General features: G+C 36.2%; 1 protein-coding gene and 1 pseudogene across 1 annotated transcript; one reads left to right on the top strand and one right to left on the bottom strand.

Moving 5' to 3' along the window:
• The first annotated feature begins 36,008 nt into the window (after window positions 1-36,008).
• On the top strand, window positions 36,009-37,380 carry LOC140516822 (isocitrate dehydrogenase [NAD] subunit alpha, mitochondrial-like). The gene is made up of 2 exons (XM_072627719.1): window positions 36,009-36,080; window positions 36,123-37,380. The coding sequence occupies exons 1-2, from the start codon at window positions 36,015-36,017 to the stop codon at window positions 37,131-37,133; spliced, it is 1,077 nt and encodes a 358-aa protein (XP_072483820.1). The 5' UTR covers window positions 36,009-36,014; the 3' UTR covers window positions 37,134-37,380.
• Window positions 37,381-50,134: 12,754 nt separating this feature from the next.
• Window positions 50,135-59,272, bottom strand: LOC140516702 (olfactory receptor 5L1-like; annotated as a pseudogene).
• Window positions 59,273-72,089: the final 12,817 nt, after the last annotated feature.

The following is a 72,089-nucleotide window of genomic DNA, read 5'->3' as shown; positions in this document are numbered from 1 at the left end:
CACCAATTTCATTTCCATATCATAAAAAAATTATTAACAGAAGCATGGTCAGTCTTACCAAGTGTAGACAGCAACTGGCAGGCTTCTTTATCTTGATTCATACCCTTTCATTCTCTTCCCAGGTCTGTGGCTATATGCTGAACCTGGATACTTCCAGGCTGTAGCTGCTGTCTCTTCCCCCTTCAGTTTTTCTTTTCTCCAGTTGGGGGAAGGTGAATTTGTACGTGAAGTGGGGGAAAGAGTGAAAATCCCTTTCTTTAATCTGATCTGGGATGAGAGATTGTTGTCCTAATGGGATACCCTCTTTACTCAAGGGGGAAGGGAGTGACCAGGTTGTAAGGAGTTGTTTCAAAACTCCTTAATGGTCAATGACAAAACTGACAGAATCGGCCAAGATTCTAACTTTTCACTTTTATGTCCATCGCTTAAAAATTTAGAGCAGGGCATTGAACCTTTTAGACTGACATACATAAAAGTGCCCTTTCTCAGGATACTTGAAAAACGAAAAAAAAGTGACTCCGTTTCTCTGGAAACATCTATTTAAAAGTGATACAAAGACTCAACAAATCTAGTAGTGAAACATAGACAAATCAGAGTAGGTTTGGATATAACTGTAGAATCTCACACACACACACACACACACACACACACACACAAGATTTTGGAAAGCATTTCTTTGTAAAGGCATTTTTCTTTCCACAAAAAAACTCACAATTTATCCTGATGCGAAAAGGGATAATGACAAAACTTTCATAAAATAAATTAGCTGGAAACACTAAAGATTGGAATTTGTGGAAATCAAGTTGGTGCAAAATGTGACCATAAATATGACCATACCACAAGCAAATAAAAGTCCCAAAACTCTTAGCACTTTAAAAGGAAGGATTATTATCCATAAATTCACGATTTTTGCTAACCGAGGGGCAACTTTCAGGGAAGTTCTGATGAATCCAGTTACAAGAATTTGATTGCCAGAAGGTCAAGAGAAAAGGGTGATCCTGAAGGCATTGGAATGAGGACAGGGAGCATTGGGGTGCAGAGGAAAGGGAGTATCCGCAGTTTTCCCAAATCCGCGTGACGAGAGAGAGAATTGAGAGAATAGGACTTACCCTTTCAGATAAGGTTTTGGAAGGTGTGCCCAGGTCCATGGTCTCCAACTGCTGGAGTGAGAGCCTGGGACTGTCAAGTGTGAGACAGCGTTTTAACTGTCTGCTCTAACGGGACCTGAGAAGTAAGGCCCAAAATGCACCTCCAAGATTTCCCAAGTGCTTGGAGAATGACCCCACCTGCTGGTATTGAAAGGGTTAGACAAAGAAGAGGCTAACGTTTAGGCAGTTTTTCTACTCTCAGAGTTCCAGGGTGGGACTGGCTCCCCTCCATTCCTTCTACAAGAGGAAATAATAAAGATATTTTCTCTGATCAGGTCTGAGTTCAGATTAGATCTTAAGGAGTCTTTTTGTAATAATAACTAGACTTTGAAAGTGAATGAGAAGACCGATATGAGGCTGCCTTAATTATATCACAGAGCCTGGAACCATAAAATTCCTGGTATCCTTCATCTTGTCTCTTATTTTCCAACTCCCACAAAATCTTTATATAACAAATTAACTTACAAATATAAATTTTGGTAGGCCCTCCAACATTCACACAAAAGATTTTCCAAACATTTCTTCACACAACAAACATTTTCATCTCTTAAAAACAGTTTACAATATATCACAAAGCCCTCTTGAACCTAATTGACAAATATTATAAGAAAAAATCTAAACCCAAGGATTTTGCACATTTACCAAGCTTCCTTTCACAAACACACATTTGTAAATGCTTGATTTATAGCAAAAACAATTTTAGTTACAACGTCCTTCTTAATAGCAAAAATAAACATTTTCACATACTTAATTTTTCCTTAGATGGAACAGGTTTGAAAAATCACACCCATATAAATATAAACACATATATATATTAATGTGTGTGTGTTTGTGTATACACATACATAGACCGAGAGCACAGGGTGAGTTGAATAGGAACGGATCATTTCTAAAAAAATGAAATTAAGGCATGCTAGAGGAATATGTTAGGAGGAGAAAGGGAGAAATGGAATGCAGCAAATTATCTCACATAAAAGAGGCAAGAAAAACGTTTTCAATGGAGGGGCAAAACGGGGAGGCGATAGGGGAAAAGCGAAGCTTACTCTCATCGCATTTGGCTCAAGGAAGGTATGACATGCACATTTAATTTTGTATGAAAATTTATCTTACACCACAGGAAAGTAGAGGAGAAGGGGATTAGCGGGGGGGGGGGGGATGAAAGGGAGGGCAAATGGGAGGAGGCAGCAATTAGAAGCAAACACTCTTGAGGAGGGACAAGGCCAAAAGAGAGAATAGAAGAAATGGCGGGGGGGGGGGGGGGTGGGAACGATAGGATGGAGGGAAATATAGTTAGTCTTGCACAACATGACTATTATGGAAGTCATTTGCAGAACTACACATATATAGCCTATATTGACTTCTCAGTCGGGATGGGTGGGGAGGGCAGAAGGAAAAGAATTTGGAACTCAAAAGTTTTAAGAACAAATGTTGAGAATTGCTTTTACATACAACTGGCAAATAAGAAATACAGGTAATGTGGTATAGAAATTTATCTTGCCCTACAAGACAAGAGAGAAGATGGGGATGAGGGAAGGGAGGGGTGTTAGAAGAGAGGGCAGATTGGAGGAAGGAATAATCAGCATGCTCGGCGTATTGAGCTAGGGGGAGTGGAGAGATGGGAAGAAAATTTGGAACTCAAAATCTTGTGGAAATGAATGTTGAAAACCAAAAATGAATAAATAAACATTAAAAAAGCTGCGAATCAAAACAACTGAGGTACCACATCACACTTTTTGCATTGGCTAACATGACAAAACAGGAAGATGATAAATGTTGGAGGAGATGTGGCAGCATTGGAACACTAATTAATTGTTCTTGGAGCTGTGAACTGATCCAGCCATTCTGGAGAGCAATTTGGAACTATCCCAAATGGCTACAAAAATATGCGTACTCTTTGACTCATCAATATCATTGTAGGACTATTTTCCAAAGAGATCATAAATATGGGGCAGGGCACCACATGTACAAAAATGTTTATAGCAGTTCTCTACGTGGTGATCAAAACCTGGAAATCAAGGGGATGTCCGTCAGATGTGGAATGGCTGAACAAATTGTGGCATATGAATGAAATGGAATACTATTTTGCTATAAGAAATGATGAACAGCAAGTCTTCAGAGAGGCCTAGAAGGATCTATATGAACTGATACTGAAGGAAAGGAGCAGAACCAGGAGAACTCTGTACATAGAAACAACCTCAGTGTGTGAGGAATTTTTCTGGTAGACTTAGTCCTTCACAGAAATGCAAGGATCTAAAAAATTACCAATGGACTCGAGGCAAAACGCCTTCCACACACACAGAAAGAATTATGGAATTGGATGACAGAATGAAGCAGATCATTTTCTCTTGTATTATGTTTTGTTTTATGGTTTCCCCCATTCATTTTAATTCTTCTATGCAACATGACTACGGTGAAAACGTATTTAATAGGATTGTATGTGTAGAACCTATATAAGATTTCATGCCGTCTTGGAGGGGGAGTGGGGAGGGAAGAGAAAAGAAGGGGAAGAGAGAGGAAAAAATCTAACATACGTGAAGTGATTGTAGAACAATGAACACAAAATAATTTTAAAGAAGAATGAATATGTAAATGCACTGGCAAAGTGACTTTGATAAATAGTTTGCTATGTAAATAGTATTCTGACCTTGATAAAGAAAAAAGCAAGCAGAGAGAACTGTTTTAACTTTTATTATCCAGATCAAGATGTGTCCCTGCAGTAAAATTATTTCAACTGATTTTTCTTGGTAAATATTTTTTGCGTGCGTTACAATGAATATCTATCTTTATATCTGTCATCTATCATTTCTCTATTGCACTAACATTACACACACACATACTCATATATACACACACAAGTGTGCTTGTGTGTGTGTGTGCATTCATACTTATCTTTATGTGTGTTTATGTGTATAGAAATAGATTTGTCTATCTCTAGTCTTACAAAATCTGTGAGCCCACAGGTCTTTTAATATTGTTTATTTCCATCATTCATTATCTTTGTTATTTTGGAGGTTGTGATATGGAAACTTTTAATCATTTCAATTCATACTTATTGTTTTCTTAGTGATCAATAATATTTTCTTCCATTACATGACTTTTGATAGATTGCATTTTCAGTGTTGAAAATCATTCAAATCATCCATGTGTTGTGTAACGACTCTTATATTTGTGAGGGTGTGTTTGTTCATACAAAAACACACATAGAAATAAATCTTATCATTAAAACTAATCATATTGTTAGATAAATAATGAGATATAATGAATACTAATATTTACTTTTCCAATTTTTTTATTAGAAACCTAAACAGTTGTCTTGGAGCCCCCTTGGATTGGCCCTTAAGAGACAATCACTAAATTGAGCATTTACACCTCAGAAACTGGCAAATGGTACACATCTAGGCTTGATTTGTTTTATCAGCTTAAGAAAGAGGCGAAGTTAATAATAAAGATTACATTTGTTTTTCCTCAAGGAACTGGTTGTTTACTGTGTACCAGGACACAGTTTAATATAAAAGAAATATTTGCTTAATGAATATTTATATGTAAAACTATTAACTTTAATACCTAAAGATTGTCATTTTTCCTCTTATGTATCTTCATCCCTATTCTCTTTCCAATGAATTAATTTATATTTATATTAACACATTCAGTATATACTCCACTCTCTTAGTCTTTATCTTCTCATTCTGTAATTTTTCATAATTATCTTTCTAGAGTTCTTCGTAATTTGATTATTGGTTCCTGTTTTATAGAAATCTACTGAGTAAATGTACCAAAATTTATAATTTTATCAATCCATAGAATAATAGTTTTCTAGCTTTAAGTGATCTTAGAAGTCATTGAGTAACTAAGATGATAATACAGTAGTGTAGCAGCAAGCAGCCAGCATGCATAGGAGGGGCTGCTATACAGGTTCTTAGATCTGCTCTTCTCAAAGGAAAGCAATTTTTGAAGGATCAACAATCTACTTTAATTACATTCATCAACAGAAAATATACAAGCTGAGAAATAAACACCAAAAGACAGGAGTTCTGTCTGACCATCAGCAATATGTACATCACAGATTAACAAACATATTCAACTCTTTCACCATTACATACATAATTACATAGCTACCAAAGGAAGAAGCACCAAAATCAGAGTTTTAAAAAGCTGAGGGGCACAGCCACCCAGAATCTCACCCAGCACAGGAATCTTCTTCCAAGACCCCATAGCAAAATCTCAGCTCAGAGAAGGAGGGATGACCCTTATGACCCAGTGTCTCCTTAATTAACAAAAGGTGTTGGTGTTCTTACAAAATAAGCCTCCCCCAATCAAGTTTCCCATTAATGGGATCCAAGTGAAACTTATTAGTGGGTGGGGAAGACCTTTAACTCGAACATTCCAAGTAGTTAGAAAAGCTGTGATTTTAATATACAGTGTGCAACTCAAATCCATCATCTTTTCACTGCAGCACATATCCATTGCCCTCTTATGAACATTTCAGTTACAATCATTTAATGTTGTTTTTATTTTAATTTAAATATAAGGGTTTTTTATTATTACTCATAACTAAATAAGTTTCCAAGAAATGTTAACAGAGATGGGTCCTTTAAATGTGTATTAGTTTGCTTTTTGTTTCATGTGTACTTTCAATTAAGAAGTAATTGAGAGAAGAGGCAAGATTGTGCAATCTCTCCTAAGTATTGTCAGACTATTTTATAGGTTTTATAATTTTCTTAGTTAAGTAATGGATTTTTGTTTGCTACATCTCTACCAGGTTGGATTCATGTAATTGTTAACTTAAACATTATTTGAACTATTTTCTGTACATGAGATGGGATACAAAACTAACTCTTCATAATGACTTTGAGCATTTCCAAGTAATATACATATCCATGATATTGTTTTATTCATTTCTTGGCTTTCTTATTAAAGTTTCTATTTTTATATGTCTTTATATTGAAATTTCTTATTATTTAAATATTTGACATCATATTAGTTTTAAGCCATCTTTTAGGAAGGACACTGATAATTTAGAAATATTAGAGAGAAAAGCCAAATCAGTGAAAGTCTTCAAGATTATGAAGTAAAATGATTAAAATATTGCTTAATGATACTGGGGGCTAAATGGGATTTTAGAGTTTCCTTAAAGCAGCGGAACGTTTGAGGTAAAGAAAAGCGATGGAACCTGGTTACCCTCAAATATAAAGAGCAGAGCTAGAATCAATGGACAATGTAAAGAGAAAAAGAAATATATACATATAATTTAAGGAGAAAAAAACTAGATCAAGAGCAACAAGTAATTCTCTAATATTATAAAAGTAGATATAGTATAAGCACTAGATAAATCACTGATCCCACTACCAGTAAGCTGGATTTAAGAATCCTCTCTTCCACATAATGGTTGTTTGACCCTGGTGAAATCACCTAACTTCAGATTATCCAAAGCAACTCTGTTCCTTGTAGGGAAGAGACTGGCTCATCTGTACATGTAGAGGAAGTTGATCACCTGAGACTTGCAATACTGATAGAATCATTAAGTTGTTAAAAACAAAACAAAACCAAATCTTAAAACCTAGAAAACAACTTCTTAGACATATAGCATTTTTGCTAAGGTGCAGGCTGAACTAGATGGACCACAAGATCCTTTCCAACTTTGGGATTCAGTTAATTAAACCTTTGAAGATGAAGAAAGCGTTGCACTATTCATCATGTCACTTCTTCTCACTCTTTTATAATTATTTCCATGGAATAATGTTTGTTCTATAGCTTCACAGTCTCTGCACTTGGCAAGTTCTCACAGATTGCTAAGCTATGGTTTCCAGTGACTACATATTATTATTATTTCTTCTTTGCATCTTAAAAGACTGGTAAACAGAATCGTGTTAAACAGAAATATTGACTGCGATCATCCCATATTTCACAATCAAAAGTATTTACTTCATAGGGTCAGGCATGAAATGAGATATACTTTACATTTCTCCTATTTATTTAAAAAAGGAGGAGTGACAAAAAGAAAATGGGTGAATAACCAATCCATCAGTTAAATGAAGAGGTCCAACGTTACTAATAAGACAAAGTCTAGAATTACATTTGAGGAGTTAATAGTTGATATCCATTATTCAAAATAGGACAATTGCTCAGATTCTGAGCTCTACTTTAACAAAATATAGTGGAAATTGTAGATCCTTGCCCGCTTATGTAAGTGGAATGTTTAACTGGGTCCACGTTAAAAGTAATGCATAATTTTAGGCTGGGTCATTTTAGTCTGTGATATATTTTCAAGCAATTCCCTAAATTCATCATTTAACAACAAATGGAAAGGTAGTGCCTTAAGAATAGAGCTCTAAAGACAAGAGTGAAATTTCTATCTGAAGACACATAAACACAGCAGATATTTTTTTCTCTAGGTAAAGAATGCTGTTACTTGGATTTAAGAGTAGTTGTCTTCTCCTTTGATTATAATCTTCTTAAAGACAGGAACTCTCTTTTGCTTCTTTTTAAATCTCCAGTTTTAACATAGTGTCTGGCAATGAGAAAGCATTTAAAATGTTTGTTGATTGATGGGTTGAAATGAAATTTAATAAGCAAGGTAGAAGAAAAGCTAGAAATGAATTTCTGTGAGACAAATGGAGAAGAAATGGAGGCTTCATTGTGTTCTAATATTTATTTTGCAAGCCTTTTTATTTAGGTATTAATTTCTTTAATGCTACAACGACATCATTGTTCCTCAGACTGTATATCAGAGGGTTAAATACTGGTGTTATCATGACGTACGAAAGAGTTGTAATGTTTTCAAAGTTTGCTGAGTGTTCAGACTTGGGTCTCAAATACATAACAACGCCAATTCCAAAATACAACAGTACTACTAGGTGGGATGAGCAAGCAGAAGAAACTTTGGATCTCCTCTGTGCAGATTTCAACCTCATGACAGTAACAATGATTTTGAAATAGGACGTCAGTATCAGTATAAAAGGTGTCAAAACAAATACCAGCATAGCAATAGAGATTGAGAGCTCATTCATATATGAGTCTCCACAGGCTGCCTTTATTAAAGCAGCCATGTCACAGAAAATATGATTGAGTTTGGGAAAACAGAAACGAAGAGAGAAAATCAGGCATGTCTGCCCTATCTGGCTAACAACGGAACTGATCCAGGAAGCAAACACAAGCTAGATGAAAAACTTGTGGTTCATGATGAGAGGATAGTATTGAGAGTTAGAATCGGTTTAAAGATGACCACATAACAATTGTAGGCCATTAAGGCCAGGTGGTAGCACTCAGTGATGGCCAGAGTAAGAAATAAGCAAAGTTGTACAGCACAGGTCAAAAAGGAAATGTTTTTCCTCTGGGTCCCAAGACTCCATAGCAATCTAGGTAGAATTACTGGTGTGTAACAAATTTCTAAGAATGAGAAGTTCCCAAGGAAAAAGTACATGGGGGGTTGGAGAGTGCGATCAGTCTTGTCTATTATGATATTAAGACCATTTCTTATTAGGATACTCATATAGACAACCAAGAAAATCCCACACAGGAGCTCTTGTAGTTTGGGAAGGCCATAAAATCCCAGGAAAATAAATTTCACCCACATCCGTGAGATTTGCTTCCATTAGCTTTCTTCCATCTGTGAGAAAAAGGAATGATCACTGCATCACTATGGGACTCTGTTTTCCCCTCTATGAAACTATATATCATATATAGTGTTGAACAGATCATCTGTAAATTCCTTTGCAGCTTTGAAAATTTACATCCTTTCAATTCTAATATGATATCTTGCAAGTTCCTATTAGTAAAATGTAGTATTCTTTGTTCTAATATTCTTTGTACTTGGAAAATTCTACATTTCATGTACTCAAAAATATGCTTGCTCTTTAAAATACTATGAATAATATTGTAAGTCTGGGTTTGTTTACCATGAATCTTTCTGTTAACCTGGTGAAACCTGTGGACCCCTTTTCAGAATACTATTTTTAAAATAAATAACATAAAATATTATTGATAAGTCATGTATGTCTCTTGATAAGCCTATTTGACGTTTTCTTGGCAAATATATTAGAGTCTTTTATCATTTTCTTCTCCAGGTCATTTGGCATATAAGGAACTGATGTAAACAAGGTTAAATGACTTTCCCAGGGTCGCACAACTATTGTCTGAGGCCAAATTTGAGTACATGAAGTGAGTTTTCCTGATACCAGGCCCAATACTCTATCTACTGCATCATCTAACTGCCCATAAAGCACGATGAGAGATAGATAGATAGACAGACAGACAGATAGATAGATAAATATATAGATATAGATAGATATAGCTATAGCTAAGTAGATAAACATATAGTTGCTTATATCAATATCTGTCAGTATAAATATCTGTGTGTAAGCATATATACATGTATATACATATAAACATGCATGCATAAATACAGGCACATACACATACATGCATACATATGTGTGTCTAGGTCCTGGGTTTCCATTTGCCTCTAAATCCTGAAAACAGAGATTGTGTGTTAAAAGTTCCTTATCTACCTTGTTGTGTATCCTCCACAAAATTGAAGTGCAATAATGGCTTGCTGACAGAGGGGGTATGTTGTCCTCGAATATGAAAGGGACAGGAAAATCTTCTACTCCCAAAGATCATCAATGACTGATGACTCAATTTCATCTGCAAAGCCTCATTCCTTTGGGTTAAGTGATTAAAAATGATACTTTGGAATGCAATATAGCATGATGTGTAAGGAAGACTTACTGATCAAAGAAGACCTGGATGAAAATCCTATTTCTGAAATATCTTGTCTATGAGAATAGGGGTGAATAACTTATTCTTTTTGTGCCTTAATAATTACTTAGAGGCTAAGCATTTCTCCAATTCTCAAAGAAAAAATGAAAGAGAAGTGATGACTTCCACTTCTAAGAGATCCCTGCTACATTTAAACCACAAACCCAATCCATGTCATCTTTACATTTTCATGGGTCTATCCAGCTTAATAATACTTTACATACTTTTTCTTATTTTGATTTCACAATTTTATTATGTTTTAGGAAGTATGGCCATTATTTTCTTCAGTTGACCAAAAAAATGAGACTTAAAATTTAAGTAAATTGCTGATGTCCACATAAGTAAGGGCTTAAAATCTCCCTTCTGTACTGGATGTGATATAAAATCCAAGAAACTCCTGATTTCAATTCCAGAAATCTCTATATTTCTCTAATTATTTCTCTCTAATTATACTCTCTTAGTATCCACAGGGAAAGGTACCATTGATTTCTATCAGTCGGTAATACCTTAATGTGATTTCTTTACCAGATCTCTTCTCAAATCCAGATGAGCTTGACTCACTGAGATAACATATAGCACTTCTAAGGTGTGAGGCACTGGATTAGTGCTTTGCAATTTTCATCTTATTTCATAACAACAATCACAACTATCCTGGGAGGCAAGGGTTTTTATTATCTTCGTTTGACAGATGAGGAAACTCAGGGAAACTGATGTTAAGTGACTCGCCCAGGGTTCTAAAAGTAGTGTCCGAGGGCAAAGTTGAACTCAGGTCTTTCTGATTTTGGCCACAGTGCTCTATCAACTAATAGATTATTTAGGTGTGTATACAAATATATACAAAGTGACACGTGTGCACATACACACAAACATAGACACGTGCTTATATGTGATACACACTATACACACATAGAGGGGGCAGGTCTGGAATAAGAAACAAGAATCTTCTTGTATAAGCACATTGACAGATAGCCCGCAGTGAACTCTGTTGCGGTCACTCCTGGGCACTCTCTTGCCAGTGCCCCCATTAACTTTAGCTTCATACAGAAAGAGGAGTATGCCCTGAAGTCCTCATGAGGACAATTTTAGACAGAAGAACCGGCTTATATTAATGCTTAAGAGTTTTCTGGTATTAGAAGGAGGATTTCAGGATTCTGCTTCCCTTCTTTATGAGCATATAACAGGTTAATAAATTCAAGGTTGAAGTGAGTTGGCAAAGATACATACACGATTAATAAATAAAAATACATAAGCACTCAGAGGACTTCGAAAAGAATTACGTTATATGCAGAAAGTCAAAGATTGTAGAAGGGAATGGATGAAATCCAACCATAAGAATAACATCCTTCTTAACTTTATTTATCAAGTGACATATTTTCCTCAAATTTCAGTTAGGGACAGTATAGTAATATGTGTGGGCCCTAGATCTGTTGACAGGCAGATATTTCTTCTGATCCCAGTTTAGACACTGGATAACTATTTGATGCAGATGAAATAATTTAATTTCCCTGAGATTCCATTTTCTCATCTATAAAACAAGAATGTTGAAAAGCTGACCTCTAAGCTCTCTGCCAGCTTTGTTCCTGTGATTTAGATATTGTTGATCCTCTTTTGTCTTTAACAAACTATTAATCACTTTGCTATATCCTTAAACTTTAACTACTATGAGTATTCACAGAATAGGACCCTGCATTCTAAAACAAACCTTGTTTTTAAAGTTATTTCTAAATCATGATTCAGTTTCATCAGAAAGATATTAAATTCCTGGAACTACAAGTTTTTTCTGACAGAGTAATCTTTTTCATGTGCAACCAATCACAAAACTCTGCAAGCTTGATCCTGTTCTGTTTGCTAAACCTTGATCTTTAATTAAATATGTTCATTGGCCCGAGAGCCTGCATAAGGTTTATAGGTTGTTTAGTCACATTCATTAACTCCTTGAGAGAAAAGAATTTTGCCAGTAAATTACTTTACACTTGGGCAATGAGGTGGTGCAGCGAATGGAGTGCCCAGCCTACAGTCAGGAAGACTAGTCTATCTTCTTGCGTTCAAATCTGGATTCAGACACTTACTAGCACTGTGACCCTGGGAAAATCACTTATGCCTGTTTGGGACAGCTAGGTGGTGCAGTGGATAGAGAGTGCGACCTGAGTTCATATCTCACCTCAAACACTTGACACTCACTAGCTATGTGACCTTGCGCAAGTCACTTAACCTCAATTGCCTCATACTGGGTCATCTCCAGTCATTCTGATGAATACCTGGTCACTGGATTCAGATGGCTCTGGAGGAAAAGTGAGGCTGGTGACCTGCACAGCCCTCTTTCACTCAAAACAAAGTCAAGTGCAAGTCATGTCATTATTTCTCTGATGGCATGGTCTTCTTCCACAACGAAGGACGAACACAAAGTTTACACTTACCTTTTCTGGATGGATTAAACCAATCTTCAACTTCTTCTCTTACTAAATTAAGTAGCATCCTTTTCCATATCTGTCTAGGCTCACAGATCCTAATGATTTAAACATTAAGATGTCTATTTCCTCCTCTACTCACATATGACACTTCTTTTTTCTGGAAAAGAAAAATATATGGTAAGCCTTCAAAATATTGAAATAATATTCCTGTCCTGCTCTGCTCTTTAGGGAAACTTCTCCTTCCATGTCACTTTTATTTTATTGTTTCATGAGAATTCATATCCTGAAGCCAGCTTCTAGACTCTAAAAAACAATAATGAGGTAAGAGGGTATATTGCAAAGAACTCTGGGATTATTGTCAGGAGATGTTGGTCCTAGGTTTGGTTGTGCAACTTGTTAACAGCAAACTCTGACAAAAATAAAACAAAGCAAAATAAAACAGAAAAATATTTAGACACTAAGTCCAAAATTTCATATAAATGAGAAATGATATTTTCAAAATAAGCAATATGGAGTAGCAATTGAGAGTAAATCAGAAAGAAAATCAAAATCAGAAAGATATGTTAATTTCATCTCTAACATGTACTGTTGACCCTGGGTAAGTCTCTTCATCTAAGGTGTTCATAGCACTTAGGATGGTGAGTTGTACCCTGCTGCAAACTAGAGTTTTCTCGTCCAAGAATTTTCTATGTCAATTAAGTCACTGGGCTAGTACCTATCCCTAACATGTGTAAGCACTGCTTACTTTCCAGTTAAACAGGGAGAAAATATTTGTTTAAACCGTAGTTGTGGGTTGCTATTACTGATGTTGGAAAGCTAGGTGGCATAGTACAGAGTGTTGTGCCTGAAGTCAGGAGGACTCATCTTTCTGAGTTCAAATCCAGCCTTAGGCATTTACTAGCTGTGTGACCCAGGCAAGTGTAACAGTAAGCACCCTGACATATACAAGGGAGTCTTCTATCACAGGTTCTTAGATCTGCATTCAGGAAAAGAAAGGCAACTTCTGATGGGTCAACAATCACTTTCATCAAGCCCATGTGTCATTCATTTAATTCAGGGGAAAAAGTTAGCACACTGAACTTTAGAGAAAATACAGGGAAATCTAAATCAACAGACAGTGCGACATACAGACATCACAAATCAACAAACAGATACAACTGTCTGACCATACATGAATAGTTACTGTAGAGGGAACAACAACATCTGGGTTTGCAAAACCAGGAGGCTGCTTAGTTGCTTCCCAGAGTCTCATCTGGCACACCAAGCTTCTTCCAAAAATGAAGCCCCAAAGTAAAACCGAACCTCAGAGTCTTTATACATATTTTAGAGCCAGAGGGCATCACAACCTTTGAAAGCCAGTGCCTCATTAACAAAAGGTGTGGTCTTCCTACAAATCTTCCCAGGCCCATAAATGGGTACGGAAAATCTTTAATCACATTAAAATAATTAACAATACAAATATACATACTATTTCTAGTTAAAGAAACTCTTGTTCCTGTATTTTACTCCTAGTAAAGATTTTAGTTGATAAAAGCAAGATTCAATCAGAGGCACTTGATTAGACTGAAACAAAAACAAAAGATCTTATTTTGCTTGCCATCACAGCAAATCATTTGATATTGTGTGCCTCAGTTTCCTCATCTGTAAAATGAACTAGAGAATGCAATGAAAAACTGCTCTAGTACGTTTGCAAAGAAAATTCTAAATTGGGTCATGAAAAGAGATGGGTACAAATGAAAAATAACTAACAACTAACACTAACAAATTAGTGACACTAGATTGAATTCTTTAGGTCAACTCTTAGAATTGAGAAGTCAGAATACCATTGATCAAATGCTATTTTCTCTGTAGCATTCCTCTGTGTGGAAAACAGTGTTTCATGTGGTTCATTAGAGACAGGTCTTTATTTAAGGATAGGTATTTCCATTTCCTTCTCATTATTGACCCGATAAGTTTTGTCATTTTGCTGTAATTTTAGTTTCATTGATGTAGCTATTTTACACATCTGTCACACACACACATATACATGTGTACATATACCTATATTCATTGGTTGGTTAGTTCTTTTTCTTTATGCCTGAGGACCAAAATGACATTACTATGCTAGTTAAGTTTCAGCATGTCTGACTGGGCTAATCTGACCAATATGAACTCAGAATGTTCTCCCATAGTTCAGACACAAATATTCCATGTATACATTTGAGGTGAGTCTCTGAATTTGTGCATCTCATGTTTCTTTTAAGCTACTTCGAACAGTACCTTCTCTGATGAGGCCATGATACGTTGAGTGGTCCTGTGCCAGCATCTCCCATGTCACACAATCAGTTCCAAAGTTCTTAAGAGTAACCTTGACTGTCTTCTATATTCATACATATTATACAGATATATGTACATAGTTATATGTATAAAACTATACATGAATATATAACAATAACTAGGTACAGAATATGTACATTATGTATGCAGATTACATGTATCACTTTTTCCATATGACTTTATATGCATATATGGACACACATATATCACAAAATATTTTCACACACACATGCATACATATATATGTGTATTCATATATATGCATGCATTTATATTTATGTATTGTGATTACTTAACTATGTGACACAGGCTCAAAGGTGTATAATTAGAGACTGGGAAAGTACCTTAGATATTTTCTAGTCCAGTTATTTCACTTTCCAAAGCACTGGAAGGGAGAACAAGAGAAATTCAATGATTTATCCATGGTTCCACAAGCTTTGAAATGAAATTTTCTAACTCTACCCCAACACGCTTTCCACTCTATTTAGTTTAGAAATATTTCCATGTTTCTCTGAAATCTATAAATTTGACGTTCAGTGTGTTGCATTCTATTCCATCAACATAGCCATTCCCTGCATTGGGTACATGGATTATAACATTTTTAAAATTCTATTTCAAATAGCGCTATTATGAAAACATTTGATGAATGGAACTTGTTTCTGTCATTTACCTCCAAAAGGTCATTCCTGGACTTGACGATTCAGAGGGTACAAACCATGTAATAATTGTGTTGCAAATAATTGAAATTAAATTCAAGAAAAGTTGAACCAATTCCTGGCTCCACCAAGAGAGTGTCTGTCTTCTCCTAACTTCTGTAATTTTCTTTGCCCTAACATTTACCATTTTTGCTAATTTGAAAGGTAATATTTTGGATTTGTTTAAATTGTATTTTGGTTATTGTCCAAGATATTTTGTTTTTTTCAAGTGACTTTTTAAAGGTGGCTTTCCCCTTGAAAATATTTCACATCATTTGACAATTTGTCTATTAATAAATGTCTCTTATTCTTATAATTCTATGTGAATTTCCTTTAGACTTTCAAAGTGAACTTTTTAACGATGATGTTTTGTACATTATTTGCTCCAAATTCCATTTTTACTTTTTTAATGTAATTGAATTTATTCTGCTTGTGCAAAACTTTTTTTCACTTATATAAAATCAATAGCTCCTATTTTAGCCATTTCTAATTATGTTTTATCTTCAACTGTCATAGGTTTTATTTACCCATTTGAAATGAATATAGTATGTGATCTGAATATAAACTCATTTTCTACCAAATCTTTTTCACTTTTCCCAAAAATTCAAGTCTCACAAAGTTCCACAAAAAGTTATTTGTATTACATATTTTATTGTCCAATAGACTGATGAATGCATTTATTTTTACATCTTGATAAGAACATATTCTACTATTCTCACTTGTTCTTTATTTTAAATAAGTACCTGATAGTTTTGATAATTCTAGCTATATCATTTAATTTCATATAAAACCATTACTGAAGCTTTTCCTTCCTATATTTATGCCTACAATCTATAGTAATCTTTTATATTTCATGTGTTTAATTAAACATATTTTAAAATGTTGTTGGCTAAAGATTTTTATTGTTCATTATGATTCTCTTGATTGTTGTCCCACTTGCATCTACATACGAAAGATTTTTCTAAAGGTTTTGCCTGAAACCTTAGTTTTGGTGAATAGCTCCCCAATGTACTAAGTACTTCTGTGCATTGGGCCTGATGATGTACCGTGTGCCTACTTGGCTGCTTTGGCCATGCATACTCTCTCAGTGTGGGTCTCGTGTATTCTTTGCCTGTGTCTACTCTTCCAAGTGGTACAGTAGGACTCTATGAGAGAATACACCCCACACTGAATTTTCTGCTTCCATTTATCTTATTATGGCCTTTCACAAAGCGACTGTGTTTTGACCTAGCTACATTACCTTTATGCCTGTCACCCACTGCAGAAGGGAAGAGAGAAAATTTGGTACGTCTGCCCTATCTGACCAGGAATTGAACGTATCCCAGAGGCAATCACCAAGCAGTTGCAAACTTTGTGGTTCACGATGAGAGGATAGTAGAGAGGCTTGCAAATAGCCACGTAGTGGTCATAGGCCATGACATTCAAGAGAAAACACTCAGTGATTCCAAAAATAAGAAAGAAACGAAGTTGTACAGCACATCCCAGGAAGGAAATATAGCTATTCTTGGTACAAAGAACCATCAGCATTTTGGGAAGGGTGACACAAGTGTAAAAAAATTCTAAAAAGGAAATGTTCCCAAGGAAAAAAATACATTGGTGTTTGGAGAGCTGAATAGGTCTTGGTTATGACAATGATGAGGCCATTTCCTATAAGAATGCTCACATAGATGATTATGAAAATCCCAAACAGAAACCCTTGTAGGTTGGGGACATCTGAAAATCCAAGGAGAATAAATCCTACCACATTAGTGAAATTTGCCTTTGTCATTCTTTCTGTATATTCCATCTGTGGAAGCAGTGAATGATAATTTAAACTCTGTGGAATTCGATTTCTTCTTCTTTAAATTAAAGGTTTTCAATAAGATATTCTCTAAGCTAAGGTTCAATTATAACATTTTATATTCAGTGTTATAGGTGCTTTTGAATTGGAATATACTCTATTCAAATAATACTTCTTGGTGGAGCATCCTATAGTCCTTCATCACGTTTTTTAGGCTTTCTATATCATATATACTGAGCACTAGACAACTCTGTCATGCTACATACCATATCCAATGGCCTAATATTAACTAAAAACTATGACTTCTGTTATTCACTGAAGAATATGTTTGTGACTGCTATGACCTTATCTCTCCCTCTTTCCTTCTCTATCTCATTTCTATTTCTATTTCTATATTACGTATGATTGTCTCTGTCTAGATCTGCATCTACACTAATATGTACGTTTTATCATTATCTAAGTATATCTACCTAGCTATTATCTAACTGTATTTAAATGGATTCTTGTTTAGTATAATACATGATATATTTATTTAAATGCATATACATAGCTAATGAGTTGTCTTCCCTTTTTATTTTGTAAATATCTTTATATACAAAATATATAAATAGCTGTATGGAAAGATATCCATCTATAGCTACATATATATATACATATATATATATCAACAGATAGGTGTAGATCTACATATTATATACTTACTTATGTGAGTGTATACATCTGCTCATATGTGTATATTTGTAGACAGAGATGATAGATATAGATATCTTAATTCAATATTTCTCCAAGTGCAATTGACATGTTTTCTCAATGATCATAAACAAATTGACTTTATTACCTAGGATAAATATAAATATATAGACACATTGATAATTACTTGATATTGTTAATGCACAACGCCCAAATAAAGTTTTATATGAGGATTGACTAAATTGATCAATCAAGAGAATATATAGGCTCAGATTCAATCCAGCTCAGACTCTGTCTTGCTGAGATTCTTTCTGGCCCACTTCTCAATACAAGTGTCATAATGCATAGGTTCCTTAAGAGTCAATCTAATACTGCAAACCTTTAATAAGCTTTCTTTTACTTTGGTTGGAAGAAATCTTGAGTTAAGTTCATTTGACAGGACAGGACGTGTATGTATTTTGGAGGTCCCCAGCACCCTGAACCTCAACATATGGTTCCCTCACCAGGAATCACTACTAATCTAAAGTTCTCCAGTCACGACCGGAAAGTATATAAGCCTCTTCGTCTCCTTATCCACTTCTCCCTCTCCATGTAACTTGGAAGTGTTTTTTGGGTCTGATCTTCAGGTTCTAGGCTACTAGGAGGCTGTCTGGTACAAGTTCTCAGGCCAGTGGTTATGTTGGAAGCCACGAACCTGGGTGCACTTAGTGAAGCACGGAGGACAGTGACAGAGGCCCTGCTTTGAAGTATGTGCCAGATTCTTTCAATACCTTTGGTGAAAAGGAATTGGGAAAGCTTCGAGGTACCTTTTAGTTACTGTTTTTCCTTGGTTTGTTATGTTTGTTTTTCGAGGCTTACTCCCAAATCTTCCTTTATGGCGGAAGGGACTTCCAGCCCCCACACCAATAATGGGTCACGCCTTTGCCATTCCCAAAAGTTTTCCTTTGGTTTGTCTTTTACAAAATTGAGAAAAATTTAGTTTCTTTAAAGAACTTTAAAAGAAAAAGCTAGTGTTCTTTTGCAACACTATTTGGCCTTAATACCACTTAGGGGGCCACAAAGCATGACCTATCTCTGGGACTTTAAAATTTTATACTCTTTTGTACTTAGAATTATACTGTAGCAGAGAAGGAAAATGGATAGAAGTTTCCTATATAATGGCATTTGTCTAACTCTCTCAAAGTGCTGTGCTCAGGAAAGATTGTAAGATGCTCATAGCTGGAGCTGCCCCACAAAGGGGCAATGGAAGGCAACTGCACATTCTGTATAATACCCTTCTTATGGCTCCGAGGGATTCATCACCCACCACTCCCTAGGCCCAAACCACCGCTTTTGCTGAGGCGCCTCCCCCTGCAGCACCTCCCCCTGAAGCCGCTCAGGCCTCAGGCTCCACCCCCACAGCAGTCTCTGGGACATCTCCCCCCGACCCCGACCCCTCCTCAGGTGCCAGCTATTCTTTCCCCTTGCCAGCCTGATCCCTCAGCCTTGCAGCCTAATCCAGTTCAGCTAGCATTCCTCAGCCCCTCCCTCACAAGAAGTGGGACTTCCTTTCTCTCTAACCAAATCCCTATCTCCACAGCCCCTTCAAGGCTTTTCCTCCTGGGGGAAGTGCCTGCCTCTAGTGGGACACTTAGAGTGCATGTCCCATTCTTCATCTCAGACCTCATTCTTGTCAAAGACAAACTGGGGAGATATTCAGAAGATCCCACTAGATTTATTGAGGGTTTTAGGGACATATCCTTACAATTCAAACTTTCTTGGGGTGATTTACATGTCCTCTTCTCTACCTGTTGTACCATTGAGGAGAAGAGGAGAATCTGGAAAGAGCCCAAAAATTCGAAGATCATTTGTGACCCCACGAAATAACCCCCTGGAACAGCAGCTGTTCCCACTAGTGATCTAGGATGGGATTAGCAGTAGAGTGAGGATAGGGGAAAGTGAGATCATGATAAGGTGCCTGTTAGAAGGCCTAAGGCTGAATTTCAAAAGCAAATAAATTTTCAAAAAGTTAGGGAAACTACTCAGGCAGAAAAGAAATACCCTGCCCTTTTTCAAGACAGGCTAGTAGAAGCTATTAAAAAGTACACAAATTTGAATCCTGACTCTGTAGAAAGGATAGCAATACTTAGAATGTATTTTATTAATCAGTCTGCTCCATATATTAGGAGGAAACTGCAGAAATTGGCAATGGGACCCCCAACACCCTAAGCCCAATTACTGTAGATGGCCTTTGGAGTCTTTAACAACAGAGGCCTAGTTGCAGCAAGAATTAGAGACAGAGAACTTGTTCAATTCTTGACTATTGCCATGGCCAGGAAAAGACACAGGGAGTACCCTCCTATATTCTCCCCTTGGAAGAAACCCAGCTCCTTGGGCAGTGGAGAAACCTGCTTTTGATGCCACAAGGAGAGTCACTATTCCAAGGAGTGACCCTGTAGTGCGCCCACACACACACACACACACAAGAGGGAGCCCCTGGAAGCCACTTGTGTAGCCTGGCCCATGTGACCAGGAGGAATATTGGAGGAAAGATTGTCTCTAAGGTTGGGAAAGTGGGCGAGCCTCCTCCTAATCCTTCAGGCTTCTCAAGACTTGGAAGGAAGAGAAAGCTTGGTACTTCGCAGTGCTCCTACTTTCTCCCTTTCTCTTGCTAAGCCTTAGGCAAAAACCAAGGCTGACGGTAAGGTTACCCACTTTAACATGCCTAAGTTCTCTGTTTTAACCAGTTACTCAGGCCCTACCCACCCATCAACCCATCGGATCCTGGGCGTGGAAGGTGAAATAAAGGGATGTCTTCAAACATACCCCCTCCCCTATTTACTTAACGATCTATTGTTTAAAGGCTCCTTCCTTATGATCTCATCTTGACATACCTCCATGTTGGGAAGGGACCTGAAGGTGAATTTGGGGAGTCACTTTTCTCTAGCTAAATCTCCCATCTCCCTTTTGTCTCAGTTTACTAGACCTCCTCATGTTTGCTTGAAAGTGTGGGAAACAGGGAAATTGTTTGGGATCTGGAAATTGCTAGGTTAGCAACTTCTGCCACTCTAGCCCTTGTTTGCCTCCCAGACCCTAAAGTTTTGCCCATGGCTGTCAATATCTAATTAAGCCCAAGTCCTCGAAGGTACTGCAGCCATTAATTGTACACAAGGCCCTGAATAACTTTCTGTAGAATGGAACCCCAAGCAGACTAAATCTTTTGAGACTTTGAAAACTAAATTCACCACCACTCCATTATTAGCTCTATCCAATCTAGAAAAACCTTTCACTTGGTATGTTGTTGAAAGGAGAGGACAGTCTTTGGGAATCTTAACCCATTCCTTAGTGTCTGACCCCAGGCCAGCTGATGTTTTAATTTACGCAAAATATGCTTTCCGTATTCTACATGCCCATAGAGTAATTTGGAAACAAAGGGGATCTCTGACAGAAAAAAAATTCCCCTATCAAACATAAACTTCCATGTTTTGATCTTTGCCATAGTCATCTTTAATTTTCTTGGGGAAATTGTCTTTTATGCCAGATAAATCGTCTTTTCTTTACACTCTTTTTGTGCCTGTTTGGTCCTTAGTTGCCCAAGCTCCTTGCCAGATTTTTCTCTTCCACAGTCAAAGCCATCAACTTCTAAATGAGTGCTCAGGCTACGTATCCCTTGAAAAGGATCCAGTGAGGCAGGGGAAGTGACACATCCCTTCCCAGCAGGAAGCAGTTTCAGAAGCTGAGACCTTAGCCCTTTACCCCAAAAGAATTTGGGTCCCATTTGTTTGAGGTGGGAATGATGGGGTTCAGACTCTGGGAACCTCCTTGAACTCCCTTTGAATCTTCCCACTTAATCTGGCCCATCATGCTCAAATGTGTTACCCTTAACCTAGCCTGGCCATCCACTGTCTGTTGCCCCTGGATTGCCCTACCTGCTTCCCCCCAAACCATTCATTGTTTGAAACTTCCCAATTCCTCCTAGCTATTTTCCACCATTGATATGACTGGTTACTCTAGTGTCATCAAGATCCTCCTTATAACCTCCTTCCAGATTACTAGACCGCTTCTGGATCTTTTCCAAGGTCTTTCTGTATATACGTTCCATCTCGCCTCCATGAAGGCAGATTCAATCCATCTCAATAATAGCGGTGATAATGGAATTCTTGTTTCACCTCCCATCTAGTTGCAAATGTTTCTAATTTATCTTCATTACATGTAATGGTTACCTAACTGTAAGGAAAACAAATATAACTATGCTCTCTAGTGCTTTTACTAGACAAACGTGCTGTATTTTGTGAAAGCTTTTCCTACATTTGTTGAGATAATCATATGATTTCTGTTAGCTTTGTTATTGATATATTCAATTATGCTGACAGTTTTCTTAATACTGAACTAGCCTTGCGTTTCCCGTATAAAACCCATCTGCATGTGGTATATTGTTCTGGTAATAAATTGCTATAATCTCTTTGCTAATATTTTATTTAAAATTTTTGCATTGAAATTCAGCAGGAAAATTGGTCTCTATATTCCCCTCTCATTTGGCTCTTCCTGGTTTAGGGATCAGCAAGGTTTTGTGCCATAAAAATAATTTGGTAGGACTCTTCACCTATTTTTCAAAGAATTTATGCAGTTTGGAATTAATTGTTCTTTAAATGTTTGGTGAAATTCTCTTGCAAATCCATCTAGACTGGAGATAGGGAGCTCATTGATGACTTGGTCTATCACTTTCTTGCGTTTTTTTTCTAAAATGAGGTTGAATATTTTATTTCCTCTAGTGTTAATCTGAGCAATTCAGATTTTTCTAAATACTCATCCATTTCACTTAGATTGTCAGGTGTGTTTGTGTACAGTTGTGCTAAATAGCTCATAGTTATTGCTTTAATTTCCTCTTCATTGGTGATGAATCCACCCTTTGCATTTTTTTTGTACTGATATTTTGGTTTTCTTCTCTTTAAAATCCAATTCATCAAGGTTTATTTACTTTAGTGTTTTTATCTCATAAAATCTGCTCTTCAAGCTATTGATTGCTACAATTTTTTCCTACGTTCACTTTGACTAATCTCTCCTATTTTCACAATTTAGTATTTACTATGGGTTTTTATTGTTCTAGCTTCTTTAGTTGTGCTCTTTAGTTTATTTCATTGAACTCAGCTTTTTATTTACTTCATGTAAGCTTTAGAGATCTAGAATTTCTCCTAAGAACTGTTTTGGCTGCACCCGAGAAGTTTTGATGTGTTTGCTCGTTACTGTCATTCTCTTTGATGAAATTATTGCTTTTATGATTTGTTGTTTGAACCACTCATTTTTTAGGATTAGATTATTTAGTTATCAATTAAGGATTAGTTTATCCTTCCATGAACCTTTATTACATGTAATTTTTGTTGTTTGATATTCTGAAAAGGATGCCTTTAATATTTTTACTGTGCTGCATTAGATTGTCATTTGTGCAAGTAAATTTGAGAATCTAAATGATATGAATGGCTATTTTAAAAAATGTAAATTTCCCAGAGTAATACAACAGTAAGATGAATACTGAAATAATCCCATCTCATAAAAAGAAATTGAGCAAGCCATCAATGAACTTCCTAGGAATAAATCTCCAGGGCCAGGTGAAGTTACAAGTGCGTTCCGTCAAACATTTAAAGAGCAGTTAATTCCAATATCTTATAGACAATTTGGGAAAATTGGTGAAGAAGGAGTCCAACCAAATTCGTTTTATGATACAAATATAGTTCTGATACCTAAACCAGGAAGAGCCAAAACAGAGAAAGAATATTATAGACTAATTTCTCCAATGAATATGCATGCAAAAATTTTAAATAAGATATTAGCAGAAAGAATACAGAAGCTTAATACAACAATAATACGTTACAATCAGGTAGGATTTATACCAGAAATGCAGGACTGGTTCAATATTAGGAAAACTATCAGCATTATTGATCATATCAGCAACAAAACTGACAGAAGCCACAGGATTATCTCAATAGATGCAGAAAAAGGTTTTCAAAAATACAACACCTATTCCAGTTGAAAACATTGCAGAGCATAGGAATAAATAGAACTTTCCATAAAATAATAAGAAGCATCTGCCTAAAACCATCAGCAAGCATTAAATGCAATGAAGATAAGCTGGATGCAATTCCAATAAGATCATGGATGAAACAAGGATGTCCATTATCACAGCTATTATTCAGTATGGTACTAGAAATGCTAGCTTTAGCAGTAAGAGAAGAAAAAGAAATTGAAGAAATTAGAATAGGCAGAGAAGAAACTAAGTTATCACTCTTTGCAGATGAGGTGATGATATACTTAGAGAATCCCAGAGAATCAAGTAAACAGCTACATGACATATTAAACAACTTGGGCAAAGTTGCAGGTTACAAATAAACCCAAATATATCATATGCATTTCTACATATTACTAACAAAGCCCAACAACAAGAAATAGAAAGACAAATCCCATTTAAAGCTATGGTAGACACTTGGTTGGTTGTTGTCCTTCGTCTTCAAAGAGGATCAAAATGACATCACCATTGTAAAGTGAAATTTCATTGTGTCCAGCTGTGGCTGATCAGACCAATACAAGCTCGGACTGCTTTACCATAGGTTGGGCACAGATAGTCCGTGTGAATATTTGAGGTGGTTATCCAAAATTTTCTCACCCTGCACTTGCTTTGTTCTGTCTCAATTCTGCTTTGCTCAATGAGCACAGCACCTTTTCTTATGTGGGCATGCCATGCTGAGTGGTCCTGTACCAGTGTCTCCCACCTTGCACAGTCAAATACAAAGTTCTTGAGAGAGACCTTAACAGTGTTTTTGTATCCTTTCTTCTGGTCACCATGTAATCACCTGCCCCATGCAAGTTCTCCATGAAATAGTCTTTATGGCAAGTGTATAATCTGCATTCAAACAAAGTGGCCAGCCCATTGGAGTTGTGCTCTCATAAGCATAGTTTGAATACTTGGCAGCTGAGCTCGAGCAAGGACTTCAGACTTCAGACACTATAAAACATCTTGGAGTCTACCAGCCAAACCAAACCCAGGGATTATATGAACACAAATGCAAAACACTTTTCTCACAAATAAAGTCAGATCTAAGTAAGTGGAAAAACGTCAACTGTCCTTGTGTAGGCTGAGTTAATATACTAAATATGACAATTCTACCTAAATTAATTTACTTATTCAGTTCCATATCAATCAAGCTACCAGAAAATTATTTTGTAGAGCTAGTAAAGATAATATCACAATTCATCTGGAAAAACAAAAGGTCTAGAATACCAAGGGAACTAATGAAAAGAAATGTTAGGGAAGGTGGTCTAGCCCTAGCACATCTCAAAATGTATTATAAAGCAGCAATCATCAAAACCACTGGGTACTGGTTTAAAAGTAGATGGCTAGACCTGTGGAATAGGTTAGGTACTTAAGGCATAGTAGTCAATGAATATAGCAATTTACTGTTTAATAAATTCAAGGACCACAGCTTCTGAAATAAGAATTCACCGTTTCACAAAAAATTGCTGGGAATACTGGAAAACAGTGTGACAGAAATGGCATAGACAAATGCTTGACGCTGTACGCAAGAATAAAGTGCAAATGAATACAAGATCTAGGTATAAAAACTGACAATATAAACAAATTAGAGGGGCAAGGATTAGTGTATTCGTTAAATTAATGGAGAATGGAGAAACTTATGGCCAAACAAAGGATAGAGATCATTATGAAGTGTAAAATGGATAGTTTTGATTACATTAAATTGAAAAGTTTTTGCACAAACAAACCCAATGCAACCAAGATTAGGAGGGAAGAAGATAACTGGTAAAGAGTTTTTGCAACTAGAGTGTGTGATAAAGGAATCATTTCTAAAATATATAGAGAACTGAGTGAAATTTACAAGAATACAAGTCATTTGCCAATTGATAAATGGTTAAAGGATATGAACAGGCAGTTTTCAGAGGAAGAAATTAAAGCTATCCGTTGTCACATGAAAAAAGCTCTAAATCACTACTGATTAGAGAGGTGAAATCAAAACAACTCTGAAGTATCACATCACATGTATCAGATTGGCTAACATGACAATACAGGAAGACGATAAATGTCGGAGAAGATGTGGGAGAGTTGAAACACTAAATCCCTGTTGGTGGAGCTTTCAGCTGATCCAACCATTCTGGAGAGCAATTTAGAACTATGTCCAAAGCCCTACACAAATGTGCATACCCATTGACCCAGTCATATCGCTTGTAGTACTGCATCCCCAAGAGAACATAAAAATGAAAAAGGGTCCAACATGTTCAAATATATGTGTGTGTGTATATATATATATATATATATATATATATATATATATATATATATATATATATATATATATATATATATATATATATATATATATATATATATATGCCCATCGATTGAGCAATGACTGAGCAAGTAGTGGTATATGAATTTAATGTAATACAATTGTGCTATAAGAAATGATGATCAGGAAGACTTCATAGAGGCCTGAAAGGACTTGTTTGAATGGATGCTGAGTGAAAGGAGCAAAACCAGGATAACTTTTTACACACCAACAACCACAGTGTGTGAAGAATTTTTCGGGTAGACTTAATCCTTCACAGCAATGCAAGGACCTAAAAATATCCCAGTGGACTCTCGGGGCAAAACGCCTTCCACATTCATAGAAAGAACTATGGAATTGGATCTCTATGTTTTGTTTTGAGTTGTTTTGTTTTGTGGTTTCTCTCACTCATTGTAATTTTTCTATGCAACATGACTAAGTTGAAAATGTATTTTATATCTGTGTCGAACCTATATAAGATTGCAAGCCGTCTTGGAGAAGGAGTGTGGAGGGAGGCAGGAAGGAGGGGAAATGGGGGGGGGGGGAATCTAAGATATAATGAAGTGATTGTAGAAAACTAAATAAAATATTTTTTTTAAAAAAGAGAATAAGATTGTGATTTTTTTTTTTTACTTCTGATTTCCCCCTCCTCCCATTTGCTTTCCCTTCTGTTATTCCCCCCTACTTTGCTGTAGTGTATGATAGGTTTTCATACCAAATAGAGTGTGCTAGTTATTCTCTCCTTAAACCAAATCCCATGAAAGTAAGTTTTACTTTTTTCCTCTCACCTACTCCCTTTTCCCCTCCATTGAAAAAGGTTTTTCTTTCCTATTTTGTGTGAGATATAATTTACATCATTCTATTTCTCCCTTTCTACTTCTCCCAATGTATTCCTCTTACTCCTCAATTTTATTTTTTAGATATCAACACTTCACATTCAACCCACCCTGTGCCCTCCGTCTAAATGTTTATAATCCCTCCAACTACCTGAATGTTAGGAAAAGTCTCAAGAGTTACAAATATTATGTTCCCATGTAGGAATGTAAACAGTTCGATTTCAGTAAGTCTTTTTTGAATGCTTGTTCCTGATTACCTTTTCGTACTTGTCTTGATTCTTATGTTTGAAAGTCAAATTTTCTATTCAACTCTAGTCTTTTCATCAAAAATACTTGAAAATTCTGTTTCATTGAATGACCAATTTTTCCCCTGAAGTGTTGTACTCAGTTTGTTGGGTAGGTGATTCTTGGTGTTAATCCTAGTTCCTTTGAGTTCTGGAATATCGTATTCCAAGCCTTGTGATCCCTTAATGTAGAAGCTGCTACATCTTGTGTTATCCTGATTGTGTTTCTACAATACTCAAATTGTTTCTTTATGGTTGCTTGTTATATATTCTCCTTGATGTAAGAGTTTTAGAATTTGGTTACAATATCCCTAGGAGTTTTCCTTTTGGTATCTCTTTCATGAGATTCTTTCATTGGATTCTTTGAATATCTGTTTTACCCTCTGGTTCTAGAATATTAGGGCAGTTTTCCTTGATCATTTCTTGAAAGGTCATGTCCAGGCTCTTTTCCTATCATGCCTTTCAGGTAGTCCTATAATTTTTAAATGGTCTCTCCTGGATCTATTTTCCACGTCAGTTGTTTTGCCAGTGAGATATTTCACATTGTCTGCTGTTTTTCATTCCTTTGATTTTGTGTTATTTCTTGATTTTTCATAAAATCATTAGCTTCCATCTATTCCATTCTAATCTTTAAAGAATTATTTTCTTCAGTGAAAAAAAGAGCCTTTGGAAAACCTTGTCCATCTGGACAATTCAACTTTTTAGGTCATTCCTCTCCTTATTGGTTTTTTGCATCTCTTTTGCCATTTGGATTAGCCTATTTTTAAGTTGTTGTCTTCTTCAGAATTTTTTGGATCTCCTTTGGGAAGCAGTTGACTAATTTTTCATGATATTCTGACATCACTTCCATTTCTCTTTCAAATTTTTGCTCACTTACCTTACTTGATTTTCACAATCATTTTGAGCTCTTCCATGACCTGAAACCAATTTATATTTTTCTTGGAGGCTTTGGATGTAAGAGCTTTGACTTTGTTGTCTTCTTCTATTTGCATATTTTTGTCTTCCTTATCATCAAAGTAAGATTCTATAGTCTGATTCTTTTTCTGGTTTTTGTTCATTTACCTGGTCATTTACTTGACTTTTGAGCTCTTTGTGAAGGCAGTTCCAACTTCCACTGGGGATGTGGGGTGTACTGTCAGTGATCATCCCCGGCATAATCTGTGGTCCCAGAGCTCCAGAAATAGCTACTACTGCTGCCCTGCTGCTGCTGTAGCTGCTGAGTGCTCCTCCACCCACTCTCCCATCCTGAGGCTGGGGCTGGGCCACTCTACTCTGTCACATAGGTTGTACAGATTTTTCTCACTGATCTTCCAAATTGTCCTCAGTGGTTTTTGGTATCATGAAGTCTGAAAACTGCTGAAGATGTCAGAAATTTGGTTCCCCTGAGGCCTCCTCAGGTTTTGTGTGTGCTGGCATCACCCAAGGTGGACTGTACTCTACTCCCAATGCAGTGCATTGGCCTTACAGACTGTCTTTGGCTGGAGATTGGCTTCACTCCGTCATTCTGTGAGTTATGCTCCAGAATTTGTTTAGAGACTTTTTATACAGTTATTTGGATGGGTTTGGGGGAAGAGCTCTGGAAGTCCCTGTTTTTACTTTGCCATCTCGTCTCCACACCCATTTTTCTGTTGTGATTTTTTTAGGTAATATATGTCAAATTTTTGTATAGTTGTCATGTGCTGCTGAGAAAAATGTTATATTCCTTTCCATACTTATTCAGATTTTTTCAGAGGTCTATCATATCCAACTTTTCTAAAATTCTGTTCAACCCCTTAACTTTTTTCTTACTTATTTTTTGGATAGATTTATCTAGTTTTGAGAGAGGGAGGTGAAGGTCCCTCACTAGCACATTTCGCTGTCTATTCCTGTAACTCACTTAAGTGCTCCTCTAAGAATTTGGATGCTATACCATTTGGTGAATATATGTTTAGTATAGATATTATTTCATTGCTTATGATACCTTTAAGCAAGATGTACTTTCCTTCCTTATCTCTTTTAGTTAGATTTTTTTTTTTGGTTTTTCTGAGATCAGCATTGTTATCCTTGCCTATTTTTTTTATTTCACCTGCAGTATAATATATTCTACCCCAGGCTTTTACCTTTACTCTGTGAATATCTCTCCACTTCAAATGTGTTTCTTGTAAACAATTTAATATGTGATTATTTTATATTAATATAGGATTATTTTATATTAATCTACTCTGATATTCACCTCCTTTCTATGGGAGAGTTCATCTCATTCACATTCAGTAATGATTACTGTGTATTTCCCTCTATCCTATTTTCCCCTCTGTTCGTACTTTTCTCTCTCCTTTTTCCCTCTCCCTTCTCACCGGTATTTTGCTTATGAATACCACCTCCCTCAGTCTGGGCTCCCATCTGTCAGCCCCCTTCCTTTCTCTTTCTCCTTTCTCCTACTGCTTCCCTATAGGAGAAGATAAATTTCTATACCCAACTGAGTATTTATGCTATTACTCTTTGAGTCAAATCCAATGACTGTAAGGTTCAAATACTCCTTTCTTGATTTCCCTGTAATAGGTCTTTTGTGCCACTTCATGTCATGTAATTTAGCCTATTCTGCCTCCCCTATCCTCTTCTCCTAGTACCAACCTTTTTAGCCTTTTAATTTTTTTTATATCGTCATATCAAATTCAGCTTATACCTACATCCTCTGTTTATGAATACTCCTTCTAGCTGCCCTAATAGAAATGCATTTCTCAAGAGTTATTATCATCATCTTCACATATAGGGATTTTAATAGGCTAATCTTAATGAAAAGCATGCATTTTTCCCCTTTCTTGTTTACCTTCTTATGCTTCTTTTGAGTCTTGCATTTGAAGGTCAAATTTTCTGTTCAGCTTTGTTTTTACACTCGATTTTGCTGGGTTGTTGGGAGAGAGAGATGGGGAAAATGTGGCAGAAGGCATGTGAGTAACACATGTGAATGAGAGAAACAGGAGTTCATGGCAAATGGCCTCCTTTTTAATGCTAAAATATGAGAAAAAATTTATCCACTTGAGAGAATGGAGGGAGGGCGAGACATTGGAAGTTTGAGTAGGGATGAAAACGTTGGAAGAGCCACTGTAAAGAGTTGTGTAGTGTGTTGATAACGGATGTATACGTAGTATGATTGTCTAGCAATAGTGAGAAATAAGCTGATATCATGCAATAAAAATTTGTAATGGACCAAGTCCTAATAGTTGTATGAATTTTTCCACCTTAATTCAACAGCATTATTTTCCTCATATAATTTATCATACCGGTTAAGTTTTGGTTATTTCCCCTTTTTATGAAGAAAAAAATCCTCTTCTGCACAGTAAACAAAAAATGAATTCAAACATAAAAAATAACAATGCTTTTACCCTGATTTCCTTCAATCCTCTTTCTGTGATTTTGGTCTATTGATTACTGATAAGTTTTCAATACTTGAAGGGAAGGAAAATGAACCCTCGTGTGAGCATAAATTTTAGACAAAGGGTTTAAGAGGAAATCATATTGCAGAAAAAATTAATGACCCAAAATATTTCTTGACTTGGTTTTGTATAGTAATTTTTAAGCCCAGTTGACAATACTTTAAGATATTTGATTACTTTTGCTAAAATTATAATAAAATATAATGTACATTTCTATGTCTCGTTAGAATTCCCTGAACAAAATTTAGCATTTTTTGATTTCATTAAATAATTTTACTTGTAGATTACTTATCTGAAGGAAGAAAGGAGGGAAGGTGGCAAGGTAGGAAGGAAAGAAAGAAGGAAGAAAAAACGAGAATTTATTACACACACACTGTCAGACACTTTGTGGTTTGCATTACAATTATTTTTTTTTTGATCTTAACAAAAACCGTGGGAGGTTATGCTATGATTTTCCCCTATTTTACATTTATAGAACTGAGGGTCACAGAGAGTCACACATCCAGTAAATGTTTGTGGTCATATTTGAACTCAGGTCTTCCTTACTCCAGGACCAATATTCAATCCACTTGGCTTCTGCTATGAGGAATGAAGACTGTTTCTGTTTGAATTTTTAGCTTCTGGTCTGTGAGTCCAGCTACCATATCAGACTCATATAGTTAAATTTGTGATTGTCAGTTCCCAAAGGTCACAAAGGGACATTTAGTATGTCTTTTCAGGAGCTAACACTGCTATTATGCAACACATTTAGTTTTTAATTCTAATTATCAGAATTCATCAGAGAAACATTTTCAAGTATTTAAATGGCAAACTCTCAAAAATAGCGTTAGTTTGTAATTATCATTTGGGTGACATCGTAATATTGAATTGAAGATCAACATCACAAGTCACTCTTGAGGGCAAGAGACTCCATGAGCACTATTATGGAAAGAGTTATGGGTTATGATATAGTCCAAAGGTGTTTCCACAAATAACTGTGAAAGGAGAATAATGTAATTGTTGATGGAATGGGCATTGTTAATTAGATATGTGACCAGAAAAGGAGGTGTACTTTAGAGCAAGAGATATCCAGTAGACAGTGCATATTTTCCACTGTTTTACATGCAGTAAAAGTATTCAATGTAAATTTTGCATGCAATACAGAGGAAGCCATCTTTCTCCTAACCCTATCGTACCAGGTGGAATATATGTCAATGTTTATGAAGAAAAGCAGGCACAAGTTTCACAGGATACGAAAGTGTAGATATTCTGTATGTTGAACTTTGTGGGGAAAACTTATCACAAAGAATCAATTACTCAATGAGTATGTATTAATCAACTACTGTATACTACGTATTATGATAGGTGAGATATAAAAACAAAAAAAAATGAAATGGTCTCTGTACTCAGAGAACTTCGATACTTACATCCTATTTCTATGAGAGCATTAATTTTTTTTAGGAAATTTATTATTAATAACATTATCATTATTTCACCATTATTTTCAGTCAGTGAAAGTCATTACCAGCTTGGGGATAAAGGAAGTCTTCATTAAGGAGATGGTATTTAATTTGAGCTCTGAAAGAAGCTTGAGTTGTAGATGTTAAAGCTGAGAAAGAAGGTAGTTCTGGGCATGGGATAATTGTTCAAAGGTATAGAGACAGAAAATTAAAAGTAATGTATATTTATTCAGAAAATTTAGATTTTGAAGAGTTTCAAATATGAAACATACCATTTTATGTTTGATTCTGAAATTTATGGGAAGCCACTTGATCTGGAAGTGATTTATAAAGCTCGTGTTTTACGATAGAGTTCAAATTCACCATGTTTGGAACTCATCGAGGACAGGTAGCAGTGGCTTGACCAGCTGCTTTCCCCTGTAAAGTTTTTTTTTTTTTCCTACTAAATATGTTTATATGATAATTCCTAGTCTTTGGTCTTTCTCCTTGAAAGATAAAACATAAAGACTATACCTTTAAAATGGCATAGCTTTCACACTATAATTATTTAATACTAGCTAATCTGACACAGATAAAAGTCATACATATTACTTTGTTGTATTGCTCTTGATCCCACATGAGTTTCAAAAGAAAGAAAGAAATATACACGCTCACTCCAACTAAAATAAGCAGATAAAGTATGTCATTTATTTCATTGCCCTCAGAATCCATCATCAAGTTCATCTCATTATGGACCTTAGTGGTAACTCCATTAATTATTTTAATACTCTTAGCTGGGTGTATTGTGTATATATGTGTGCATATATGTATGTTTGTATGTAGGTATGATTTTCTTTATGTCCACCTCCACTAGCTTCATTAATAACATTTTAACGTTTTACCACTCTATCAAAACAATTTGTTTTTCTGCCTTGAGAATGATAAATTTAATGCAAAATGAAAAAAAAACTCTGAGGTACTTCCTCAAACCTAACAGATTGACTAATGGGACAAAAAAAGGAAAATTATAAATTTTGGACATGTGAGAAAATTGGAAAACTAATTGTAACATCAATTCACAGTGCCTACAGCAGCCACGAATATGCTGGTGCAATTCTGAATCATGAAATACAACAGACCATCCCCATGGAAGATATAGCCAAAGCATTTATTCAGATACCAGAAAGTCAAATCCACCATTGAAACAAAAATCTATACACAATGACAATGCAGAGGACAACAACACCATTTCCAAGCATTCTCCTGCTAGGGCCTTTCCATGAACACACAAACATTCAGGAGCCTAGCTGTCTGCCTTCTCTTTCCCTCCCTCAGTTCTGACTGCCCTGACCAGTTTTCTCTCAGCTGCCTCTTCCTGTTGTACCCTCCATGATCCACTCCTTTTTGTTCCATGTGACTTGACTCATGTGACAACTTTCATGTGACCCAGTCAGGTCACATGGTCCTATTAATGAATGGGAAAGACCCTCCCATTTAAATTATCATTACACTAATATATTGCTGGTGGGCTTGTGAACTGATTCAGTCACTCTCGAGAACAATTTAGAACTATACCCACAAGGCTATAAAACTGTATACTCTTTGATCACGCAATACCACTACTGCATCCCTATTCTAAAAAGACTACATAAAAGGGAAAAAGGAACCCACATGTACAAAATATTTATAGTAGCTCTTGTGGTGGCAAAGAATTGGAAACACAAATGTCAGGGAGGGAAGATGGCGGAGTGACTGGTAATTGCTATCTCCCTCCCCTTCTTGATCTTGAAGAGCCCAGTGAATATCTGCCCAGGAAAATCCTGGAACAATGGGAGCAGCAGAGGGCGTAAGCAGTCTCTTAGCCCCTGAGGCTAGGAAAATGGCTAAAGGGGTCCATCTTGCTGTGTCTAAAGGGGAAAAGTGCAGGACCAGAGCTGTCCCAGACAGTCACACCTCAGCAAACTGGGAGAAGATCCTGAGCTCCAGGGGAGTGAAGTCTGCAAATGTCAACACCGGGAACCCAGGTGCACCTCAGCATCACAGGGGAATTGAGAAGACACTAGAACAGAAGGGAACACCAACTGATGGGCTTGCCTATGCTTTAACTAAGCAGAGGAGACCTCTTGCGGCCAGACCACCCACCCACCCCACCCCCACACCCCCACACATACACACACACACTTAACACAGTAACTCCAGGGTAATTCTGGGGAAACTCAAAAAGATTTCACCTGGCCTCTGCTTTCCAAAAGCACCCAGCTCAGCACCAGGTAAGCTGCAGCATTTTAGCTTCCAGCTGAAAGAACCAGAGGTCATAACACACAAAGTCTCAAGGTTTAGGCACAAGAACTGTAACACTGGGCCCCCTGTACCACAGACTCAGAGATCTACTGTAAAAGCCAGGAAAAGGGTGATCATCATGACTAAGAAGCAAAGCAGAAAAAAATAATCCTACAATCTTTCTATAGTGACAAGGACCAAAACACTATTACCAAAGAGGTCAACATTGAGCTTATACTCCCATTGGGAAATTCAGAAGGGAACTGCTCTGAAGCAAAAAGAGCATTCATACAAGAGCTCCAGAAGGATTTTAAAAGTCAGATTAGAGAAACATAAGAAAAACTGACCAATGATTTAAAAAATATTAAAAAAGAAATCACAGAAGGATTTAAAAGGAAAATTGGACAAATGGAAAAGGAAGTACAAAACCTAATCGGAGAAAATAACATCTTAAAAGAACAATTGGACATATGAAAAAGTTAACTGAAGAAAACATTTTGATAAAAATTAGATTCAGGGAAGCAGAAGCTGATGAATCTATGGGACATCAAGAAACGGTGAAACAGAATCTAAGAATGAAAAGTTAGAAAAAATTTTAAAATATCTAATTGGAAAAACAACTGACCTGGAAAAGACGTCCAGGAAAGAAAATCTAAGGATTGTTGGTTTACCAGAATACCATGATGAAAAAAAGAGCCTGGACAATATCTTCCAAGAAATCATCAAGGAAAACTTCTCAGAAGTCCTATATCCAGAGGGCAAAATAGCAATGTAAAGAATCCACCGTTCACCTCCTGAAAGGGATTCGAAACCCAAAACACCAAGGAATATCGTTGCCAAATACCACAACTGTGAAGTGAAGGAGAAAATGCTGCAGGCAGCCAGAAAGAAACAATTCAAATATCTAGGAGCTACAGTCAGGATCACACAAGACATTGCAGCTTTTACATTAAAAGATCGGGGGATTGAAATATGATATTCCATAAGGCAAAGGAGATGGGACTAAAACCAAGGATGAATTACCCAGAAAAGTTGAGCTAATATCTCAGGTCAGGAGATGCACATTCAGTGAAAAAAAAGGGATTTTCATGCCTTCCTGATGAAAAGGTCAGAGGTCAATAGAAAATTCGATCTCCAAATGCATGTCTCAAGAGAGGCATAAAAAGGTAAGCAGGGGGAAAGAAATAAACCTGTTATTCAATATGGAGAAACTGCTTGCATCCCTATAAGGGAAGATGATACTCATTAATCTTGGGAATTGTATATTTCTTATGATATATAAAAGGAATATACATAGATAGAGGGAGCAGTATAAAGTTCATATGTCATGACAAAATATATGATTTAAGAGTGTGACGGAATTGTAATGGGAGATGTGAAAAGGAGGAATTAAAAAATGTAAATTAAAACACAAGAAGAGGCACAAAAATATATTACAGTAGAGGGAAAGAGGGGAGAGAGATGAGAATTGTTTGGGAATTACTCTCATCATATCAGATTCAGGGAGGGAATAACAAAATCTGTTTAGTATGGAAATAAAACTACCTCTATAGGCAGTAGGAGGGGAAGTGGGAAAGGGAGGGGTGATTAAAAAGGAGGGGTGTTGAAAGAAGAAAGGGAAGACTGAAGGAGGAGTGATCAAAATTTAAAACTCTATTGGGGGGAGCGGACGCGATGGCCGGTCCCGCGTGGATCCGCAAGGTATCTCGGCTGCTGGGGGCCTTCAGCAACCCAAAACAGGTGACCCGAGGTTTTGCTGGTGGTATGGTTTTTTACATTTAGGTACAGACAGTGACCTTAATCCCAGGAGATGGTATTGGGCCAGAAATCTCAGCTTCTGTTATGAAGATTTTTGATGCTGCCAAAGCACCCATTCAGTGGGAAGAGAGGAATGTGTCTGCCATTAAAGGACCTGGAGGGAAATGGATGATTCCTCCCGAAGCCAAAGAATCCATGGACAAAAACAAGATGGGACTGAAAGGCCCCTTAAAGACACCAATAGCAGCTGGACATCCTTCTATGAATCTATTGCATCGTAAAACTTTTGACCTTTATGCAAATGTGCGCCCATGTGTCTCCATTGAAGGCTACAAAACCCCTTACACAGATGTAAATATTGTCACCATTCGGGAGAACACTGAAGGTGAATACAGCGGCATTGAGCACGTGATTGTTGATGGTGTCTTACAGAGTATCAAACTCATCACCGAAGAAGCTAGCAAACGTATTGCCGAATTTGCCTTTGAGTACGCCAGGAACAATCACCGCAGCAACGTGACTGCTGTGCACAAAGCAAATATCATGCGAATGTCAAATGGGCTTTTTCTTCAGAAGTGCAGGGAAGTTGCAGAAAACTGTAAAGATATTAAATTTAATGAGATGTACCTTGATACAGTATGTTTAAATATGGTGCAAGATCCATCCCAGTTTGATGTTCTTGTAATGCCGAACTTGTATGGGGACATCCTTAGTGATTTATGTGCTGGCCTGATAGGGGGTCTTGATGTCACACCAAGTGGAAACATTGGCGCTAATGGAGTCGCGATCTTTGAATCGGTTCACGGAACAGCCCCAGACATTGTTGGGAAGGACATGGCCAATCCCACTGCCCTGCTTCTGAGTGCTGTGATGATGCTTCGGCACATGGGGCTGCATGACTGTGCAGCAAAGATCGAGACTGCCTGCTTTGCGACAATTAAAGATGGAAAGAGCTTGACAAAAGATTTGGGAGGAAACGCCAAGTGCTCCGACTTCACGGATGAGATCTGCCGCCGAGTAAAAGACCTAGATTAAAGGAGGCATCACCCGTTAGGCTTTGCAGCAATCACTCCTAATGGACACAAGAGAGGAAAACCTGTTGTAGACTATTGACCATCTACGTACGTTGGGCTTGTGTATTTCTTGAGAGCAAACATTGTAAATCAGGCCTTTTCTTAACACATTCAGTGCCCAGGGATGCAAGTGACCCTCTGGTGCCTGCTTCCAGTAGACTTTTTTCGATGCATTGTTTTATTTATTAAATGTCTCTCTCTGGTGAAAATGTTTTATATATTGTAAGAATGGATTCCTGTCCTGTCATTTTCCATTGTTAACCATTTGACACTTGAGTTAGAATAGCCTTTTTCCTCAACTGAAAGACTTGCTATAAATATCAAGATACTGAATTAACAGGAGAAACAGCTAACTTTTTAAAGAAAATCCCTATTTTCCTTGGAGCATGTAAAGTATAAAGAGAAAAAAAACAGGATACTAACATAGCACAAAATGACATTCTTATAAAAATAAACGGGTATAAAAGAAGAATTTCTTGGGAGAGTCACATCGAAGAGGTACAGATAACAGTTTAAAGTTGTGTAGTGAGCTAAAAAATAGATTTGTTCTCCAAAAGATTTACTGTATGCATGAATAAAGATTGTAAACCCGAAAAAAAAAACTCTATGGGGGGGGGAAGGGAGAATGGAGAAAAAAAGCATAAATGGAGGAAAGGGATGGAGGGAAAGACACAGATAGTAATGAAAACTGTGAACTTGAATGGGATGAACTCTCCCATAAAATGGAGACAGCAGAAAGCATTGAAAACCGTAGTCCAACGCTATGTTGTTTACAAGAAACATATAAGAAATGGGGGCATATACACAGGGTAAAGTAAATGGTTGGAGCAGAATATATTATGCTTCAGGTGATGTAAAAAAAATAGCAGAGGTAACAATCCTAATCTCAGACAAAGCAAAAGCAGAAATCTAATCAAAAGAGATAAGGAAGGAAACTATATCCTGCTAAAAGGCACCATAGACAATGAAGCAATGTCATAACTAAACACATATTTTCCAAGTGGTATAGTAAACAAATTCTTAGAGGAGAATTTAAGGAAGTTATAGTAAGAAATACACAGCAAAAGTATAGTAGTAGAAGAACTCAGACTACCCTTCTCTGAACTTGATAAATCTAACCTCAAAACAAACAAGAAAGAAGTTAAGGAGGAGAATAAAACTCTGGATTAGGTAGATATGATAGGAATCTGGAGAAAATTGGATGGGGATAGAAAAGAATATGCCTTTTTCTCAGGGATACATGGCACATATACAAAAATTGACCATGTAGTAGGACATAAAACCTCACAATCCAGTGCAGAAAGGCAGAGATAGTCAATGCATGATTCTTAGACCATAATGCAATAAAATTATAATTAGTTAAATGCCGGGGGAAAAAACCAAAAATTAATTGGAAACTAATAAATCTAATTCTAAAGAATGAGTGGGTTAAGCAACAAATTATGGAAACAATCAACAACTTCTTTCAAGACAATGACAATAATGAGGCAGTCTATGAAACCTTATGGGATACTGCAAAAGGTTTTCTCAGGAGACGTTTTATATCTTTTTAAAAGATTTATTTGTTTAAGTTTTCAACATTCATTTCCACAAAATTTTGAGTTCTAAATTTCTCCTCATCTCTGCCCTCCCCCACCCCAAAACATCAACCATTCTAATTGTCCTTACCACCAATCTGCCCTCCCTTCTAACATCCCTCCCTTCGCTTATCTCCATCTTTTCTTTTGTCATGTAGGGCAAATTAAATTTCTATACCCCGTTACCTGTATTTCTTATTTTCCAATCGTATGCAAAAACAATACTCAGCAGTTGCTCCTAACATTTTGAGTTTCAACTACTGTTCCTTCCTCCCTCCCCACTCACCCCCACTGAGAAGAGAATCAATTCAATATAGTCTATATATGTGTAGTTTTGCAAATGACTTCCATAATAGCCATGTTATGTAAGACTGACTACATTTCCCTCTATGCTATTCTGCCTCCCGTTTCTTCTATTCTCTATTTTGACCTTGTCCCTCCCCAAGAGTGTTCACTTCTAATTGCTCCACGACCTGGTAACTCTGGAGTTTGGCCACAATGATCCTAGGAGTTTCCCTTTTTGGATCCCTCTGCTTCTAGAATATCAGGGCAGTTTTCCTTGATAATTTCATAAAAGATGTTGTCTAAGCTCTTTTTTGATCATGGATTTCAGGTAGTCGCATAATTTTTAAATTGTCTGTCCTCGATCTATTGTCCAGGTCAGTTGTTTTTCCACTTATATATTTCATGTTGTCTTCCATTTTCTCATTCTGTTGATTTTATTTTATGATTTCGTGGTTTCTCATAAAGTCATTGGCCTCCATGTGTTCCATTCTAATTTTGAAAGAACTATTTTCTTCAGTGAGCTTTTGAACCTTCTTTTCCATTTGGTTAATTCTGCTTTTTTAAAGCATTTTTCTCCTCATTGACTTTTGACCCTCCTTTTCCAATTGAGCTACCCTATATTTGAAGGTGTTATTTTCTTCAGCATTTTTGGGTCTCCTTTATCAAGTTGTTGACTCATTTTTCATGATTTTCTTGCATCTCTCTCATTTCTCTTCCCAATTTTTCCTTCACCTCTATTACAGCTGGAAAGAAACAATTCAAGTATTGTGGAAATACAGTCAGGACAACACAATATCTAGCAGCTTTAACATTAAAGGATTGAAGGACATGGAATATGATATTCCAGAAGTCAAAAGAACTAAGATTAAAACCAAGAATTACCTACCCAGCAAAACTCAGTATAATACTTCAGGGGAAAAAATGGTCTTTCAGTGGAATAGAGGACTTTCCAGAATTCTTGATGAAAAGATCAGAGCTGAAAAGAAAATTTGACTTTCAAACGCAAGAATCAAGAGAAGCATGAAAAGCTAAACAGGAAAGAGAAATCATAAGGGACTTACTAAACTTCGACTGTTTACATTCCTACATGGAAAAACAATATTTGTAACTCATGAAACTTTTTTCTGTATCTGAGTAGTTGGTGGGATTACACACACACACACACACACACACACACACACACACATATGTATATGTATATATATATATATATATATATATATATAGAGAGAGAGAGAGAGAGAGAGAGAGAGAGAGAGAGAGAGAGAGAGAGAGCGCACAGGGTGAGTTGAATAGGAAAGGATCATATGTCAAAAAATAAAATTAAGGGGTGACAGGGAAATATATTGGGAGGAGAAAGGGAGAAATTGAATGGGAACATTATCTCTCATAAAAGAGGCAAGAAAAAGATTTTTCAACAGATGGAAAAGGGGGCAAAATGAAAAAGAAAACGTAAAGCTTATGCTCATCACATTTGCCTCAAGGAAGGAATAAAATGCACACTTGTTTTGTTGTGAAAACCTTCTATAGTCTTATTTTTTCCCCTTTTTTGGACATTTTCCCAAAGAGTTACTTGAGTTTTGAGTCGATTGACAAGAATAGGGTATATTCTGGGGATCTGTAAGATCTCAGTTCCTCCAAGGTGGTGCAATCAAGCCTCTACACTGGTCTGGGAACAACAAGAAACTTTTATGTCCAGAATCTGCTAGTAGTAGGGTTTCCTCTCCACAAACATCTTGCCTCCCATTTCACCAAGCTAGCGCTGAGGCCTGACATTCAGATCAGCTTCTCAATTCCCCAGGGGGCTTTAGGTGGGGGCAGGGCTGCCCCACAGGGCTCAGTTCCCCCCAGGGCTTTAAGATGAGGCCTTCAACAATGGATGTTGGCTGCTGCCTGCCTTGGGAGCTTCTGCCTGCTGTTGCCTCTGCTGTCACCACCTGAGGCTGGAGCTATGGAGTCACCATGCTCCCTTCATGACCAGCTGAAAAAGCCCTCTCACTGACCTTTGGCGCCTGTGGGTTGAGGGATCTGAGCTGCCGCTAGAGATTCTGTCCCTGAAGCTTGCTCAGTCCTGCTCTTCCTGATGTTGCACAGCCAAGGCTGTACTGGACTCCACTCTGTGTTTAGTGCAACAGACCTTTCCCTTCGGCCTTTCAGGTCACCCTGGGCTAGAAATCTCTTTCACTCCATTGTTCTGTGACTTCTGATGCTCCAGAATTTGTCCAGAGTCTTTCTTTAAAGGTGTTTTATGAGCTGCAGAGGGACAGCTAGTGTATGTGCATCTTTCTACTCTGCCATCTTGACTCTGCCTCCTTCTGGTCGTTTTATATCTTTGAATGCCTACATGAATGAAATAGAGAAAAAGAAGGTGAATGAATTGGACATGCAACTGAAAAGTTAGAAAAAGAACAAATTGAAAATCTCCAAGTAAATATTAAATTAAAAATACTGAAAACCAAAGGAGAGGTTAATAAAATTAAAATTAAGAAAAGCATTGAAGTAATAAATGAAACCAAGAGTTGGTTTTATGAAAAAAAGACAATAAAATTGATAAATCTTTGGTCAATTTGATGAAAAAAAAGAAAGAAGAAAACCAAAACCAAATAATCAATATCAAAAATGAAAAGAATGAACTAACCTCCAATGAGGAGGTAACTAAATCAATAATTAGAAATTACATTGCCCAACTGTATGCCGATAAATTCAACAACCTAAATGATATGATGACTATTGAAAATAATATAAATTGCCCAGATTAACAGAAGAGGTAAAAGAACACTTAAATAAACCCATTGCAGAAAAAGAAATTGAACAAGCCACCAATGAACTCCCTAGGAAATAATCTCCCTGACCAGATGGATTAGCAAGTGAATTATATCAAACATGTAAAGAACAGTTAATTCCAACACTAGATAACCTATTTGGGAAAATTGTCAGAGAAAGAGTCCTCCCAAATTCATTTTATGATACAAATATGGTTCTGATACCAAAACCCAGAAGAACCAAAACAGAAAAAGGAAATTTTAGTCCAATTTCTCTAATTAATATATATGCAAAAATTATAAATAGGATATTAGCAAAAAGAATACAGCGACTTATCACGAAAACAACACGTTATCATCCAAAAGGATTTATGCCAGGAATGCAGGGCTGGTTCAATATTAGGAAAATTATTAGCACTTCTTATCATATCAGCAACAAAGCCAGCAGAAACTTCATGATTATCTCAATAGATGCAGAAAAAGCTTTTGGCAAAATACAACACACCTTTCTATTGAAAACACTGGAAAGCATAAGAATAAATAGAACTTTCTGTGAAATAATAAGCAGTGCCTACCTAAAACCATCAGCAAGTATTATATGCAGTGAGGTTAAGCTGGATGCATTGCCAATAAGATCAGGGGTGAAAAAAGCATATCCATCATCACCACTGTTATTCAATACGGCATTAGAAATGCTAGCTGTAGCAATAAGAGAAGAAAAACAATTCGAAGGAATTAGAATATGCAAAGAAGAAACCAAGTTATCACTCTTTGCAGACGTTATACTTAGAGAATCATATAAAATCAAGTAAAAATCTATTAGAAATAATAAACAACTTTAACAAAGTTTAAGGTTACAGAATAAACCAACACAACTTTTCCGCATTTCTCTAGATTACTAACTAAGCCCAACAGCAAGAGATAGAAAGAAATCCTGATTAAAACTATGGTAGACAGTATGAAATATCTCAGAGTCTATCTGCCAAAATAAATCCAGGGACTATATGAACACAATTACAAAACACTTCTCACACAAATAAATTTAGGTCTAAGTAAGTGGAAAAATATCAGTTGCTCGTGGGTATGTTGATGTAATATAATAAAAGTGACAATGCTACTTAAATTATCTTACTCATTCAGAGCCATAACATTCAAACTACCAGATAATTATTTCCTAGGGCTAGAAAAAAATAATATCAAAATTCATCTGGAAAATCGAAAAGACCAGAACCTCAAGAGAACTATTGAAAATAAATACTAGAGAAGATGGCCTAGTCATACCAGATCTCAAATTGTATTACAAAGCATTTATCATCAAAACCACTTGGTACTGGCTAAGAAACTGAGGGGTAGATTAGTGGAATAGGATAGGTGTTCAAGACATTGTAGTCAATGAACACAGCAATCTACTGTTTGATAAACCCAAGGACCCCAGCTTCTGGGATAAGTACTCACTGTTCAAAAGAAAATTTCTGGGAAAACTGGACAACCATGTGCCAGAAACTGGGTATAGATCAATGCCTGAGACCATATACAAGAATGAAGTCCGAATGGATATATGATATAGGTATAAAGGTTGACACTATAAACACGTTAGGGAAACAATATATAGTGTATTTCTCAGATTTATGGAGAATGGTGAAATTCATGACCAAACAAGAGATAGAGAACATTGTGAAGTGCAAAATGGATAATTTTGATTACAATCAATTGAAAAACTATTGCACAAAATATCCAATCCTACCAAGATTAGGAGGGAAGCAGAAAAATGGGCAAATTTTTTTTCAACTAGAGTCTGTGATAAAGGCCTCATTTTTAAAATATACAGAGAACTGAGTCTAATGTATAAGAATGCACATCATTCCCCAATTGATAAATGGTCAAAAGTTATGAACAAGAAGATTCAGAGGAAGACATTAAAGTTATCTATAATCATATGAAAAAAATCCTCTAAATCACTGTTGATTAGAGAGATGCAAATCAAAACAGCTCTGAGATACCACATTACACCTATCAGATTGGCTAACATGACAAAACAGGAAGATGATAAATGTTGGAGAAGATGTGGGAGAGTTGGAACTCTCTTTCATTGTTGGTGGATCTGTGAGCTGATCCAGCCATTCTGGAGTATAATTTCAAACTATACCCAAAGGGCTACAAAAACGTGCATACTTTTTGATTCAGCAATATTGCTTGTAAGACTGTATCCCAAAAAGATCATAGAAATGGGAAAGTTTCCCATATGTACAAAAATATTAATAGCAACTTTGTTGTGGACAAAAACTACAAATCAAGGGGATGCCCATCAATTGTGGAATGGCTGAACAAATTGTGGCATATAAATATAATGGAATACCATTGTGCTATGAGAAACTATGAACAGAAGGACTTCAGCGAGACCTAGAAAGACTTATTTGAACTGATGCTGAGTGAAAGGAGCAGAACCAGGATAACTTTGTGCAGAGCAATAAGAACAGTGTGGGAGAAATTTTTCTGGTAGACTTAGCACTTCATTGGAATGCAAGGACTTAAAAAATTTCCAATGAATTCTTGAGGCAAATGGCCTTGCACATCCAGAAAAAGAACTATGGAATTGGATGGCAGATAGAACCAAACCATTTTATTTTGTGTTACTTTTGCTTTGTTTTGTTTTATGGTTTCTCCCATTCATTTTAATTCTACTACGCAACATACATTTAATAGGAATATATGTAGAAGCAATATATGATTTCACACCATCTTAGGGAGGGAGTGGAGAGGGAGGGTAAATGAAGGGGAGGGACAGGAAAAATCTTAGATATATGGAAGTGATTGTCGAACACTGAAAACAAGTAGAATAATTTAATTTCAAAATAAACAATTGGAAACCCATCAATTGTGAAATCACTGAACAAGTTGTGGTATACTAATGTAATGAAATATTATTGTGCTATAAGAAATGATGAGCAGGTAGATTTGAGAAAAACATGGAAAGACTTTTGTGACCTGATGCTGAGAGAACTAAGCAAACCAGGTGAACATTATACAAAGTAATAGAAACGCTGTGTGAGGACCAATATTGATAGTCTTCGATCTTTTCAACAGTGCAATAAAATAAGACATTTCCAAAACACTCATGATGGAAACGGCTATCCAGATCCAGAAAAAGAACTATGTAGTCTGAGTGTAGATTGAAGCACACCATTTTGTTTTTTTTCCTGTCTCAAGTTTTTTCCCCTTTTGTTCTGATTCTTTCACCATAACTAATGTGGAAATGTGTTAAACATGATTGTCCATGTACAGCCTATATCAAACTACTTGTTGTCTTGGAAGGAAGAGGGGGAGAGATAGAAGAAAAAACATTATAACTGAAAATCTTATAAAAGTGAATGTTTAAAACTATCTTTACATGCAGGGGAAAATAAAATACTATTAAGTGGAAAAAAGTATTATAGATTTGGACTACTTTCCTTTAAAAACAAAATAATCATTGAATATTAGTTCCTTTTTCTCTGATAACTTTGAAATCAGTTCTTCTTAAATATAATGTATATATCGGAGTGTAGATGACTTTTCTCTCCTTACAGATCAGAATCTCTGTCATTTAATGTTCAACACTAACATTATTCCTGCTATTTGAACTTCAGTATACAACGAACGATTCCTCTCCCTGGGTCAGGAAAAAATAAATAAAAAGAATAGGAGCCATTTTATTTTTCTTCATTTGATGCTTTCTTGCCTATTACATGTAAAAATGACTTTTTAAATTTTTTTTAAAAATAAAAATGTAATTATAACAAAGAAAATGATTTTTTTAGTTCTGTTCTTTGCAGAGAGAGAAGAACAGATATCAAGATAAATGAATTCAGTTAATCGCTGCCAAATTGCCCTTGTACTCAGTCTGTGATGTGATTTATAAATTTTACTTCTAGTTCTTTCCTCTTCTCTCCAGCAAGAGATTTTTTGTTACTAGCAACATTGATCTTTATCTAAATATTCTCCAGTATTTTGCCCCACAGTTTGCCATATTTCTTCACCTGCGTACACATTCTCACTTCAAAAAACAGATAATTATCGATATGTTAGAGACCAGCTGCTGATTTCTATTGGCAGAGCGAAGGTTTTTACGTTACTGAAAGACACAGATTCACTGTAAAAAAAAAAAGTAGCTGTAGTATATTCTACTTAATTTGTCTCTTTGAGTAATATAACTGTGTTCCTGGTAAATTCCACTGCTGTCCCTCTACAGCCAAGTAATGCAGTGGAGAGAGCTCTGGAGCTGGAATCAGGAAGACCTGAGTTTGCCTCTGGCCTCAGACACTTTCTTGCTGTGTCTTTCTGAGCAAATAACTTATTTTATATTTTCCTCAGTTTTCTCAATTTCAAAATAGATATAATAATGGTACCTATCTTCCAGAAAATCAAATGTGATATTTTTAAAGTATTTACGTTTAGATTTTGTAAGGTGTTCCTGACCCATAGTTAAAATCTAATAAATGCTTGTTTCCTTCCCTCCTTACTACTTCACTGTAACATCTTCTCTCTGGTCCTTCCTGAATGAGGCTGTAGTAATTAACCACCAACACATTAATGTCCAAGGCACACACTGTAGCACTTGTGCTAGGAAGCTAACTCTTCCAAGCCCCTAATTTTATGGGTGAAGAAATCAAAACCTAGAAAAGTTAAGGGACTTCTCTAAGATGATAACAGCACTGCATTTCAGAGTTGAATTCAAATTTGGTTTGAATTTTGAAGTTTGAATCACTCTATCCCTTCAAAACTATGAAGACATAAAGTAGAATCTAATTACCGTCTATCATTTTTATTCTTTATTTTATCATACAACTGTTCTCCAAGATCACCCCTCTGATTCTTTGATGTTATGCTCTCTGGCCTTAGTTTGGTGGCAGGGTTTAATTTATGTAGCATGAGAAAAGATAAGTAGGTAGTTCATGAAATAAAATGTAGTTAAACAATGTGTGTGTGTGTGTGTGTGTGAGTGCGATGGACTCCTTATCGTTGGTCTATGTAACCTAAGAAAAATGCTTTTTATCTTTAATATGTGTGCACATGTGCATACATATGATTTAAAAGGAAATCATTTACATTTAAATTTTTATCTATCTGTCTATCTATCTATAATGTGGATCTATAGATATAGTTATATACCAGCTAGATATCATCTTTTTACCCTGTAGTATCCCCAGTGCTAATCCAAGTATCACATTTTACAGAGAGTTTTTTTTTCCTTTTGTTCTTCCAGAATGTTATTTTCAAAGCGATACAATGCAGGGAAGAATTTACAATGTAGTCTCAAAACTAAGGAATATTTTGCAGTGTTTTGGTATACCTTAGATAATGTTCCTATGACACAGGTATTTTGTAAACATCGTGGCTGAAAAAAAGTATTTTTTAATGTTGTAGTCTGTTGTCTCTCTGGTCATCTTATCCTTTGGAAAAAGGGAAAACCAATAGTCCTTGGCCTCTCTCACAGAGGGACTTTCTCACTCATTGTCACTTTCCTAAGCAGAAGACTACACAAAAGTGATGATTTTTAATACATTAAATACATATGCATTGCTTAGAAAATCCTTTAATAAACTTTGTACAAGGAAACAATGCATTCAAATCGAAAAATCTACTTAAGAGTGATCCTTGAATTAAATGTGTACCTTTCAATTACAGAGATACTCAAAGGACATTGAGACACTAAGAAAACCAATTATTTTGACAAAAAGAAAGTGGAGTCTCAAGAAATTTGTCTCTTAAGCTTTTGGGATTGGTCCATGCATTGGTTTACTGTCTTCTACTTTCATAATAATATTTTTAAAAGAAGTTAAGGTGATTATTTTAAAGGTTTGCTATTTTCTCCCCAGGTACATCAATAGGATGAAATGTAATTACTGGTAAAGTCATCAGAGAGTTTACAAGGAAAGATAGTTTGCAAAAGTTTAATGGGATTCATTAGGCACAGCACAAACGAAAAAGAAATGAAATGTATTTTGGTAACAACTTCATTAGTTTGTCTTTGCCTATGAAGGTTATTCTTGTTGTAATGGTCCCAGTAGACTTGTTTATTCTAAATCCTCATTAGATCTAAATTAAGGAGCAAGGAGAAAAAGCTGGTTAATAACTCCATGGGGTATCCATTTTGAAGGGTAGGTCTGCATCATAAATCTCTCATGACAGCTTCTGATACAAAGTGAAAAGAGCAAGGCAGACTGGATATAATTTCGAAGTTTTGAAAACACTATATTATGGGACCTAGAGACATTGATCTAACAATATAAAAATGGAGATTAAAAATCCAAGTTAAAATCCTAAAATTCACTCTTGACAATTCAGTGCCTATTCCGCTGTTTCTCAATTATCAGAACAATAGGTACTTGAAAGGGAACTGTTTAATGATACCCTCTATGGCCTCAGCCAGCAGAGAGAAATTCTATAGAAACACTTAAGTGATAGTCAGTGATCAAGCCTACCTAAAAGAGCTGAAAAAAATGTTTGAATATGAGTCAATCAACGGAACAACAATAATCAATAAATTCATGAGGATCAGCTTAGCTAATAAAAGAGGCCCAATACGAGAAAGCAATAAACTAATTATTGTGCCATCTCTTGTGTTTATAATAAATAAACATTAGAACACAATCAATACAAGAATTTTTAAAAGTTTTTTTTTGTTCATGGGCAAATTAAATTTTTAAGCATGGAAAACATCGATAGTAATCTATCCCTTCAACAAATATAAATTCAGATAAAAAGGTTCATTGGGCTTAGTTCAATCTAGGATACCATGTTGAAAAACTAATTCTACAAAGAGCTTAAAGTGTACTAAGGTAGATAAAGCTTAGAAATAAATGAACATTGCAAAAAAAGATATACACAAATATTTTTCGGGTTCAGAGGCTGGTTTTCAAATCTCCTGATGGAGATTCAAGGAAGACTTGATGAAAAAGGTAGCAAAAGTCAGGGTATGCCTACCTTGATATTCATACTTGAAAGGTGACTGTGAATTTAACCTGCAAACAAACAAAAATAGATGGACAAACTCAATCTTCTTTCTAAATGCTTAAAAAAAGAAAATATTTCAAAGAAAAAAAGAAAGAAATAATCATAACTATAAAAAATCCTTAATTTCTATTATTAATAGGAAAGAATATTGTATTGCTTATGTCAGGTGATAGGGAGGAGAAAAAGAGAGTAAGAAAAATTTGATTTGGTCATTTGATCACCACGACAGCTCTCTGAAGATGTTATTATTTTCCCTGTTTCAAAGTTGAGAAAATTGAGGGTGTTAAATGTCATGGGACTGCATAAGAGTCATACTACAGTAAGTATCTGAGACAAAGTTTGATTTCAGGAATCCAGGCCCATGTATTTCCCAATGAATCAGGATGAAATCATAAATATAAGTGTAAGGGTAGAACAGAGGGGAAAGAGAACAATTAAAGACAGATTACTTGCATTTTTAGTTTGAATTATGGAGATCAGAATACTCCACTCCCCTAAAAATTCTTGGACATAAGATACAGAGCAGTGAGTAGGTTTGTTATAAATCAGAACAGCAAATGGATAAACTCTGAATCCCTCCGGGGACAAACAAAGAAAAAATGCATTGCACCGCCATTGTAAGAAATCACCTTTCTCTCTGAGACCATTATTGAAATAATGAATCTAGAATTGAAAATATTAATTGATGAAAAAAAAACAAAAGGAAAAGGACAGAGTTGTTTCTAATTGAGATTTGGTTGTTATCACAATCATACTATGGTTCCTTTGCCAAACAATAAAATAGATGGGGAGTTAAGGGGAAAAAAAAGAAGTTTTAAAGTTCTAAATGATCACTGAAACAAACAAAAAAGAACTCATCTATCATGGCCATTCTCCTTCTCCTTAATTTCTTTCTTCCTCTCTTCCTTCCTTCTTTCCATTCCTGTTTTCTTTCTTTCTTTCTTTCTTTTTCCTTCTTTCTTTCTTCCTTCCTTCATTCTTTTCTTCCTTCCTTTCTTTCTTTCTTTCCTTCTTCTTCTGCTTCTTTTTCTTCTTCTTCGTCTTCTTCCTCATCTGTTTTACAGTGGGCAGTTAATAGTATCCATGTGAAATTGTTGTAGTGCATGACCAATGTGGAAATATATTTGCATAACTGAACTTGAGCAATCTACATCAAATTGTTTGCATTGTCAATGAGGAGGGAGGGAAAGGGGGATGTGGAGAGTTAATAATAACTGAAGAAACAATCTAAGCAAAAGTAATTTATTAACTAGGTATTCACAATAAATAAGTCAATCTACTCTTTTGTCAGGCCAAAGACCCCAAATACAGAGTGAGGAAGATTTTTATACATGAAAAATAATTAGTCAAACCAGATGAATTATAATAGAAACAATCAAGCAAGATGAAAAAACAAAATATAAAATTAGGTAATATAATTTCTAATTGGAAAAAAAGTTCAGACGCTTTCCAAGTTGGGAGGGGAAGGAATAAGTTTCAGGATCCTCTATTCACAAAATGTGTGTGTGTGTGTGTGTTCGTCCTTCGTTGCTGAAGAAGACCATGCCATCAGAGAAATAATGACATGACTTGCACATGACTTTGCTTTTGAGTGAGAGAGGGCTGTGCAGGTCGCCAGCCTCACTTCTCCTCCCCAGCCATCTGAATCCAGTGAACAGATATTCATCAGGATGACTGGAAATGATCCAGGATGAGGCAACTGGAGTTAAGTGACATGCCCAAGGTCACGCAGCTAGTGGGTGTCAAGTGTCTAAGGTGAGATTTGAACTCAGGTCCTCCTGACTCCTGCGCTGGTACTACATCCACTGCACCACCTAGCTGCCCTTTATTCATAAAATGGAAAGTTGTTGAAAGATTACATCTACTTGGATGTATGAAACAATAAATGGATTATATTATCTGTCTTCCTGTGGATGAATAACAGAAAACATGGAGGAGAATATTTGTGGAAGCACAAGATGGAGTCAGTGTTCACAAAAAAGAAACTAATTGGTTCTCCTGATTCTCATATTAAACACCTCCATTTAGTGCATGATCGTTTTTGTCATCAATTCCCCTGTTCTGATTAAGGTGGAGCGATAAGCCCATTCTCCATTTAATCACTCATCTAAAAATCAAATAAGGAATGTTTACTATATCTTTATGACCAGAATCAGTATTGTATAACAAGAAAAGATTGTTAGATGTCTCTCTCTCACACAGTTATTGCATCAATGCATAGTGCAAAAACAACAACAAAAAAGTCATACCTATTGCAGCAGAAGACATTTTGTCTGTGGTGATGAATAACACATTGCCTTGTAACTAAGTGCACCAAGTAGAGGGATTCCACTACCAATCTTTTCAGTCAGGCAGTTGTGTTTCTGACATAACCTGTTGAATATCATGAAGGGAGGTAACAAAGTCTTCTGACTAAATAATATAGGAACAGCAAGATTGATTGATCATACCACAGGACCCTCCTTGTGATGCTGTAATAAGATCAAAGACCATGGGATTTTTGTAAGGCCAGTAGTGTTAAAGGATTGACTTCAATTTGGAGGGAGGAAATGGATTCACTATTGACTTGGGCAAGCTACTCAATATAAATTTGAGTGGCTTGTTCTAACACTGACACTCCAATGAATGGGAATAGGGAATAGAAAAACTTTATACCTAGTTCATTTTCTTTCCTGGGACCGATCACTAATTTTTTTTCTTCTTTTTTCTCCATCTATGCCACAATGCATCCAGATTTCTAGTAGCATTTCTCACCAGTCCTATAATATAGTTAAAGACTGATCCTGATGGGACCAAATGAACAATTCTACAAGCTCCAAACCAACTAAGGAGAGGAGAGACACAAGACTTATCTCCACAGACTTTTTAAAATGACCTGAGGACACTAAAGTCCATGTAAGCTTGGTGGAAACTAACCTTTGATGGACAAAACTATCTTCAGATCCAATGCAATTTAAATCGATTCTAAATTTAAATCATTTTGGTGAGATTTGCTAAGGAAACATTATCTTTGTACTTCTAATAAAGACAAGCTGAAAAAGTCTCCATTATTTATATGAGGGAAGGTAATATTAACATTATAATTGATTACTTTGCCAAAATCAAGGGTATTATAGATGCCATATTCTTGCGTAATACGCAAAGGTGGTAGAGGCATACTAACTGAAACAGAAGCAATCTGGGACTTTGCATACTGCTATATCCCTTGGAGAAATTGCTAGTAGGTGAAATGTAATCTGAGCTCAAATCACAACTGCAAATCTTCCTTTCAGAGGGGAGATATAAATAGATGTTTGCTGTGAGAGAGTATCATTCTCTGTGAAGGGATAGCTTTCCTTGAGCTAGGTCCTTTTTGATGCATGTGATGACATACCCAATACCCACGAGGTACAATAACTTTCAAGATGCAAAGTTTGCACTACTTTACCGTGTAATTTAGTAATAGCACCGAGTCTTTCCAGTTTTCCTGCAAAGAGTAAATGGGGGAAGCAATAATAGTACTACTAACATGTAGATTTACACAACAATGAAAGGACTCAGGAATTTAAGAACAGTTACATCCTATAGTAACCAGGTAAAAGATAATCTAATATACTATATAAGCCAAAACTTCCAAAGAATATGGAGATTACATTTTGAATTCAATATTCTCTGTTCCATAGGAATTCACCATTCTCTATTCTATAGGGAAAAAATACCAAAGTCAAAACAATATAAGGATCACCAAGACATTTTTTTTACAATTTTTCAGAAAAAAGAAAGATTAAAAATAAAGCATTATAATTATACTGTCTTATATATTACATAATTATAATTAAAGCATAAAATGTAGACCGTCATCATTACATCACTATAATTAAAGAATTATAATATAGATCAAGATCTGTTACTGCAAAACTTCCTTCCTTTGCACTTCTTTTTAATTGTTTCCTTTGACATTCTTGACTGTTTTCTCAAATAAATATTGTTATTTTTCCTAATTCAGTAAAATATTTTTGGCAATTTAGCTTTATCCACAAATTAAAAATAAAAACTATATAAGGCAATAATGAAACAAAAAGCGTCCATCTTCCTAAAGATATTTATTTCTCAGAAAGATGGGCACTTAATGTTTCTGCACTCTCCTCAGAAGAATTAACAAATTGGGAAGAACTATCAGAAGTAAAAGCAACAGGTGACAAAATTCAAATAAGGTAAATCGCAAGATGGATTATGATGATAAATAAGGAACAGGTTTTTACACCAGAACAGCATATCTGAGTCCTTTTCTCCAATTTGATTGCAGAGAGAGAGAAATTGGAACACATTTTTTAAATGAATGTGAAAATTTGTTTTTACATGTAATTGGAAAAGATAAAATACTTTTAAAAGACTTGTTGTGTGGATCAAAGTGTATAATATATGAGAAGTGCTCTGCAACCCTAAACTACAATTATTATTGGTATTACTGTTGTTTCTGTTGACATTGATTTCACATCTCTTCTATTTTTTTGGTATGGTGAAAAAATAAAGATGCCTATGTTGATGATAACACTTGGCACTGGAAATTGCAGGGATGTGGGGAACAGAAATGTGACTCTGACCTAAACTGGTCACTACTAAATGTTTGTATTTATTCCAACAGAAGTAGTTGGTCACTTTGTCCCACTTTCATTTCATGGTTGATTGGATCATTTTTCAGTTGTGTCTGACTCTTTGTGACCCCATTTGAGATTTTCTTGGCAAAGATGTTGGAGTGGTTCTCCATTTTCTTCTCCAGTTCATTGAGGAACTGAGGCAGATGCAGTTCAATGAGTTGCCCAGGGTCACTTAATTAGTAATTGTCTGAGTCCAGATTTGAACTCTGGGAGATGAGTCTAACTGACTCCAGGCTTAGAGTGCTCTCTCTACACTGAGACAACTAGCTGTATCAGGCTTTCATTTTATAGTGTCTTATTTGAGAAGTTACAAGGTATTATAGGGCTTACTACTCCCATTTTTTCCTTGTATAGATAATGAATGAGGTAACTTGTCAATGATTTGAAAGCGTGCAAATGAATGTAATATTGAAGATCTGAACTCAACTTTGGCTTCAGATGCAGTAGGAATTTCCACTGCATTATGAAACATCTCTCTAGAAAAGTAAGAACAAGCTTTTCAGTAATGTTTTGTTATTTTCAGGTGTGTTAGGGCTTTTAATGTGCATCAGGTATGAACTACTTTACCACATTGAGACACATGGGTGACAGAGTGCGTGGAGAAATCTAGGGTTAGGAAGATCTGAGATCAAGCACACCCTCAGATATTTACTAGCTGTATGATCCTGAAGAAGTTTCTTAACCACAGTTTGCCTCAGTTTCCTCAATTGTAAAATGGAGGTATTAATAAACTCTCAGTGTGTGAGAGTGAGGATCAAATGATATAATATTTTGTATGTTTATTTATTTATTACTAGATTTCAACATTCATTTTCACAAAATTTTGAGTTACAAATTTTCTTCCCATCTCTCCCCTCCACCCAAACCAAAGAGCCATGAATTCTGATTGCGCGTTCCCCCAATGTGCCCTCCCTTCTATCCTATCCTCACCCTCCACTCTTTTCTTATAGGGCTAGGTAGATTTCTATATCCCATTATATGCATTTCGTATTGCCCAGTTGTATGCAAAAACAATTCTCAAAATTCTTTCCTAAAATTTTGAGTTCCAGCTTTTCTCCTTTCCTCCCTCCTCACCCATCCCCACTGAAAAGGCAAGCAATTCAATATGGGGTATAAATGTGTAGTTTTGCAAAAGACTGCCATAATAGTCATGTTGTGTAAGACTAACTATATTTCCCTCCATCCTATCTTGCCCCCCACTTATTCTATTCTCTCTTTTGACCTTGTTCCTCCCCAAAAGTGTTTACTTCAAATTTCTCTCTCCTCCAATTTGCCCTCTTTTCTGTCATCCCCCCTACACAATTTATCACCTTCTTCTCTACTTTCCTGTAGTCTAAGACAGATTTTCATATTAAATTGAGTGTGCATGTTATTTCCTCCTTAAGCCAAATGTGATGAGAGTAAGTTCACTTTTTCCCTCTCACCTCCCCCCTTTTCCCCTCCATTGAAAAAGTTTTTATTACCTCTTCTATGAGAGATAATTTGCCCAATTCCACTTCTCCCTTTCTCCTCCCAACATATTCCTCCCTCACCTCTTTATTTTATTTTTTTAGATATCATACCTTCCAATTCAACTAAACCAGTGCTCTCTATTTATGTGTGTGCGTGCGTGCGTGCGTGTGTGTGTGTGTGTGTGTGTGTGTGTGTGTGTGTGTGTGTGTGTAATCTCTCCAACTACCCAAATACTGAGAAAAGTTTCAAGAGCTGCAAATATTATCTTTCCGTGTAGGAATGTAAACAGTTCAACTTCAGTAAGTACCTTTTGATTTCTCTTTCCCGTTTACCTTTCCATGCTTCTCTTCATTCTTGTGTTTGAAAGTCAAATTTTCTGTTCAGCTGTGGTCTTTTCTTCAAGAATGCTTGAAAGTCCTCTATTTCATTGAATGACCATTGTTTCCCTGAAGTATTATACTCAGTTTTGCTGGGTACGTGATTCTTAGTTTTAGCCCTAGTTCCTTTGACTTCTGGAATATCATATTCCAAGTCTTTCGATCTCTTAATGTAAAAGCTACTAGATCTACATTTTATCCTGATTGAATTTCCACAAAAGTAGTTTTTTTCTTTCTACCTGCTTGCAATATTTTCTCCTTGACCTGGGAACTCTGGAATTTGACTACAATATCCCTAGGAATTTCTCTTTTTGCATCCCTTTCAGATGGTGATTGGTGGATTCATTCAATATTTATGTTGCCCTCTGGTTTTAAAATATCAGGGAAATTTTTCTTAATAATTTCATGACAGATGATGTCTAGGCTCTTTTTTTTTTTATCTTAGCTTTCCGGTAGTTTCATAATTTTTAGATTTTCTCTCTTAGATCTATTCTCCATATCAGTTATTTTTTCCAATGAGATATTTCACATTATCTATTTTTTCATTCTTTTGGTTGTGTTTTACAATTTCTTGGTTTCTCACAAAGTCATTAGCTTTCTTCTGCTCCATTCTAATTCTTAAAGAACGATTTCCAGTGAGCTTTTGAACCTCCTTTTCCATTTGGGTAATTCTGTCTTTTAAAGCATTGTTCTCCTCATTAGCTTTTGGGACCTCTTTTGCCAATTGAGTTAGCCTATTTTTAAAGGGATTATTTTCTTCAACATTTTTTGGGGTCTCCTTTAGCAAGTTTTTGACGCGCTTTTCATAATTTTCTTGCTTTCCTCTCATTTCTTTTCCCAATTTTTCCTCCACCTCTCTTACTTGATTTTAAAAATCCTTTTTGAGCTCTTCCATGGCTTGAGATCATGCATATTTATTTTGGAGGTGTTAGATGCAGAAGCCTTGACTTTTCTGTCTTCCTCTGATGGTAGGCATTGGTTTTCCTCATCTGAAAACATGGAAGAAAATTCCTCTTCATTAACAAGGCAGCCTTCTATAGTCTTATTTTTTCCTTTTTGGGGCATTTTCCCAGCTATTTACTTGACTTTTGAGTCCTTTCTCAAAGGAAGGTATACTCTTGGAACTGTAAGTTTTCAGTTCCTCCAAGGTGGCACAATCAAGGGAGAGAGTTTTCCTCCTCTCCTGACTAGTGCTCTGCTCTCTTCTGTGAGCAGGATTCCCTCGCCAGAATCTCTACCAGTCAGCACAATAGTTTGGCACATTTAGGGTCGGAATGACTGAATGAATAAGTATTTCTTAAGCACCTCGTGCATTCAAATAACTTTGCTAAACAGTGGAAACCTAAATAGAATAGTAAGACAGTCCCTGCTCCCAAAGAACTCACATCTTAATGGGCAAGACAATACATGGTGAAAGTGTCTATTGTAAATCAGATGGAAAGCATTCATAGTCCTCAGGGTGCAGTGGCACAGCAGATAGTAACTCTTCTTTTTCTAATGTAATTTGCAATGATAAAATCATATCAGTTTCTGATGTTGAATCATAATAATGCCAAGGATTGTGGTTTTAATTTAGAAAAATCCAATGCTAAAAATATTAATATGATTACTTTATCATTTCTTCTTATGGGCCTTCTGTCTTCCAGGCATGTAAATAAAGACAGATTGGGTGATGAAGCATTTCGATGATGATCAATATGTTGACGAGTTAGGTGAATTTGTTTATTTACATCTTTGAGGTACATTTAAAATTAGAAAAATAAAATTATCAAAGTTATCATTATTAATCACCAAGTCAAACATGTCCATATTTATTAATTATTGTAATGGAACTAGCAAAAGAAAAAAAACTCAAGTTCAAAATCTAATGCAAAGAAGACATTGATACAAATTCATTTTTGTTCTAGAACTACTTATTTAGCTAGCTACTGAGGAACTTAGAGAGTCAAGTGGTAGAGGACACGAATGAATTTTAAAAGTTTTCTAACTACAAAGGGCTTATTTACTGGGAAAGATAAAGTAAGACTGAATATAAATATCTACAAGATATATTTATAAATTTTTCTGGTAGACGTGAGAAATGTGTCATTCAGATTTAGAGAATTCATCTTCTACCAGGGGATTTAGAGAAGATTTCATGATAAATGAGTTGGATACTGAATGACAAAAGGATGAGTGTCATTTCAATGAGAAGAGTGAAAAATTATTTATACAATTATTTGGATGGAAATTGGATTGGAATTGAAGATTTGGAAATTGGAAATTATTGGAAATAATTGGAATTGGGAGTAAAGAAGTGGAAATAAATTGGAAATAAATTGAAAGACAAGAAACTGGAAATTAAGAAATTGGAACCAATTGAAAATAAAGACAAGTCCTTCACACTCATTATTGGGGTCAAAAAAGGTTGTATTGCTTAGATAGGTTAGTAAGTTCTACTGAATGAGGACCAGTAGAACAAAGCTGTTTTAAAAATAAAAATAAAATAAAACAATAATGAATAGGAATAATCAATGTAAACAAAATTAATTCAATTCAGTACAATGCAAGGAAACCAAAATCTATTCCATGGCAGTTATATGTTCAGAACTATTGCTGAGATATGAGGAATGAAAGATCAAAACCAAGTAGTTCCTGTCCTGTTATATTACATTATATGTTTTCATAAATGCATTTCATGATTTGGAATAAAATCCAGAGCCTGCATGAGCACACTAAGCATTAAAATAAAAGGAGTTGGATTGTGCCTACTTTTATTTCCGTCTTCATCTTTGTTGCATGTGAAGGCAGTCCAATAGTAGGAAGGATGGAAGAAAAGAAGGAAGGAAGGAAGGAAGGAAGGAAGGAAGGAAGGAAGGAAGGAAGGAAGGAAGGAAGGAAGGAAGGAAGGAAGGAAGGAAGGAAGGAAAGAAGGAAGGAAGGAAGGAAGGAAGGCCAAAAGAAAGAAGGAAAGAAGGAAGGAAGAAAAATAAAAAAAAAAAGGAAAGAGTGGTATCACTGGTCCGGTAGTAGCTAAGGTAAAGCCAGGATCTACATTTCTGCTGACTAATCCATAATATGTCAAATGTTCTTCTTCAAGACATTTACTGAGAAAGTACTTTTTGTCAGATTATCTTTCTTAAGGCATTCTTAACGTCTTTGTTGCTCAGGCTGTAGATGAGTGGATTCAACATGGGGATATTAAGTGTATAGAAGACTGAGGTCACTTTGTCAATATCTAGAGAATGATCTGTGCTAGGGCATAAATAAATTAAGATCAGAGTCCCATAGCAGATGGTAACTACAGTCAGGTGAGAGGCACAAGTAGAAAAGCCTTTCTTTCTCCCTTCAACAGAACCAGTCTTAAGGATGGTGACTATGATGTATGCATAAGAGAGGAGGACAGTCAAAAGACAGATGGCTTCCACAAGACTTGCAAATACTACCAAAACAGTGTCATGGATGTAAGTGTCAAACAAGACAGGGAGAAAAGAGCTCAAATATCACAAAAGAAATGGTTAATCTCATTAGAACGAAAAGACAGTTGGAATGTGTTTGTGGTGTGAATAATGGAGCTGACGGTTCCACCCAAAAATTCTCCAAAAACCAGCTGGCAGCAAACTCTCTTGGACATTATTACAGTATAAAGTAGCTGATTACAGATTGCGACATACCTGTCATAAGCCATCACAGCCAAGAGAAAAGATTCTGTATCCACCAAAGAACAAAAGAAATACAATTGTGTTGCACGTTCATTATAAGAAATAGCTTTCCTCTCTGAAATCAAGGCCACCAGCAACTTTGGAACAATGACTGAAGAGAAGCGTGCATATATAAATGAAAAAACACTGAGGAAAAAGGACATGCGGGTATGTAGATGGGAACTGGTTGTGATCAGTGTAATCATTCCAAGGTTTTCCAACATGGTCATGGAGTAGATGAAAAAGAATACTAAAAAGAGGGAAACATGAAGCTCTGAGTGATCTTTGAAGGCCAGGAGAAAGAAATTGTTCTCCGTGCTACTATTCTCTTTGTCCATCTCAATAGTCATCTTTAATCTCTGGTCTGTTTAAAAATAAGGATGGTTATGTTAAGGGTACAGAGCAAAGATGTCGAACACACAGACCCAGCGGCATAACATTCCCTAAGGTTACCAGAATCAACTTACAATGTAATTGGGCAATATTTAACAAATAAATAAATGAAAATACAATACAAAGAGGTGTGCAGTTTTCTAAGTCAATAGGCTGCTTGCCGGGATCCTTATAAACTTTTTAATGACTCCCCCACCCTGTTTCTGCTTGAGTTTCTGACCACTGACATGGAATACTTTGTGTGGAAACTGGGCAGAGGAAAGGTAATGTGGGGCTGGAATCATCTGGTTGTCCTAAAATCAGTCATTTCAGAACAGTATTGTAGTCATGATCCTTATCTTCCCTCATATCTAGGAAGGTTAAGAACTGCATCATATTGTGAAGAGTAAAGAGTAATTTGCTTAGTCACCCCCACTCACACACCCCATCATTACTATCTATGCCAGGGATGCAAAGACACAAGTGAAAACCTTCCCACCATCCACAATTTTACTACATGGTAAGGGAGACAGTATACATGGAATATTTGGAAAGAACATTTAAAGGAGATTATCTAAGCAACAGGGGAACTTCCCCTGTCAGAAGATGACTTCTACAGGTGGAGCCAAGATGACAGAGTAGAAAAACACACATACAGTAGGTCTTACACAACAGTCCATAAAATACCTATGAAGAAAGACTCTCAACAAATTCTAGAGCAGCAGAAGCCACAGAATAATGGAGTGGAAGATATTTTCAGCCCAGGGTGACCTGAAAGGCAGACGGGAAAGATTTGTTGCATCAGACACCTAGCAGACCCCAGCCTAGCCTTGGACCGAGCAGCACAGGGCCGAGAGGAGGATGCAAGCAGGCCTCAGAGGGGAAATCCCCAGCAGCAGTGGTGGCAGTTGGCAGATCCCTCAACCCATTGTTGCCAAAGTTCAGTGAGAGGGTTTTTTCAGCTGGCTGAGAAGGGAGTGGGAACGTTCCCATAGCTCCAGCCTCAGGCAGGGGCCACGGAGGCCACACTGGGCAGGCAGCAATTCCAACAGCAGCCCGCAACCATTGTTGGATCGTAAAACCCCTGGGGGAACTGAGTAGCTGGTTCTTACCTCAGCCTGTGTAGCAGATCTGTCCCCACCTCATGCTCCTGGGGGATCTGAGCAGCTGATCTCTCTCACAATGAATGGTGTCCCTGCCTCCACTGAAAGTCCCTGGGGGTATTGAACAGCTTACCTGAATCTCAGCCTCCAGTGCTGGTTTCAGGGAACTGGAGGCCAAGTGGCTGTGGAGAGGAAACTCTATTACTCAAAGATTCTGGGCAGAAAAGTATCTGGCTATCCCCAAACCAGTGCACATACTTGACTGTGTGATCTTGGAGGAACTGAGATCTTACAGATCCCCAGAGTATACCCTACTCTTGACAAAGGACCCAAAAGTCAAGTAACTGATTGGGAAAACGCCCAAAAAAGGGAAAAAAATAAGACTATAGAAGGTTACTTTCTTGATGAACAGATACATTCTCCCATCATTTCTGATGAAGAAAAACAATGCCTACCATCAGGGAAAGACACAGCAGTCAAGGCTTCTGTGTCTCGAACATCCAAAATAAATATTCAATGGACTCAGGCCATGGAAGAGCTCAAAAAGGATTTTGAAAATCAAGTAAGGGAGGTGGAAGGAAAATTGGGAAGAGAAATGAGAGAGATGCAAGAAAAGCATGAAAATCTGGTCAACACCTTGCTAAAGGAGACCCAAAAAAATGCTGAAGAAAATAACACCTTGAAAAATAGGCTAACTCAATTGGCAAAAGAGGTTCAACAAGCCAGTGAGGAGAAGAATGCTTTAAAAAGCAGAAATAACTAAATGAAAAAGGAGGTTCAAAAGCTCACCGAAGAAAAGAGTTCTTTAAAAATTAGAATGGAACAGATGGAGGCTAATGACTTTATGGGAAACCAAGAAATCACCAAACAAAACCAAAAGAATGAACAAATGGAAGACAATGTGAAATATCTCATGGGAAAAACAACTGACCTGGAAAACAGATCCAGGAGAGACCATTTAAAAATTATGGGACTACCTGAAAGCCGTGATCCAAAAAAGAGCCTAGACATCATCTTTCATGAAATGATCCAGGAAAACTGCCCTGAGATTCTAGAATAAGGGAGCAAAATAAATATTGTAGGAATCCACCAATCACCTCCCGAAAGAGATGCAAAAAGAGAAACTGCTAGGAACATTGTGGCCAAATTCCAGAGTTCCCAGGTCAAGGAGAAAATATTGCAAGCAGCTAGAAAGAAATAATTCAAGTACTGTGGAAATACAATCACAAGATCTAGCAGCTTCTACATTAAGGGATTGAAGGGCGCGGAATAGGATATTCCAGAAATCAAAGGGACTAGGACTAAAACTAGGACTAAAACCAAGAATCACCTACCCAGCAAAACTGAGTATAATACTTCAGGGGAAAAATGGTCTTTCAATGAAATAGAAGATTTTCAAGCATTCTTGATGAAAAGACCAGAGCTGAAAAGAAAATTTGACTTTCAAACGCAAGAATCAAGAGAAACATGAAAAGGTAAACAGCAAAGAGAAATCATAAGGGACTTACTAAAGTTGAACTATTTACATTCCTACATGGCAAGACAGTATTTATAACTCTTAAAACTTTTTTCAGTATCTGGATAGTTGGTGGGATTACACACACAAACACAGAGAGAGAGAGAGAGAGACAGAGACAGAGACAGAGACAGAGACAGAGAGACAGAGAGAGAGACAGAGAGAGACAGAGAGCACAGGGTGAATTGAATAAGATGGAATCATGTCTTTAAAAAATGAAATTAAGCGGTGAAAGAGAAATATATGGGGACAAGAAAGGGAGAAATGGAATGGGGCAAATGATCTCTCATAAAAGAGGCAAGTAAAAGACTTCTTTTCAGTGGAGGGAAAAAGAGGGGAGGTGAGAGAAAAAACATGAAGCTTACTCTCATCACATTCGACTAAAGGAAGAAATAAAATTTTTGGTATGAAAACCTATCTTACAATACAGGAAAGTGGGGGAGAAGGGGACAAGCAGGGTGGGGGAGAGGATGGAAGAGAGGGCAGTAGGAGGAGGGAGAAATTTGAAGTCAACACTTGGGGAGGGACAGGATCAAAAGAGAGAACAGAAGAAATGAGGGGCAGGATAGAATGGAGGGAATTACAGTTAGTCTTACACTACACAACTACTATGGAAATCATTTGCAAAACTACACAGATATGGCCTATATTGAACTGCTTGGGTTCCCAAAGGGAATGGATGGGGAGGGATGAAGAGAAGTTGGAACTCAAAGTTTGAGGAACAACTATCGAGTACTGTTCTTGCTATTAGGAAATAGAAATACAGGTAATGGGGTATAGAAAGTTATCTTGCCCTACAGGACAAAAGAGAAGATGGGGATAAGGGAAGAGAGGGATGTTAGAAGAGAGGTCAGATTGGTGATAGGGGCAATTAGAATGCTTGGCGTTTTGGGGTGGTGGAGGGGACAAATGGGGAGAAAATTTGGAACCCAAAATTTTGTGGAAATGAATGTTGAAAAGTTAAATAAAGAAATTTAAAAATAAACAAAGAAATGAAAAAGAAATAAGTGGTTTATAGTATTTGAGAATTTTCACGGACCAGTGAGTTGTAAAGTACTCAAGAATCATGCATATATGTCAGAGGGAGAACTCAGATGAGGATATTTCTGAATAAACAGTTGTCTATCCATTTTTCCATATCGAGTGAAAAAATAAAACATAATTGACACATTAAGATTAACATAATATGCCAATCTTCCCAATCGGGTTTCCATTATAAAATATTATTTGAAGGAAAGAAAAGCTAAAAGACATGAATGTTAGCTTTCTAATCTCAGTCTCTGAGTCAGAATAATGGAAAAGATAACTTAATAAATAAAGCTTCATCTCCAAAAATGTAATGAAAGAAGTCCATATAAAGACAACAGATAGCCAAACCCAGACCAATCTTTTCAAGACTTCTGTGTCACAGTTGATGGCAGCATGGGAGAAGAAAAGGCTGTCTGCTGCCTTCACAATTCACATGTCTGCCTGTTAAAAAAGATAGACAGATGAAATATCAGGTGGGGAATTTTAAGGTTCTCATGTAATAATAATAGTAACAATTATATGTGTATTTATGCGTATATACATATATATGCGTGTGTGTATGTGTTTGTGTATAAACTCATACACACACACGGTTATATACAATGATTATGGGACTAATCCATTTTCATTTCCAACCTTCAACCATCCTAATTACTGTTGGGGGCAGTAACATCCTCCCAATAACCTTGGTTTACAATCTAGGTTTACTCCATGACTATTCACTCTCTCTCACCCTCCACATACAATCTGTTGCAATGCCTCTTGATTTCACCTGAATAATATTTCTTACACATTCCACTTTCTCCCCTTTGGCATTGCAATCAATTTGATGCAGGCTTTCATCATCTCATACATAGTCAATCGTAGTAGCCTACTGATTGATTCCCCTGCCACAAGTTTGTCCCTTTTCTAGCCCATCCTACACTCATATGACAAAGGGATCTTCCTACAGTTCAAGTCTGACTATTGCACACACCACCTCTTTCAATTTCCTTTAGTGGGGCTCCATCAGCTCCCAACATGGTTCTCTGTTTTGTGTTTAAAGATCTTTGTAGCATCTTCTACTCCTCCTGCCACCTCAATCTTTCCAGTGTTGTTTTTTTTAGAACTTATACTAACTATTTACATTGTGATCTAGTGATTCTCTTCTTTTTGTGGTTCATTGCAATGTCGTGCACAACCATCTTCCCCCCCCCCCCGCCCCTCCTTAATCTTCTATGTTATGGAAATGCTTCTATTGTTTCTTAAGTTCAGAATAAAAGAAAAGGAAAAAAAGAAAAAGAAAAAAGAAAAATGTATCCAATCTTCCTACTCTAGACATTTTTCACTGATTGTCCATAACACTTAGAACACTCTACTTTCTTATGTCTCTCTCGTGGCTTCCTTGGTTTCATTTAAATCACAGTGAAAATCTTGTCTTCTAGAGGATATCTTTCTCAAAATTTCCTTAATTCTCAAGCCTGTCCTTTGTTGATTATTACCCATTTATCCTGTATTTATCTTGTTTATACATAATTCTTCCATGTTTTCTCTTGCATTGGACTGTGAACTGTTTGAGAACAGGAACTGTCTCAGGTTTCTTATATCAATAGCACTCTTCACAATGCCTGGGTCATAGTAGATATTTAATGCTTTTTTTATTTGTTCGTTTGTTGTTGTTGGGTTTTTTGCTTTCTTTATTTTGTTTTGTTTTTGATTGTGTGAATGATCTGAAATCCAGTCCTGGATTATGTGTATCTTAGCTGTGTGATCCTCAGTATGTCACTTTTCTCTGACTGATTTTTTCCACATCTGAAAAACTGAAATAATTAAAATAGTTGTTTCATAAGATTTCTATGAGAATCATTTGACACCACATATGTGAAATGCTTTGAAAACTGTAAAATACTATGTAAATGCTAGTCGCCATTTTTTTTTAAATTTTAATTTGAGCTGAACGTTTCTCAATATTTGAAGTTGAATAAAAGCAAAAGTAATAGTCTAGGGCATTGGATAGGGTTCAGAGAAGAAAAATCAACCTAAAAACAACATACACACATATAAATGGAGCCAGAGATATGAGAAACAAATGAGAGCGGTCCAAATACGGGAAATCCAAACCAGGATAAGCCCAATAGAAAAAAAAAAATCTAGTATTTTTTTTAACACAAACATGTCACTTATCTTTCTACTCTGGTCATTATCATATAGGTAATCATACTTACCCAGCATCTTGGCCCTATATTTCTAATATCATCTCTAGTTCTTCTATCTTCATATCTCTATCTAGCTTCTCTCCTTAATCTTTCAAACACTCATCAATTACTCTTACCCTTTTCTGTCTTGTTTTTTTCTCCTTACAATTTATCCTAATTTGACATTTTTATACATTCACCTCTTACAGATGAAAAACTAAGGCTAAGAGAAATTAAATAATCTGAGAAGTGCCAAATATCTAGTAAACACATGAGATGAGAGTACTATTCAGCTATTTTTTTAAAAGTTTTATTTTTAATTTATGGAATAAAACAAGCATTTCCACAACCACCACAAAAAAAAGGATTGCGCATAGAACAGGAAATCCATTGTGTATAACTTGCTGTTCTTTTAAAATATAAAACAAAGTTATCACGCAAATTTATTATTTTTCTCCTTTCCCTCACCCCCACATCAAGTACTATTACATTCTCAAATAGTAACTTCTATATTTAAAAGTCTTCAGGACAGTTTCGTTCCTTTTCAAATCAGCTCTGCTTCTGACTCTCCAAACTTTCCCTTTTTTCTCTTGCCTTTTAAGCCAGGACAACTAGGTGGTACAGTACATAGAGTACCAGGCCTGAATTCAGGAAGACTGATTTTCCTGAGTTCAAAGCTGTCTTCAGACACTTAATAACTGTGTGACCCTGAACAAATCACTTAATACTATTTATTCTAGTTTCTTCATCTGTAAAAGAAGCTGGAGAAGGAAACGACAAACCACTCCAGTATCTTTGCCAAGAAAACCCCAAATGGGTTTATGAAGAGTTGGATATGACTAAAACAATTGAACAACAACAAAGTAATTTAGTCTTTCTTTGCTTCATGAAGATCACTATGATTTATTTACTAAATCTTACACTTATTGTTCTTGTTTTTGGCAGAAGTTTTTGCACCAGGTTCTCCCTACCATGTCAAAACCATAGATTGTGAGCATATGGTTCTACGTGTGTGTGTGTGTGTGTGTGTGTGTGTGTGTGTGTGTTAGGGGAATAGTTAGTAGGGAGGTGGGTTAGGGCCCAATTCGCCCAAAATATTTATTATGTCAGATACACTTTGTGATTTTTCTTATTAAAGAGGTAACATTGAAAAAATGTGAAGCTTTTGAAATAGGGAAATTAGTTCTCTAATCTCAAATAATTTTTAATAACCCTTTTGGAAGGGATTATGCTTCATACTTTCTTGCTTCCTGGGGCTTAGCAATATGTCATGCATGCAATAAATGCTAGAATAATACAAAGTTATAACTATTAAAACTGACATCATTTTAGGTTAAGAAATGCCTGATTTGCTTGGAAGCATCCTTCTAATGCATCAGCCACAAGGATGCCAATAAAACATCTCTGAGTATTAGGAAGTAACATTGTGTGGTAAAGATTAACAGTGTCTGGATACATTGACGTACTTGAAGATGTGCTCCCTTGGCTGACTTCTTCCCTATTTTCCCGGCTTCATTGGGTGATTAAGCTGTTGGTAAAAGTTTTTTCATGACCACAAAACACCCCCCCCCTAAAAAAAGACATTCTCAGAATTACACATTAGTAAACTTGTGCATTATATTAGAATAGAAAAAAAACTTCAGTTAATTTTCATTGGTCATGTCATGGCCAAGTACAAAATAGACAGAAACCTATAATATGTAATAATATTATAAAATATAATGTAAGGCCATCATTGTTTCTGCTATATCTAGACATTGTGTCTTGTAATAATGCTCTGGAGCTTTTATCTGTCTTGAATACCTTAGGGAGTCAGGGTGCTGAGAATCTCTATGGGCCACAAAAGAGATGATTAAAGATAATCTCGTGTCTCCTGTGTCATAAATACTGAATAGAATTTTCTTGAAATCATGTCTGAACAAGTAGTTACACTATTTATACTTTATGAAATTTATTAGCTACTCAATGGAAAAGAGAAGCTCATAGTTACTTAATCAACCCTATTTTAGTTGTACTTTGTATATGAAGATGTTGGTGTTTCTTAATTATTATAGGCTTATAATATAAAAAATGACATCCAAAACTATTTTTTGTAAACATATAAGACTGTTTCAAATCTCTTTTTCAAGCATTAATATCAAACTGCCCCAGGATAGAAAAGTAATAGAAAATTCTGATGAAAATATATATTATTTTGAATATTTGCCAATGGGAATTGGGAGGAGTAATTAAGTGAGAGCTGATCTGAATCACCATTTATGGCATAGTTAATATATGAAAAGAATAAGGGAGAGATTTGTTGGGTTATTCCTTTACCATGTAATCAGTCAAAATAGCTCTGCATAGTAAAGTTAAACATAGTGAAACTCAATTTTACTAAATCAAACTTGGAAAACAATCAGTTAAGTTAAATTAAGTACAACCCATTTAGATTGTGCTAAATGAAAAGTTTAAAAAACTATATTAAGTACTTATTGTTTGCAATGCATTGTGCATGAAGAATGGTTACGATACAACATTTTCTCAAGACATACTCTTGAAACATACCTGCTCTGATGTAACAAATAGTCTAAAAAGGTTTAGATCAGCACTTATTACTCTGCTCATATGTTCTGGATCTTCTCGGGAAGTCTGAAGAAGCTTACAGAATCCTTTGCTGAATAATGTCTTTAAACATATAAAATAAAATACATAGGTTTATTGAAATATGCATATGGCATATTTATGCATAAATATATAAATGTGTGTTATATACATATGTGTGTATGCATCCATATATGTTAAGGAAGTTAAGACTTCTCTGTCCAGGGACATAATGAAATAACTCCTACATCTCCTTTCAGTAATCTCTATTTTATTTATAATTTTACTTGATAAATTGTTTAAACATGGATTATTTAAACATATTATTGAAGATGAGTCCAACACAAATTATGGGATTTTTATTTTTATTTAGAAATTTAACTGCTAATTGTCATAATAGCAGACAAGAAAACTCTAGAAATCATGTTAACAGCAAACATTTGATATAATTGCCAAATGGAGAGAGAAAAGCGTATATGGGGTTTTCAAAGACTAGAACCTCTGGTTTAAGGCCTTTCTGAGCCCCTTTCAGGACTGCTTATCTACCTTTGGTGTCTACCTGCCACTTAACTTTTACCTGTGACTCCAAAAAATTGCTGTAGATGGGCTAAAGTAGGTTGGGGGTAACAGACAAGCTTCAAACCTGTCAGTGAATTAAGGTAGGGGTGAGGTTTGTCTTCATGCAAAAACTTCTGGGTGGAACGGGTGGATGAGAATAATTTGTTCCAATGGCCATGAAGGTAGCTAAAGCAGGCATTTTTGAGCAGAGCTTGCTCAGACATCAAAGATACCAAACATTCATTGCATCCAGTTATAAATATAAAAATATATCCAGTTACCCAGAATAAAATTTTCCCTTATTCAATAAATTGTAGTGTCTCACTATTATTTCCAGGGTCAAATATACCATCATTTTTTTTTAATTCAAAGCCCTTCACAACCTGGCCCCCACCTAATTTTTTAGTCTTCTTACACCTTACTCCCACACCATCCCAAGACCCCTGTGCTCTATGATATATGGCACTGTCTCCTTTGTTGCTCTTCAAATACAACATACCATCTCCTGACTGAGGATTTTCACTTTACTGTACCCCATGCTTGGAATTTTCTTCCTGTTCTTCATCTGACCTCCCTGGCTTCCTTGAAGTACCAAATAAAATCATACCTTCTTTGAGAAGCATTTTCTGATATCCATTAATGCTTTCTTTTTTATCTTCAGTTTATCCTATATATAGTTTGTTTTACGTAGCAAATTTCTTATGATCTTGGAATGGTTGCTTTGTTCCTTTTTTGCATTTTGTTGCTTTCTCTGTCTCTGTTTCTGTTTTTGTCTTTGTTTCCATCTTACAGTCTCTGTCTCTGTTTTTTCATCTCTCCTCTCTTCTCTCTTGTTCTTTCTACTATTCTTTCAAAATGGATATATGATTCCACAAATTGCTCATCTCCTTTAATGGCAATCCATGATTTGTGATTCAATGAAATATGAAAAAACTCTTTTCCATTCCTATCAGATCTACTCCTTTCCCTTTCTAGATTATTCTAAGACCCAGAATTCCTTTGTGGTTATTGAGATTTCACATAAATATTACTTTCTCCTTTCAATAACCCTCATATGAAGTTTGATTTACAGAATGTAATAGTTTTATTTTCTCATTTGTTCAAACTCATTAATGAAAAATTTAGATCCACATATCTCAATCATTCTCCTTTTTTGTTTCTTTAAAAACCTTAATTTGTAAATCAATGAACGAAGCATTTCCTAAATCCTTACTAGTTGCAAATCACTGTGCTGAGTACTGGAGATATAAATAGAAAAATAAAACAGTCCCTTCCTCATTGAGTTCTCATTCTAATGGAAGAGGCAACCCATATTGAAGTTTCATTTGAATATCAAATGGAAAATTCCCATAGTCTTCAAATTAAAGTGCAAAGAAGATGATAAAGTTTCTTCTTTAATGATATTTGCATGGAAATAATCATATCACTTTCTGATGCTTAGTATTCCTCAATGTCAATGACTTTGGCGACAAGAACTTTCTTTTCTGGATCTTCGGTTGTTGTACTTATAGGATCTTCAAGAACAGCTGCCAATCCATAGTCCCTGCTTCCCCGGATGAAGTCTGAAAACACTGGACTGAATATTACTGTTGTTCCAAAATCTCTTGATATTGGGATTCTGAGATTTTCCCATCAGGGTTTGAGGGGAGATCGTTGTCAATTTGTTGATGGTGAGTTTATTTTCTTGGAGCATCGTGACTCCTATCTCTCTCTCAGGCATTTAACTCTTTTTAGCTATGCAGGTTTACCTCCATGATAAGTAATAGTCGTTGCCAGTCAATGAAGTAGCTGATTTCTTATCTATAGAACCTGACACTCTCGATGATGACTGGAAGGACTGGGTAGGACTGGAAGTAGCACTGGTGGTTGGAGGCTAGGAGAGGATAATGCCACACCAAAAGCTTTTGTGCCTATCTGCTTGTAGGTGGCAATTAGTACGGTATCATTGCTTGTTATGATGAGGAAGAAGAGGCTCTTCTCTACAATTATTTCTCCCACTTACAAGAACTGTCTGGGCTAGGTTGGACTGAAAGTAGGTCATATGATTTGGGGACAGTGATATTCCCAAGGTTTCTGGGTTCAGAGTTCTGACCTGTCTGCATCAGGATCTGGGTAGAAATAGTGGTAAAGACTAGGTTAGAGTTTCACCATCTCTCTCTCTCTCTCTCTCTCTCTCTCTCTCTCTCTCTCTCTCTCTCTCACACACACACACACACACACACACACACACACACACACACACACACACACAAGCTTTCTGTGTCTCACAATGTTCTGTTACATCAACTAGGCTAGTTTCCCTTCCCTGTGAATGGCAGATGATTAACAGTTGGTGGGAAAGATTGGCCCGTTAGCCATAGGAGTTGTTATCTTGGGTTGTGGTTTTCAGCAGAACCTTGGATGTGAGTGGTATTGCCAGTCCTAGGGTCTTTGACTGAGTCAACTACTCTTGAGTGGAAAGAACTTTGTACCTGAATGCAGAGACCATGCCATTTACCAACTCTATGCTTTTGGGAAAGCTATTTCACAAAATTTGTACCACAGTATCTCTCCCTTCCCCTTGCAAACACAAAATAAAGGAGCTGGATTAAGTAATGATCAAGGTCTCCTTCGTTTTCAAGAGTCTTTCCTTATTAACTTTCTTTTCCTCCCAAATTATTTCAACGTATAGAATAATTTATCTTTCTCCTCCAATGGCCATAAAAGTCATTTGGTCACAAAAGCCTTCTCCATTCTCTCAATGACCTTGATAGAAGGTAAGACTTCTAAAAGAAACTGTCTTGTTTTTTCTAAAAATCCTTACAAGGAATGAAGAAACCATCCCACACTGTGTAGAAATAAATCAGATTATACTGAAGTCAGTGTTTCAGCTCTCCCTCTTTCAGGGTTTAACCCACAAATAGTATATCTGTTTTATGTTCTGTTAGGGGTTTTGTTTACCTTACTGATACGTTTCTGCTGGGAATGTCTCAGTTCTTTCCTTAAATTAAGTCCCAAGTTCTTCTTCACAAATTTTATAATGCAGTAGAGTAAGGATGTGTTCTAGGATACTGATTCCATTGATTTTATATTCTAACTCCTCCGGCTAGAATATTTGTGGGGAATGAAATCATCCTTGATCCATATGTAGAATACTATCATTGTCTAGATTAGCAACATCTACCCACCGAGGAAATTATTTAATCACTAAGTATTATTAAGCACCTACTATATATGAAAGGTTTTACTAGGTGATGGGGATGTGAAAACAAACATTAAATAGTTCTTGGTCACAAATAACTTACATTTTATCAGGGGAGAAAATACGTACATATATAACTATATGCTACACACACTCAAACACACATACTCACATATTTCAAATAAAAATATTTTTACTATTAATTTCCTGAGGGTTTCCTTCACATCTTTGTTCCTCAAACTGTATATTATGGAGTGTAGCATAGGGATCACTACTGTGTAAAAAGCAGAAGTCACTTTGACTATGAACCATCAGCTTTTGGAAGTGGGTACACAGTAGAGAAAGAAAATGGTCCCATGGAAGATAGCGATAGCAGTTAAGTGGGAGGCACAGGTGGAGAAGGCTTTCTGACACCCACTGACTGAACGCATCTTCATAACATTGATAAAATAAAAAGATAGGGTATGATAATGATTATAAGCGTGCTTAATTCATTGAAATTGGAAAAAAATGACAAGTATCATTTCACTAAAATATCTCAGCAAGAAGCACAGAGGGTGACTGAGTATTCACAAAGAAAGTTATTGATAATGTTAGTTCCACAAAAAGACAATACAAGGAGAGAATATATGAATATCA

This window comes from Notamacropus eugenii, chromosome Y, assembly GCF_028372415.1.
Source record: "Notamacropus eugenii isolate mMacEug1 chromosome Y, mMacEug1.pri_v2, whole genome shotgun sequence".
In the NCBI taxonomy this organism is placed as follows: Eukaryota; Metazoa; Chordata; class Mammalia; order Diprotodontia; family Macropodidae; genus Notamacropus; species Notamacropus eugenii.
The sequence above is the reverse complement of the archived record's forward strand: the minus strand, read 5'-3'. Positions and strand labels throughout refer to the sequence as shown.

Excerpts from the sequence above, each read along its gene's own strand:
- LOC140516822 (XM_072627719.1), top strand. The coding sequence starts at position 36,015 with ATGGCCGGTCCCGCGTGGATCCGCAAGGTATCTCGGCTGCTGGGGGCC. Across the intron at positions 36,081-36,122 it reads CCTTCAGCAACCCAAAACAG|GTACAGACAGTGACCTTAAT; the intron begins GTGACCCGAGGT and ends TTTTACATTTAG.